This window comes from Gambusia affinis, linkage group LG19, assembly GCF_019740435.1.
Source record: "Gambusia affinis linkage group LG19, SWU_Gaff_1.0, whole genome shotgun sequence".
Lineage (NCBI taxonomy): Eukaryota > Metazoa > Chordata > Actinopteri > Cyprinodontiformes > Poeciliidae > Gambusia > Gambusia affinis.
Window position 1 is genome coordinate 23737746 of NC_057886.1, and position 69187 is coordinate 23806932.

A 69187-nucleotide genomic window follows, 5' to 3' on the forward strand; every position below is an offset into this window, starting at 1 on the left:
GTGACGGCTCCTCAGATTACCTGACAACTATTTCCTCTGTTTTCAGGAACAGCTTTGACAGCCAGATGTAAGCAGGGTTTCCTTTCACAGTGGAATCACGATGGAACCCTTTAAAACCCGTTTCACATAAAACGCTGAGCTGAACGAGGATCTTCATGTTCGAGTGGCATCATGGCGCCGGAGAGAGGCAGAGGCCTCAGTCTGACCCCAGGACGCCGCAGACATCACGGCGTCCTGACCGCTGCCTGGAGCACAGAAATACAGGAAGTAATATCCAATATATTAGTGATTAAAAATCCATCCACTTAAAGTCTGTTATTAACTGATCACAATCACATTCATAAAACAAATATATTTATAGTTTCTAATCTGATCTTCATCCATCAGATTGGAGCAAAAAGTTTCAGGAGATCATTCATAGAAATGCTAACATTAGCGTTAGCATGTTAGCATTCCGATGCTATTTTAGGCTAGCATAGCGTCACTGCAAGGCTAACTCCTTTTAGCACAACTAGAACATGACAAAAGTCTTTTCAGATGGTTTAGAAACAGAAATGGACCAGAGAGGAGCAGCTTCTGGGCGTCAGGTTGTACCTGAAACATTTTCCATCCAGCTGTGGACATTAGGATGCAACATGCTCTGTTCTCAGAACTGAACCCGTTTAAAGTCTGATCACAGCAGCGCTGGTCGGTGGATCCGGTCCAGTTAGGAGGGAATAACCTTCTGTCTTTTCTTCATCTGTAGATGGTGGCATCAGGATCATCATTCAGTCTGCAGGTCTTTAGCAAACAGCTGTTAAATGTTGATGAAATGTTCATAATATTCATAATGAAGAGAAAGGTCGACTGTTTTCTCCATCAGAGTTTATAAACTCATTCCAGCATCATGATGTTGGTTTTTACTCTGACAGAACGAAGATGGAGGAGAAATGAAACAGAAAATCTGCAGCAGGTTGTGAAGAGTTTGAGTTTTTAAAGTCTCTAATGTTTCAGTCGAGCTGTTCATCATGACCCAACGCCGTCGCTGTCCCCCAGAGACTTCATGAATGATGGACTGAAGAGACTCTGCTTCTCTCTGAAGCGTTTCCTTCCTGGTGTTTAGTGTCTGATATTCTAAAGTTTCCATCATTTTTGCTGAGTTTCTGTTTCTCGTTGCGTCGTCTTCCTGCTGCTTTCAGTCGTACCTGTGAGAGGAGCCGTCTGGTCCGTCTGCGGCTGGCAGGCCGACATCTGGGCCGATCACAGCGCCGCCGTCCATGACACGCTGCTGCCACCTGTCACCGGACCAGATGGTTTATCAAGTCAAAGCTGGAGAGGAAAACAGACAAGAAGACAAACAAACAGCCATCAAAGTGTTGGCATCCCTCTGACTCCCGCTTCCTCCGAAACTCAGGACAGGAAACCGGGTTTCTGGGTTTGGTTCCTCAGTAGTGAGGACGGTTCCTTCCAGAGCAGCAAATGTTTTATTCTGTTTCAGACGGAGAGACGGAGCGCCGCTGTCCTCAGAGAAACACTTTGCTTCCTTTCTAATGATTCAGAGTGAAGCCGTAGATCCATGATGGATCCATGATGGATCCATCATGGATCCATGATGGATCCAGCAGGAAGCCAGAGGCCGGCCGCTGTCGGCTCCTTGAAACATGAATCTTTTAAAGTTCCCCTGGAATCAAAGGCTTCTGATCTCTTCTTTCAAAAACGCACAAATACAGTTTTCTCCATAAAAATCTGCCTTATTGGCACAGAAACCGACGAAATGTTGAAACGTTTCATCACCGCTGCGTCCAATAAAAACCATCCTGATGCTCAAACTGATCTTCATCTATAATATCAGAGAAAATGGAAACATTGAAACTGTGAAACAGAGAAAAACAATCAGCATTTCTACTGGTTAGAAAGAAAAGAATCAGTTTGATTGTTTTGAAATCATATTTAGTATTAAACAGAGAAAAGTTTTTCATTTTTTCTCTGAAAGAATCACAATAATCCAGATTTGTGATAATAAATACATGATCAGAATATTTCTAATTTTACTGCTGTTGTACAAACGGAAGGAGGATTTTAACAGAAATCTATTGAACATTTTCTGACTGAAGGTTTGATTGTTTTCTGTTTGACTTATTTCATAAAAATAGTTGAGTTTCATCAGCAGTCGAGGTAAATTCAGTTTGTCTGTTTGTGGAAAAGTAGTGGCAGCATCATGACGTGGGCTTGTTTAAGTTATGCAGAACAAAAATTAACATAATTTAGCATAAAATTCATCAAACGTTTTGGAGTTAATTTGAATATTTGGCTTTGAATTGTAGCAAATCCTCCAGTAGAGTTGATGTGTGATTCCATCCATCCATCCATCCATCCATCCATCCATCCATCCATCCATCCATCCATCCATCCATCCATTTTCTGAACACCCTTCCTCCCTAGTGGGGTCAGGAGGGTTGCTGGTTCCTCTCCAGCTGCGTCCCGGGTGAGAGACGGGGTCACGGGGTCACCCTGGACAGGTCACCAGTCTGTCGCAGGGCAACACAGAGACACACAACCATTCACACACACAGAGACCAATTAACCTGACAGTCATGTTTTTGGACTGTGGGAGGAAGCCGGAGAACCCGGAGAGAACCCACCATGCACAGGGAGAACATGCAAACTCCATGCAGAAAGACCCCGGGCCGGGAATCGAACCCAGGACCTTCTTGCTGCAAGGCAGCAGCTCTACCCACTGCACCACTGTGCAGCCCTATGATTTGTGATTGTTTAGAGGAATCATAAATTGTTTTTAATTGTTAATATTTGTTCTTTCAGTTGAATAAATGAAATAAAAATGAAAACTCCACAGATGTTGTTGTTCCCATCCAAGCAGAACCAGAACTATTTGCGGACATGTAACTGTTCATAATGCTGATATGAAACTTGTGTCTTAATGGAGCAGATTTTCATGCTGATTCAGTTTTTCATAACCAGCAGATTGACGGATTTCCACGGCCTCACAGTTGGTCCGTCAAGCGCTAACAAGCGGAGCTAAAGTCCCGTAAAGGTCAGCCGCCCCGCTGCCACCCTGCCGCCCCGCTGCCGCCGCCGCTCCCAATTATTCATCTTCACTGTGGAAATCAATCCAGCTGCACGGCAGCGCCGTCTGTGTGTACAGGCAACATTTACTGTCTAATTAGAAGATAATCAACAAGTATAATGGATTTCACAAGGTGGAGACTGAAGCGCAGCCAACTGGAGTTTAGTTCTGCAAGATGAATTATTTCCATCTGCTGATAATTATTTTAATAAAAGCCGTCATGAATCATCAGCGTGTAGAAAGTTAGAGTCAGAAGGTTAAAGCTGAAGTTAAAGGACAATAAAAGTTTTCCAGCTGGAGAAACTCGTTTAGCTTCTGATTGGTGAAATGAAGCTGAGAGTTTGATGCTGCAGCAATAAAAATAATCTCACAATGAAATGTTTTAAAAACAGATTTTAATCTGAGTGGCAAAGAAAATCCACAGATTGAAAATTTGAACAAATCCTGTAAAACCTGAAACTTCCTTTAATCTGTTTACTTTAAAGTCTAAAATAAATGAAGACAGGAGTGAAATATAATAACCTGATTATTATTGAGTATCATCAATAATATACTCATTGATGTATATTATTGTATATATACTTCATTTCTGTTTCATTTCTCTTCTGATTTTCTAACATAATAAATCACAGATGATTGAAGAAGAACCACTAAACTGTTAGAATCGTTTTGAATCGTTTTGAATCGATTTTTGTTTTGAATCGTTTTGAATCGATTTTTGTTTTGAATCGTTTTGAATCGATTTTTGTTTTGAATCGTTTTGAATCGTTTGAATCGTTTTTTTGTTTTGAATCGTTTTGAATCATTTTGAATCGATTTTTGTTTTGAATCGTTTTGAATCGTTTGAATCGTTTTTTGTTTTGAATCGTTTTGAATCGATTTTTGTTTTGAATCGTTTTGAATCGTTTTGAATCGTTTTTTGTTTTGAATCGTTTTGAATCGTTTTTTGTTTTGAATCGTTTTGAATCGTTTGAATCGTTTTTTGTTTTGAATCGTTTTGAATCGTCTCCCGCTCCGCCCTGCTGACGAACTCGGATGTTTTTCAGGAACTCTGTCTGCTGTTTGCTGTTAATATTCTGTTTTTCTAAATTGAATGGAACGACTCAAATGACCCTTTTTCCTCACATCATTAAAATTCATTAAACTTTAATCTGATCGGCTTCTAATTTAAAACACAGCTGACAAATCACCCAGCAGTCACAGCGGCCTCAACATGGAGAGAAACCTGATTCTCCAACAAGCTCAGTGTCACCATGGCAACCAGGCAGAGCCAATCGCATCGCAGCAATGACAGGATGGGAGATTTAAAATCCTGCCGCACCATGAAGCTTCACCGCTGGAAAGAAGCTAAATATTTAGTTTATTATTATTATTATTATTTATTTATTTATTATCCACAGATCAAAGTTGAACTTCAGTTCTAGTGAATAAAACTGGAAAATCCCTGATTGATCAACACAGACTCAGAATAATGTTTGTGTTTTTGAGTTTTAATTCCTGACTTCAGTTATTTGTTTGTCTGGATTTAATATTTCTGATGAACTGAACTGTGAAGCCCGATGGAAAACAGTCAGGTCCAGAATTTAAAGTTTTAAAAACAACAACAGAAACAGTTCAGTCCAGTTCAGTCCAGTTCAGTCCAGTCCAGTCCAGTTCAGTCCAGTTCAGTCCAGTTCAGTCCAGTCCAGTCCAGTCCAGTCCAGTTCAGTCCAGTTCAGTCCAGTCCAGTTCAGTCCAGTTCAGTCCAGTCCAGTTCAGTCCAGTCCAGTTCAGTCCAGTTCAGTTCAGTCCAGTACAGATCGGTTCGGTTCGGTTCGGTTTGGTTCAGTTCAGTCCAGTTTATTGTTCTGAACTGAATAAAGAGAAGAACCAGAACCCGGCTCTAACTGTGTAAAATGTATTTCTATTGATCTGAGTGACATTCTGCTGTCATCAGCTGTAAATAAATCAATAATATTGATCATATCTGATGGGTTATTGGTGACTATGAGCTCATTAGCCAACAGAGCTGCAGATTTTACCTCTGATTCTTCATACAGGATGTGAAAGAAAACCCAGTTTCTGTGCCAGCAGCTCATTCTGCAGAGCTGCAGAGCCAAATGCCCCCTCCCCGGCCTGTTGCCCCCTCCCCGGCCTGTTGCCCCCTCCCCGGCCTGTTGCCCCCTCCCCGGCCTGTTGCCCCCTCCCCGGCCTGTTGCCCCCTCCTGCCCTGACAGCGTGCCAGATGAAGTTAACCTGAGAATCTGGGTAATAAATCCCGGCTCCTTGCTCGTCCTCGGCTCTTATCTGCTGAATCAGGTCCGAGTCGAGACGAGGAGCCATAAATCTGCAGCTGCTGATCTTTGGACCCGGCAGGAAATGAGAGGAAACTGACGGCTTTTCCTACATTCTCCATAAATTTATCAGAAATTTATGGAGAATTTATGATAAACGGAGTAGATTAAGCATCACTTTCCCTTAAAGGGAAGAAAGTTTCCTTCCGAGGTGGAAACTTTGTGTTGCATGAAAGGAGGAAGAGTTTCTGTCAGACAAGATTCAGATGAGAAAAAATTATTTTCAGATTAATTTCCCTCCTGGATTAACTCAGAGTTTCCTCTGAACATCAGAGATCTGGGCAAAACTGGACACAGCTCTTCCTCCTCCTCCTCTTCCTCCTCCTCTTCCTCCTCCTCCTCCTCTTCCTCCTCCTCTTCCTCCTCCTCCTCCTCTTCTTCCTCCTCCTCTTCCTCTTCCTCTTCCTCTTCCTCCTCCTCTTCCTCCTCCTCCTCTTCCTCTTCCTCTTCCTCTTCCTCCTCCTCTTCCTCCTCTTCCTCCTCCTCCTCCTCTTCCTCCTCCTCTTCCTCCTCCTCTTCTTCCTCCTCTTCTTCCTCTTCCTCCTCCTCTTCCTCCTCTTCCTCCTCTTCCTCCTCCTCTTCCTCTCTTTGAGGTGATAAATGGTTTATTTTCTCAGTTTTGGGACTTTTTCCTTCTCTCCTCGTTGTGATTTATGTGGAAACGTTTGACACTCAGATCTTTGGTTTCAGCTGAAAACAAACATTATGACTTGAAATAAGTTTTGTTAGTTTTTATTTTGGTTTTTAAATGTTGTTAACAAACTGAGATAATCATAAGAAAACAAACGGCTGCATTAATGAAGCTCAGATAAAACATGAAGAAAACTTTATTTAGAGAATCATTAAGTTGTAAAATGTTAAATTTAGTTTCCATAACATGAAAATGACCAGATAGAAATACATTTTCTATCTGGTCTAATAATGAAACTCATTTCATTACTAGTTTAATAAAATAAACTTTAATTAAATTAACATTGTCTTCGGCTTTCCACTAACCAGACAGACTCAGATCTGTCAGTTCATATTCAGAACTAAAAGCATTTTAATCTAAAACTTCTTCCACAAAATATTTAAAAAGTATTCTTGCTGCTACATTATTGAATAAATAAATATATGAGCTCAATAACAAAGATGTTTCTAGTTTTCCAGCCATCAGATTGGAGAGTTTTTATATTTAAAGTTCAGCTCCAAACCTGCTGATGTCAGCAGGAATCGCCGATCAGCTCTCAGCCAGTTTTAAAAGACGGCCATCTTTAGAAAGCTTCACACCACGTGTGTCAAACCGAAGGCCCGGGGGCCAAATCTGGGCCGCCGCAGTGTTTTATGTGGCCCTGGAAATCCACATCACATCAATCAGTCCCTCCAGTTTTTCACAAATCAGTAAAATTCACAGAAAATCAACAGAATCCCATTTTTATTCTGACAATAATCATATTCAGATGGAGGAAATGAATCGAGCTGGCGGCCCTAGTGAACGCCTACCTGTCGCTATGGCAACCACAGTCAAAGCAGAGTCTCCTCCTTCCTCCTCTGGTCGAATCTATAGAGGACAATAACTGCCAAAAATAAATAAATGAATAAACGGATCTACATGTCTGATGAAGTTAATCTGTCACTTTGAGCTCCAAACATTCAGCTGTTCACGTTTAAGACTCTTATTTTGAAGTATGAAAGGAAGTAGCTCCTGAATTGCCTTGGTGACGCCATTTTGAAAATGATTTCCATAAACCACATTCTCTGCTAAATCAAAGAGCTGCAGGTATTTACTTTAACATAATCATTTGTAACGGCGCCAGATTTCACTGCTGAAGCAAAATATGATGGAGCTCTTTTTAAATTCACTGCAGAACTTTTGGACCACAAACAAAATGAGATCCTGAGACAGAATATGGTGAGATGAACAGAGTCTTCCCTAAACATGCCGATGCTGAGGACTAGTTTGGTTTTTATCTCCAGGTTCATGCCGATCGGTCTATAGAAATACATTTCCAGAGAGGTTACAGGTGCTCTTATTTTCTGCTTCTTGTTTTTGGTTTCTATTTTTATGATGTAAAGAGCCGACTGATCAGTTTCAGCATCAGGCCTGAGTGATGCTGCAGGATGAACTCAGAGGAAAGGTGTGGGCTTGGTGCTGATGAGCAGAGGGATGGGGTCACAGCCACAGCTGCAGCAACGCTCACATCACCCACACCATCCGAACGCATCAGAATATTCATTAAACCTCCACAATAAGACAGAATTTAATCTTCCAATTTAATTATAAGGTCGGCGCTCAGGAAGGCTTTGGTCTAGATTCTGTTCCCTGGGAGATTGGCCCTCTTTCCCGACTCCCACAATGAGAAGACGGAGCAGAACTGCAGCTTTTGTTCCTGAAGGAGGAATAATGAGCGAGGAGTGAGGAGGAAGCACAGGAAGTGTGACCATTACTGGCCTGTTACAGAGAAAACAAGCAGAACCCCAGAACACAACAGGGAGTCACTGACCATGTGAGAGATGACTCCCTGAGCACGCCGCCGCGCCGCTAATGGCTCTCACAAAACCTTCCTGCTTCCTCACCCTCTGTCAACTCAACTCAGCGGCTCAGAAAATATTTTGTGTGCCGTTAAAGCAGGGAGTGGAGGCTGTGTTTAATTCTGTCGGTTTTTACATTTAAAAGGTTTTTAAATCATCGTTTTCATTTTATCACCAAAGATAAAATGAGAGGAAACCAGAGTAAATACAGAACCAGCTTTTAACAATGTGTTAGCTTAGCTATCAGCTAGGCGTTAGCATAGCTCTGGAGGAATCCAGCTAGCAGCTAGGCATTAGCATAGCTCTGGAGGAATCCAGCTAGCAGCTAGGCGTTAGCATAGCTCTGGAGGAATCCAGCTAGCAGCTAGGCATTAGCATAGCTCTGGAGGAATCCAGCTAGCAGCTAGGCGTTAGCATAGCTCTGGAGGAATCCAGCTAGCAGCTAGGGGTTAGCATAGCTCTGGAGGAATCCAGCTAGCAGCTAGGCGTTAGCATAGCTCTGGAGGAATCCAGCTAGCAGCTAGGCGTTAGCTTAGCTCTGGAGGAATCCAGCTAGCAGCTATGGGTTAGCATAGCTCTGGAGGAATCCAGCTAGCAGCTAGGCGTTAGCATAGCTCTGGAGGAATCCAGCTAGCAGCTAGGCGTTAGCATAGCTCTGGAGGAATTCAGCTAGCAGCTAGGCGTTAGCTTAGCTCTGGAGGAATCCAGCTAGCAGCTAGGCGTTAGCTTAGCTCTGGAGGAATCCAGCTAGCAGCTAGGCGTTAGCATAGAATCCTGGACCAAAGTAGAAATCCTTTATCTCACAAACATGGGAGGATTTCCCAGCCTAATCAGCCTGATTAGGGTCATGGCACATGGTCCATCCCAGGGGAGTCAACACTAAATGTTCTTAAAGGGCCGGTTTGCCAGAATGTGTTGATAAAACCCATTAAGCTGTTAAAATATTAATAAATAGCTGTGATTGGATTTTATGATTATTTTTTCAGTTTTTGTAATAATCATAATCTCAGATTTTTTGTGCTAATTTAGAAATCTTTGTAAGAAATTTTTAAATGTGACTTTTAATTCCTCGCCGTATCGATCACAGACTATAACCAGACATCAAGTGAGACAGCAGTCAATTAAACCCAATGGGTTTTGACCAGATTTTAGAAAAATTTGCAATAAAATCAGAAAAAATGTGGAGATTTGTTGATTGTGTATGAATTTTACTGATTTGTGAAAAACTGGAGGGACTGATTGATGTGATTTGGAGTCTAGAGAGCCACATAAAAAGCTGCGGCGGCCCTAATTTGGGCCCCGGACCTCGAGTTTGAAACAGGTGATTTGTATAATGAAGGCCAGATTTATTTTCTTCTGAAACGAACAGAAGAGGACAAACTGACAGTCCTCCAAACGTTCTTCCATCAGTTACAGAAACTCTCCCAGCTGCCCCAGATCACCACACTGCCACCACTGTGTCTGACTGTACGAATATTAACTTCTGAAGCTGCTACCAAGATTTCTCATCTTTATCTTCCATTCGGCAGCTTTTTCAGAGGCTTCATTCATATTCATGTAATCTGAAAAGTTACGTTAAAAACTTTGTTTCTAAGTTTTAATGCTGTGGCCAAGAAAAATGAATCTAAATGAGAATGAAGTGAAATCCTTGAAACGTGTGATGATCTGTGAGGGAATGTCGCCCTCTGCTGGACACTGTTTGAATGGCTGCTGTGTGGAAAAAGGTCTGAATGTTAAAGTTCATCTAAAAACAAACTGTGAAAAAGTTTAATGTTTTTGTCCTTAATGTCAGAAAGTGAAACTTGTATATTATGCAGATTAATCAGAGTGAATAATTTAAAATATTTATTTAGTGCTCAGAAAATCTGAATATTGTACAAGATTAATAAAACATTAATAGAAATGCTATGGTTGTGAAAAGGTTGTTTATTTCTCATTATTTATCAGTCAGTTCTTGGTCTGGGCTCCTTTTGGATGAAGAAACTCCTCTTCCTCCTCCAGATGTTTCTCTTTAATCCTAAATGTTTTTCAGATCCATGGAAACCTGAACAAAACAAGTTTTTCCACGTCTGCATTAATTTACAAACTTCAACTTCAAATTAAGTAACAACATTTAAAATATGGTGATAACTTCATAAAATACATTGTCTGTGTGCCAGTGCTCGTTTTTACTTTTTAATTTTGTGGATCACAAAGTGCTGATTATCTGCAGCTGAACATCAGATTCAGGTTTTTTCTCCATCTTTTGATGAAACAATTAGAGAAACTGAGTTCTTGTGTTGGCGCCGAGGATCCGACGGCTGCATGAAGGAAACACAATGTGGCCTCCGCAGGGAAATATGTATAGATTATAAATTAGAAAAAAATAATTTTATATATATATTAGTCTCCTGCAGAAATGAGCCACTCAACAACCAATCAGAGCCAGGGGGCGGGGCTTACTGCTGTCAATCAACCTGATAGACAGTTTTATTATTTAAGTTTGTTAAAGTTACAGACTGAAGCTTTTAACCCTCAAGGACTTTAGCATTTTTAAGTTGTAAATGTCTGAAAAATTATTTATTTTTTCTGATTATTTTGGAGTTTTTCTTTTTTTAATTTACTGACTTTACAAAGTCACAAGATTCAACCTTTAATGTACATTTCTGTATTTGAACATTGAATATCATCCAGTTAAAACTTCTTAATTATATTAATCTAGAAAATTCAAACATTTTCATAATTTTACTCCATATTCCTGTTTTTTTATTATTATTTATCCACATTACAAATATTCCTGTCGAAGCTCAAATTCATAAAAACATTTATTTTTGGTGTGAAGATTTTTATTCTGCTCAACAAAAATCAAACTATTTTCACAGCATCAGCAGGAAAATTATTTCTGCGGAAAATTAAAATGTTTCATAAATAAAATGATTGTTTCTGTTCCTGCAGAGGAATCAGCTGGACTTCAGCCTCTTTGAATCGTCGCTGTGCAGCGGCGCCCCCTGCTGGCCTCTCTTTGCTCCTGCCTGGTTGCAGCCTCCTCCTCCGGGGCTCCTCCGCTCCCGCCGCTCCCGCCGCTCCTCCAGCTCCTCCAGTTCCTCAGCAAACAGCGTCTTCAGAGCAGCAGTGAGTTTAGGGAGAGTTTTAAAGTCTCTGAAGCAGATCTGGAAGACAGAAATCATCTTTAAAACCAGAGTTCATGTCAGATTTTACTTCTGCATGTCGTGGAGATTCTTACTTTCATGTGGTCGAAGGAAATTCCCACTCTGTCACTGAAGTCTTCACTGAAGAGCGGGATCTTGGCGTAGCGTTGGCTGAAGTGGTTCAACATGATGAAGTCGGCGTTCATCTCCATGCCGACGCCGATGGCCTGCGAGGTCGTGCTGCCAGACAACAAGGATTTATAAAAACTGTCCCAGAGAATCAGGAAGTGATCAGCTCTCCGTCTCACCTGTGTCGTTTCTCCACGGCTTCCTCCAGCAGCTCGTCCTCCAGCGTGGCTTCATGGATCAGCAACGTCGCTTCCTTTCCTGCAAAGATCAACGTTTAACCCTTCGCTCCCCAGAGGAACCCGGCAGACTGGGAACAAACAGCCAGTAAAGGAAGAGCTACTGGGCCCCAGTGGAAGGAGCTGGGAGATTCAGAGCTTCTGTTAAACACTGAAAACATCAAACCGTGAATTTCTCTCTTCACATCCCAGATTTTTTAAAACCACAATGAATGGATTATAAGATCTTTTTCCACAGAAATGTAAGAAGTTAGCAGTAGCCTGAACCGCCGTCAGTCACAGACAGCAGAGCCTCGATTAACATATTAAAGAACTTTTTTAGTGAACTGAAGGCTTCGGGTCCGGTTCTCCGGTTCGCGGCCGGTCTGCGCTGGGCGCTCACCGATCTGGACGAACGCGTCGCAGGGCATGGTGTCTCCAGAGAAGGCCAGCTTCCAGCCAGACTGGTGCACAAAGCTGCAGGCGAAGGCGTTCCTGCAGTGGCGCACCAGGCAGGTCCGAAACTGAGACACAGAGCGTCGATTAGCAGAACCGATCAGAAACAGAGAGAGAAACGGAGCGGGCCGGCGGCGCCGCAGACCTGCTGCAGGCTGGTCTTCCTCAGCATGGACTGGAGCGACGGATCGGGCTTCAGCTTGGAAACATCAGCGTCATCACACAGACTCCTGCTGGGGATGTGACTGGAAACCACAGAAGAAGAAACAGCAGCTCAGCTTCAGCGACCATCTTCATTTAGAGAAATAACGAGTTTAATAAACGGAAGGATTATCATCCTAATCTGGAGAAAAGTTTAATCCTATTCCAGACTGTAAGGAAGAAAAAGTTATTAGGTGTTAATGATCAAACAATAGAGACATGAATGACATCATAACTGGGAATCACTGAACTGAACTAGTTCAGATTCAGTGAACTGGTTCAGATTCAGTGAACTGGTTCAGTGAACCGGTTCAGATTCAGTGAACTGGTTCAGTGAACCGGTTCAGATTCAGTGAACTGGTTCAGTGAACCGGTTCAGATTCAGTGAACTGGTTCAGTGAACCGGTTCAGATTCAGTGAACTGGTTCAGTGAACCGGTTCAGATTCAGTGAACTGGTTCAGTGAACCGGTTCAGATTCAGTGAACTGGTTCAGTGAACCGGTTCGGTTCCTGCTGAGCCCGGCTGGCTGCTTGTGGACTCTCAGACTCTCCAGCCGGCGCTGGTTCTGTTCCAGGGTTTCTGATGAAACTGAAGCGGCGCTTTGAGCTGCAGCAGGTTGACCAACCTGAAGTGATGCAGGATTTCCTCACAGAAGTCGTGGTACTGACCGAGCCAGGCCAGGATCTGGACCGGAGCCACCAGGTAGACGGGGCTGAAGGGGATTCCCAGGCTGGCCTGGAGGCGCACACACACACACACACACACACACACACACACACACACACACACACACGTCAGCTGATACACTGAACGACACACATTAAACATCCCGGCTGAAATCCATCGATGAACCGATTCCGATATCTGATATTCAGAATCGGTTGATTCTGAACTGACAGAAAACTTTTGTTTTTAGACATAAATTTACTGAATTACAAATGAATTTAATAAATCTGAACCAGTACAGATTCACTGTTCAGTCGAAGCAGTTAGGAGAAAAAACAGCCAATAAATAATAAAGTGAAACGTTCAGTGTGTAAAAATAAACTGCAAATGGTTCAGAAAGTCCAACAGGAATTTTAAATACAATACAAATAAATAAATAGTTAGATCCAATAGATCAGTCATGGCTGACCTCTGATCTAGAATTAGTTTATTTTCAATGATCAGAACTGATACAGATATTGATACGGGATCGGAGCATCTCTAGGTTACCATGCCAACGTACCAGCGCGCGTTGCCTTTGCTGCAGCAGCTTTATGAGGCCCTGGAGGAACAGGAAGTCAGGGTTAGCACACGGCTCTGCCAACGCTCACCTCCAGGTGGCGCCGCGGTTCTCACCGTGTGATGGTCGGCGTGGAGGTGGGAGATGAAGACGGTGGAGATCCTGGACAGCGCCGCGTCCACGGCGTCGCCGTAGTGTCTGCAGAGCTGACTGAAGGTTCCCTCTCCACAGTCCAGCAGCAACGACTGAGTGGAGCTGCACACACACACACACACACACAGCTGAACACACACCCTTCAGCCTGAACACACACACACACACCAGGCCCTCCTACCTGATGTTGACCAGCGTTCCGCTCACGTTCCTGGTCTTCATGGGAATCGCCGACCCGGTTCCCAGAAACACAACCTGAGGGAATCCGTCAGCTGGACCTGCAGCAGGAAGCAGACTTCACTTCAGAACCAAACTCTGGATTCATTCATCCAACCTGATCCGTCTGGACCCACCAGAACCCTCTGGACAGGCCGTCCGGCATTTCTCCACTTCCTCCAGGAAGTTTGGAATCTCAGAAGCTTCCTTCACAAATTCCTCCGTGCTGCAGGAGGGAACGGCGTCTCTACAAACGACACAGAATGAAAAGGAATAAAATAAAAATCCATCAACGCTGCGGAGAAAAGATGAGCAAACGGGAGGAAACCTCTGCCACTCCATGACGGGTCGCAGCTGGAACTTCAGCAGACACTCGGCTCGGACGTTGGGGACGCGAAGCGCCGCCTGCGGTTCCTGAACAGGAACATGAAGACGATCACTGACTGTGATCCTGTTGAGTGTTCAGTTTGTTCTGCTCTCATTTCTAATCATTTTGCAAAAAAATCCAGTGACAGAAAAAACCTCCAGAGAGAAATAAAATATGAATAAATCAGATTAATTTGTTTCTAAAACATTCAGTTCCTCTATCAGATTTATGATCTTTGATCTTCAGATTTCATTTCTCATTGATGTAGACGGAGCAGGAATTAAACTGAAGAAAAAATTATTATCAGAGGCTTCAATTAATATTTAAAAATTAGACAGAGAGAAAATATATGGTTATGAGCAAAATCTGATCATTTAAAGTAAAATGGAAAATAAACTAAACATGTTTACAGAATAGCAAACAAATTATACAAATATGATCTGGATGTTTTATATAAACGGACAACAGGAAGAAAACTGAAGCAGCATGATGCTAATGCTAACAGGATGTTAGTAAACAGGAAGCAGGAAGTTGTAAACAGGAAGTTGTAAACAGGAAGTTGTAAACAGGAAGTTGTAAACAGGAAGTGCACCGTTGCTCTGGCGGCTCTCAGCGGAGGGAAGATGTGAGGGTGGATCATGTTGAGCTGCGTCTGGATCTTGTGGCTCCGGACGTTGTGGACCGTGCTGACGTGTTCGTTCAGGATCAGATGTTCTGTTGACGACGGGAACCTGAAAAACCCGGAGCGGACTCACACCCTCTGGACTCCACCTGAAACAACGCGGTCCGGTTCTAAACCGTGCGGGTCCCACCTCTCCATCCACTCTTTGTACTGATCCGTCTCCAGGACGGACTCGGGAGTCATGTGGACCACCAGCACGGCCGGATCCTCCGTCCCGCCGTCCTGGAACCTGGAAGGAGAGACCGGTCAGCGCCGGCCGGCTGCAGCCGCTCAGAGCGGATCCGGCCGGACGACGGTTACCGTCTGAGCTGCTGGCTGGAGACCAGCGCTGGGAGGAACTCCTCAGACGGACACTCCAGCACCAGGAAGACGGGCCCCGGGTCGGCCGGGGTGCAGACCTGCTCCGGCCGGATCTGTGAGGCCAAGCAAAGGGTCAGGCGGCGCTTTGGAGATGTAATCTGATTACTGCCAGAAACAGACTGCACCTCTTTTCCGTCATGGTTGATGGTCTCTCCGTTTTTCAGAGCTCTGATGAGCGGACCAATCGCCGCTGTTCCTCTGCAGAAACATTTTAGGGACAAATCAGGGAAATGGATCCTGATTTGGGTCAGACACTAAAACACGAGGCACCGACTCACAGCGGCAGACCCAGATCTTTGGCTTTAGCCACCAAGAAGTTCCCCTTCTTAGGATGAAGCTGCAGGAGAGAAAAGGACGTCAGAAACAAACATACAAACATAAAAACCTTCGTTTCCCGGTGCTGACCTTGCACACGAAGGCGATGGCCAGGGAGGAATCTCTGGCTGCTGCACTTCCTCCACCTGAGACGTTTCAGACACAAAAACTATTCAGACCAGAACCTGAACAACAACACTTCATTCACACCAGTTCTGTTCAGTCCACTCTAACCTAACCGACCTCTGACCTCTGACCTCTGGTCCTCCAAACCTCAGTCTGGGCTCGGTTTGTGAACGCCAAGCGGAGCGGAGACCGCTCCAAAAGCAGGAAGTGGACTACAGCACAAGGCATTCTGGGTAAATACAACCAAATCTAATGTGCTAGCCTAGCGCTAGCAGCAGAAACGGCTCCTGGCTTTTAGCCAAAGACTAAATGGAAACTAAAGAAACTGACAGGCACGGTGGTGGAGGTGTGATCCTAAGGGTCAGGCTTCTTGGTTAAACTTTTAAAGATCCAGTTCTGATGCAGCTGGGCTGAAGCAGCCGTCTCACCTGATTTTTCTTCTCTGGTTTTGCGCTCCGGTCCGTCTCTCTTTGGCGATCTGCGGCTGCCGGCCGGCGGTGAGTTTCTTCCTCTGTCTATTCCTGATCTGGCTACAAAAACAGTAAAAGTTGGATGAAAATGTGAATGCTTTTAAAAGACAAACTCTGAGGGAATAATAATAAAAAATCCTTTGAATTTACCAAATATGGGCACCTGGTACACAGTCATGGTTTCATCTTTGTGCATCTCCTCAGTGTACGGTCGAACAGCTGAGAGGACATGACATCATGAACACCCTGACCCATAAACACAACCTGACATGAGGTGACACTCAGAGACATCAGGCCTACACAGCTTGATCTCCTCCAGAGGCCCAGAGAAGGACTTTATGGCGTGCAGGTAGTTCCTCTGAAACATGAACAGATGGGAGAACGTCAGTCTCTCCATGGAGCCTCAGAGCAGCCGACTGTCAAACGTTCTGCGGTTTCTCACAAGCTGTGGCGGTCCAGAGAGCACACACTCAGGGACGCCCGTGTCCTTCAGGGTTAATATCATCCCTGCAATGCAGGAGATTCAGAAAATGCAAACATTTTATTAATAACTATAATAAATACTATAAAATAAATTACTATAAAAACAGATTTACATTTAAAATGACTCCATTACTAGAATCAACACCCAAAGAACAAAGTCTGCTGATTAATGAATTATTTCAGCATTTATTGCAACAGACAATAATATTATTGTTTTGATATATATTGAAATAATAATGAAAGTTTACCCGCTCAAAGACTGATAACCTTTAGTTTTGTAACAAACACTTTAAGTATCCAAAATAGATCAATAAATAAAGCAACAATAAAAAAAAACACAAAATAAAAACCAGAAATAAAATGAATTATGAAGTTCTGGACACAGAATTACTCAAATATCAGTGTGGAAATTCACAATCACTTCTCTGTGGAAGCTGTTGAGTCCCAGCTCTGATTCATAACATTTTGTGAAGAAACGCCAGACTCTAACGTGAGAGCGTGATTCTAGACGAGCCATGACCTCTGACCTGACAGGCCTCCCACATTCTCCCAGCTCAGTCGGGTCAGGAAGATGTTGTCCAGCCGCGCCGCCTTCAGCCTGCGGGTGAAACAGATCCGTGTTAGCGCCGTTAGCTCAGCCAGGATGAGACGCAGGTGCAGCTTACTTGTGTTCCTGCATGAGTCTCTGGGTTCCTTCTCCACAGTTGAACAGGTACCTGCAGCACAGAGACGGAGCGTTTTTATCCCTACAGACTGGAGCCTTCTTGAATAATAATAAAGATGATCCAATATAGTTTGTGTGAGGATCAGATCAGTTCATTTAACTGAAGCTACTGATGTGGATCTTTGGAAATCTGACAGAACAATCACATACATTTAATTTGTTTTAACATATCTTTTACAGACATTCCAACTTAAATGACCTGTAATTAGTTCTCAGTTAGTTTGATCCAGTATAGTTTAGAGAAATCTCCTATTAAACGGCTGCACAGTCGCTAAAGGTGTTGCTTTGCTGCAAGAAGGTTGTGGGTTTGAATCCCGGCCCGGGAATCTTTCTGCATGCTTTTCTCAGAGTATGTCTGAGTGCACTCACAGTCCAAAAACATTGACCGTTAGATCACCATCAAGTTACAGCGGATTTCTTTTTTGAAGTCTTTAAATGCTAAATTAGCATAAAGCACGTTTGGGTGAATTCAGTAAACCAACCATGTTGTTATTATGCTCTATTTTCACTGATTTATTAATTGCAATGTTGGATCATTTAGAGAACGATCACTTTGTGGCTCAAAATGTGGAAAATTGTTCTGAAATCCAAAAGATTCTGCAAATTAAGTAACGTTCACTGGCTGTATGTAAATTAAACTCTACTAGAAGGAACCGGGTAATTGATGAGGTAAACGTGAGAGTGTTCTTCTTTAATTTACGTGCTTAAACTGAAACCAGCACTTTTATCTAATATGAAGTACGTGAAGCGCCTACCTGTTGTACTCTGAGAAGACGTAAAGCGATGCGGCGCTGTCCCTGCTTCCCGCACCGACCACCTGAACGTACACGGTGGACGGTCCGTGAACGTCTCCCCGCTTGTCTCGGCTCTCCTTGGTCTTCAGCCGGCGGAGTGGCTCCTTCTGCGGCCTCTTCGCTGAGAACTGTTTCCCAGAGGTCGCCATTGACCGGGAAAAGTGAAAAACAGTCCGGTAAAGAGAATAATCGCGGCGTGGAGCCGTCGTAGCAGCAGTTACAGCTCTGCCGTTCACAACCAGAAACCTACAGAGCCTCACATGGAAGCTATTCATGCTAAGCTAATCATTAGAATATCCGAGACAGGTGGTGTTTACGATCCCAACTACCTCCGTTAACAGTCCTGGCACAGTTCCGAACAGCTTTGCATCAGTTTATAACCTATCAGAGGCTTTCAGATTCCTTCACGGGACGTTAAATGTTCGACACATGCGACCTCTCTTCCGGCAAGTGATAAACGTCATCAACAAGTTCCCGGTTCTTAACGCTGATTGGTTACCGGAAGTTATTGGTAGCTCTTTGGGCCAATCAAAACGAGTTTACCGCAAAGGAGGCGGGAATAGAGCTTCTCGTTTCAGAAGGGTTGTAAACAAGATGCTACAAAATAAAATGCTGAATAATAGAGAATATCTTTAGCTCTTACTGAATTTTAATTTTAAAGCTTGTGTCCAGTGGTGTATTGTTTTTCCTAACAATCATACAATAACTATTAAAACAACTGAGTGTTGAAGCATAAATTTACATTTACAGTTTTTTGTATAAGTGACAAACTAAAGCGAGTTTAATTCTTTACTGAAAAGTCAGTCTTATTTTTGAAAAACTTTAGATTTTTCCATGTTAACTTTCCAATAATTAAAATATGTAAAACCTTAGTGTAAAATGGAATACTTATTGTTTATTTATGCCTTTACCTAATCAAAGGACATCAATATGATAGTATCGCCTGTCTTTATCTCAAAAAATGAACAGATGGCTGGATCCTATGAGCCAGGCGTTTAGGTCTGAAAATACAGATTTTTTTTCCATAATGTGTGTTTTTTTTTTTCCTTTTGCCTGCATATTCATGCATTCATCATCTACACCCACCTGTCCATGCAGAGCTGCAGGGGTCCAGCAGTCAGAGGGCAGAGGCCGTCTGTCTGTCCGTCCATCTGTTTCCACCCTGGAAGATGCTTCAGTCAGATTTATTTTTTCCAGATTTTTCAGGACTTTATTGAAATTCTTCCTCTGGAAATCTGAGCTACTGAAACCATCGACATGAAAGGGTGTTTTCTTCAGTGACCTCTCAGAGCATTCTGCAGCTTGACGCTTCATCATTTTAATAATATATTTATAAAAAATGTGAGTCTGATTTTAACATTTCATATATTTGTCCCTCTCCGTGCTTCCCAAGCATAATAAAAACAGTATTATGTGAGTTGATCAGCGCGAGGAATCGTGTCATGACAGAAAACAGAAGATCAGCAGGCGTACTGTAACCTGGATTGTTTCCATGCAGTGGGATTAAAGCTGCCAGGCAGCAGCTGCTCCATCAGAAGCAGATGAAAAGAGGAACTAAACAGTCACAGATCGGCTGCTGTTAACACACTGCAATTGGATTTTCTCTGCTGTTTTTTCAGCTGGTTGAAGAGCTTAAACTCATGAATATAACAGTCCTGCTTTATTTCACATCTTCATCATGTAGTTACCTTCAGAGCTGCATTTCTGCTTAGCAACAGCAGAAATGTGGTCTGTTCTCTCTAGTTTCAATTTATTGAGGATTTTCAATAATCCAAACAAAACATACATTCATCTAAATCAGGGATGTTCAAAGAAACGTTTTGGCCTTCACAATAAAACGTTTGGACACTATTGATGTAAAACTTTGGTGCTGAATGTCTTTTAATGTCGCTAGTTAAAGGCAACGTCGTTGGACTGACCGACACTCAGAGGAGAGGATTCTACAGCATCAGGTCAAAGAACCTGGTGACCTTTGACCTGACGCTCCAGGTCCAGGTCAAAGGGCATCAGGTCATCCTGCAGAAGTTTCAACTTTAACATGTGGAAGAAGATCCATCACAGAACTGGAAGAAACTCGGCTTTGTTGTTCAGGAACCACTGAGGTTTAAAATTCAGTTCAGTTTGTTTATGTGCCTCCGATTCTGTGGATCCCAGATCACTGTGCAGCTGCAGCAAACCGCCTGCAGCAAACCGCCTGCAGCAAACAGCCTGCAGCAAACAGTCTGCAGCAAACAGTCTGCAGCAAACTGCCTGCAGCAAACAGTCTGCAGCAAACTGCCTGCAGCAAACAGTCTGCAGCAAACAGTCTGCAGCAAACTGCCTGCAGCAAACAGTCTGCAGCAAACAGTCTGCAGCAAACTGCCTGCAGCAAACAGTCTGCAGCAAACTGCCTGCAGCAAACCGCCTGCAGCAAACCGCCTGCAGCAAACCGCCTGCAGCAAACAGTCTGCAGCAAACCGCCTGCAGCAAACAGTCTGCAGCAAACCGCCTGCAGCAAACAGTCTGCAGCAAACTGCCTGCAGCAAACTGTCTGCTGATGGTGTCGTTTCTTTTTGGGTCTAAAGAACCACCAGCTGTTGTGACCTCGTTGAATCGGATATTAAGCTGGTTCTGACTGAATTAATTTTTTCCTGATGCCGTTATGTTTGATGGATCCACATCTTCAGAGAACAATTGATTCACATTTTCATTACATGAATGAATATCTGATATTTTTCTGCTTGGCTGAACTCTGGTGTCCAAAAAGTTGTGAAATGTTTCTTTTGAACTGAGCTGCAAACAAAATACTAAACGTTAAACTTCAGGTGTGATGTGGCGAATCGAAGATAAAGAACCTGACTAAATGTAACAGTCACTTCATTAATTATTCATTAGTAGTTTTCTTCCTGCAGTTAAGTCTGGAAAACCAGGCTGTTTCTATAATCCAACATTTATCCAAACCTAAACTGGTGGAACAAACTAAATACTTTTCCAAACGTTTCCACTCTGCGTAGAAACCCTGTGAAGCTCAGGGAATGTTTGGGGTTGTAAACATCCTTCACTCACGTTACACTTTTCTTTTATTCACATCTTCATATGTGAATTACAACAGCAGCAGGAACCAAGCAGAAGAGTCTGAGGTGTGTTCCTGCAGCTTTGTCTCTGTCCAGTCGTTTAACCTGAACAGTTGATCCAGTCAGTTACTGATTCCTGCTTCCTGGAAGTGATCCAGCCATCACTTCCAGGATCCTGGCTCCTCTCGGTGCGTCTCTCACTAATTCCAGTTTTAATGCATCTTGGATGAAAGAAGGCAGATTCAGCTCAGGTTAAGCAGAAGCATGTTGCCTTGGTTACAGAAGCTAATCATGGTTTTAACTCTGCAGATGCAGATCAGATGTGAAGCAGGAAGAGTAAATAATCTCCTCCCTCAGCAGTACGCCTCCACCTGCTGCTCCGGCGGATGCTCCACCTCCTCAAACACGTACGGCGCTCCGGTGGAGGGCTTGTGGCCGTTTACCAGCGGTTCTGGCAGAACCTCCAGGTCAGCCGGAGCTGCAGTCAGGTACATGTTCCACACCTGCTCAGGCAGACCCAGCTCCATCATCTTCTGCTTGATCAGCAGGTTCTTCTCGATGTTGTGCCGCTTGTATTTAAACTCGATGATGGTCTTGGTGTATCTGTTCAGGGTTGTGACTGCTGAGCCCATGCAGGTGCCAAACGAGCACCAGGCTAAGCTGCAAAGAGCCAAACACAGAGTCACACTGGCTGTACAGTTACTCAGTTTACATACAGTGCAGCTGTTTAGTTCTGATCAAGTTCAGTTAATCTTTTTTCACAACTCAAAACTGAATCTCAACTCGTTTCTTTCTTTATGAAATTAGATTCTGTTTGGACTTTTAAGATATTGACAAAGTTCTTACGCATAAGACCAGCTGTAGTCCCAAGTCTTGGGCCTCCAGTCTTCAGGTCCCATAGAGACGGACAGATGGAATATGGTGGTGAACATCATGTGGGCGACCATCCCACAAAGGCCTGTGAGCAGAGCAGAGGTCAAAACGCTCCCATGTTTTAAAGGCAGTTAACACCAGCTGCAGTTTTTACAGTGTTTAGACAGTTTTAAAATCTCATTTCTAGAGTCTCTGGTTGGTTTCAGCATCTATTAGGGCAGAGAATGAAGGAAGGAGAAACAGCCGTACACATTTACAGACAGATTAAAACTACATTTTATTTATTTATGTAGCTTTTAGTCAAACCAGGAAGTCATGAATAATGAATCAGAGCCGCCTCGTTCTGACTCAGTGTCTCTGCAGCAGCTTTTTCTGGGATTAACACAGAACAACGGGGGGGGGGGGGGGTCCTCCGGGCGGATCTGGGAACAGCCCAAAGCGTTGCCCCGGTTCCAATCGGATTACTCCACAAACCAGCAAATCCTCCGAGGCAGCGAGTGGCCGCAGATCAGGCAGCTGCTCTGATGCTTGACTGCAGCGTTCGGCACATTCAGCCTGGCTGCTGCAGCTGCTGCTGCTGCTGTAGCTGCTGCTGCAGCTGCTGCTGTAACTGCTGCTGTAGCTGCTGCTGCTGCTGCTGCTGTAGCTGCTGCTGCTGCTGCTGCTGTAGCTGCTGCTGCTGCTGCTGCTGTAGCTGCTGCTGCTGCAGCTGCTGCACAGATGTTTCTCAAATTGACACGTTTCAAACTGCACCGACACACACATCAGGAAAATGTGTGTTTGTTTACAGCAGAATAAAAGCTGGTAAATCTGAGCCACGTCTGCTGGACCCAGTCAGAGACGTTGAGCTTTTCTTCTGCCTTCGCCGCAGCGTCTCTTTGAATCCAGTTCAGTTAGAAAGTCTCAACGCTGAAGGTCCAGTCGGGCCGATCCGGCCCCGTCTCTACCTGTTCAGTCTGAAACGTGTCAGTTTGAGAAACTGCTTAACAAATGTGAATGTTCATCTATGCATTGTTGAACACATTTGTAAATTATGTTGCACATTTACAAATCTCTCTGTTTTTGAGCCTGATGTAGCTCCATAGTTGTGCTGTTACCTGAGAGGGCGGTGCACATGGCGGCGAAGGCACTGAGTTTCAGCTTGTTCATGACGCCGAAGCAGCGGCTCTGCTCCAGAACCATCAGAACCCCGCCCACCAAGAGCAGCGCCAGGTACAGGCTCTCTGCAACCACACACAGCCACAGCACACCTGGACAGGGCAGAGGTCAGAGGTCAGCTTCATGGTCACGCTGACAGACAGCACATCTGGATCAATTTGCACTCCAATAATCAGCATCAGGACAAAAACCGATAATAAAACTGAAGGAAATAATTAACGGAGCTTCAAGTTATTTCAATAATTCAGTTAAAAAATCAAATGCTGTAATAATTCCTGACTCTTTGCATGAGGAAGGTATCAACAGGGCTGGTCACTCTGCTGCACATGCATATTCACAGAATGTTGAGTGGAAGGAAAAAGTGTGTGGAACCACATGAACAGACAGCAGGGAGCATTGTGGGTAGGAACGTCAGCTATAATTTTCCATGAATAATTTTGAGTTTCATTATTTAGTTGTTTTATCCAAACTTCTTTATTCTCATAAATTTTTAGTTTTTATGGAAATCTGTCATCACATCAGAGGTGTCCAAACTTTATTCATGTAAAGTCCTAAAGCTGAAAGTCATCATGCGACACAATAAACACTATAATTTTATAGTGACATCATTTATTTTCTTATCATTCCAACAATAAATTTGAGTTTTTAATGACAAACAAATGAGCGATGGGATCCGTAAATATGGAAATTATTGAATATTTGAAACATGAAAACTGTTTAAAGATTTTCACACAATGTTTGGGTCAATAAGTTTCATATTTTCCTAAATAGAAAAAGAAATAAACATTAACAATCATTTGAAGAGGCCTCACTTTGAACCACCAACACGTGATGCTGAACTTTAAATAGGCCGTTTGGTCTCTGTCTGGGTGAGTTTTATTCTTACAAAGAAATGTCTTTTTTTTCCTGACAATAAACCCAAAATAGGCAATTTATTAAATGGTTTCAAATAAACTTTTAAATCCTAAATTTACCAACCTCTTTGATGTTCTGGTGCAATCTCAGCAAAACTTCGACAATCAAATCCTGTGAAATAAAAGAATAAATACATAAAAAACAAAAACTTTTAGACAAATAATGAATGTAACTTACAATGTTTTATATATTTAAACATAATGTTTTAATATTATGTTTATATTCAATTTAATAGTAAAATTGTGTCTAAATTTTCAGAAAAAATTTACATAAGTTTTTCATAAATGTAATTCTAAGAAAATCTGTACAGACGCGACTTTTACATATTTTTCTTTAATAAAATGGAGAAAAGCTTTGAAAACCAAAAAGGTGCTTCATGAAAAATGAATGATTGTGGAGGAAGGAAATAATCTGCTTCTTCAGTTTATTTCCTTCCCAAACTGGAAATAAAAGAAGAAAAATAGAAAGTAAAGTTGAAAAGTGAAAATCCTCGTTGAGCTGAAAGGAGCCTGAAGCTGCTGCAGCACCTGCTGCAGCACCTGCTGCAGCTGCTGCAGCAGGTGCTGCAGCTCTGAGGACGACGTTCCTGAGAGCAACAAGTTCTGGAACTGCTGCCAGAGGTGAAAGGTCAAAGGTTTAGTTCCAATCATTTCAATGCATCTTCAGTCAGAAGCTTCTTCAGAACCACTGTTACACTGACCTCTACAGGAGAGCCTTCCAGCCATCTTTGCTTCATTAATGAAGGATTTTTGAATTGAACTGATTCTTAGTGATAATTATCATTTTAAATCTCATTTCCAGAACAAACCTAAACAAACTTTTCTTCTTTTATGTTTTCACTTGTCTGATAAATTATTACTTCCTACTACGTATATTTGGTACATTTTATATTTTTATATATTTTGTGTTGGCATTTTTTACCCTAAAGAAGCTCAAACCAACCAGAAACAACTGATGGTGTTTAGTTTGAACATCACAAATCTAATTCATCATCTATAATATTAAATTCCTTCTTGCTCAAATATATTTCCGTTTTCCTTTAATAAATTCTAGTATATTAATTAACTAATTCATTTACTGTAAAAACATTTTCTGTCTGTTTATCTTGTGGATGGTTTCCTGGAGGAAATCTGATTCAGATTTGATTTTTCATCCTGCACTCGTTTTCTGTTCTTTCATTTTTTCTGTTATTTTGCTCTTTTTGCTGCCTGCATGCTGTCATTCCTTCAGCTACAAGTAAATTAATGCAAATATAACAAATAAAGTTCTGGCTTGAAATAATCTGCTACAGCTGTTTAATAAAGCAGCTGGAGAACAAACTCAGCTAAAGCCAGTTTTCTAAATTTTCCCACAGAGACGTAGACAGAAAATCCTGTAACAGATCATTAAACCAGTTAAACCAGTTAAACCTCTGTAACTGGTTCAAATAAAATGATTCAGATGCAGTTTTGATTTTTAAGTTGCATTTTAATGCAGATGGAAACAGGAAAACCGATCAGTTCCAACCTAAAACCACTTCTAGAAATCAATACAGTAAATTTAGTTTAGGATCATCAATAAAAATAGTTTCTGATAAAAGAAAACATTTGATTTTGCAACAATTGACTGACTTAGCAGCAACCTTTGCAGCATCATGAGGCCTTTGTGACCAGGTGATTGCATCAAGTCAATCTGCTCACATGTGGTGACATTTTAGCAGCTGACCTCACTGAACCATCAGCTTTGCAGCAATGCCTCCTCTTAAACTAGCATGTTGCAGTAGAAAGCAAATGCTTGTACTCATTAACTAACTTTGCAGCAAAGCTCTCTTGCAGCAACAGTCAGCAGTTGATTCCACCAGTTCATGAAGTTTGAAACAATCCTTTCATTTTTCTCTGTTGCTTACTTTTGTATTTTTGTTCATTGAGTTTGAAATGTTGATCATTTTGTTCAGTCAGCAGTTTAATTTGTTCTTTATGACCCAAACAGGAGCAGAGAGCTGATGGTCGTTTACAGCCCCATTAGGGTTAGGGTTAGGGCAGCTAATGCAGCGGGCAGCTCTGAAACGGGTCAAAGGTCAGCTGGAGCTGAGAAAGGAAGCAACATGATCCATAACATATTCCAGGATTTCTTTACCAGAGTGACAGAAAACATCAACCTGTCAGTGGTTAATGAATAACCTTCAGTGCTTCAGCACCAACATATGTTATGGATTATGATGCTGCAGCATCATCGTACCGTTCATATCCACAGCATCATCTTACCGTTCATATCCACAGCATCATCATACCGTTCATATCCACAGCATCATCGTACTGTTCATATCCACAGCATCATCGTACCGTTCATATCCACAGCATCATCGTACCGTTCATATCCACAGCATCATCTTACCGTTCATATTCACAGCATCATCATACCGTTCATATCCACAGCATCATCATACCGTTCATATCCACAGCATCATCGTACCGTTCATATCCACAGCATCATCTTACTGTTCATATCCACAGCATCATCTTACCGTTCATATTCACAGCATCATCATACCGTTCATATCCACAGCATCATCTTACCGTTCATATCCACAGCATCATCTTACCGTTCATATCCACAGCTTGCTCGCAGGAGTAAAATATCCCAGTGTGGAACTTCCTGAGGATGAACTTCTCCTCTCCCGTCTCGAAGATGTACTGCACCTGCCGGCTGTCGTTGAGGTTGGAGCTGTTGAAGCGGATGCAGTACATCTGCTTCATCTTGACCGGCGGCCCGGAGCAGAAGGGCTTGGCCACCTTCCTAGTCCCCTCGCACCAGTAGCTGGTGGTCACCGCCGACACGGCGAACGCCAAAGCCACAAAGTTGAGAGTGATTGCCAGGGAAGCTCGCCGGCCGCGCTCCAGCCTCATGGTCCAGGCCAGAGAGATGAAATGAAAAGGCGACTAATCCTGGCTTTCAATATGTAGCCACAGTGTTTTGCTTCCCAGCAGAGATGTCAAATCTTCATAATCTTGTTGCGTTTGGGGCTCCTTGGGTGAGACAGCAGAGCGTCCCTCTGCCAGCTCGCTGCTTGTTCTGCATCTCTTCACCTCGGCTCCACAGGAACAACACAAACCCATTTTCTGTCTCTGAACATTTAAACTCTCGGCCCCTTCAGCTTCGACTCAAACCTGTGGCTCCGCCCCTCCAGCAGATCTCATCATGCAATGTTCTCCATTACAAATGGCAAATTATGCTGCAAACTTCCTTTGAGCTGAGATTATAATCCACAGCAAGACTCTGGCTGCTTCCGTTCTCCCAGCGTTTCAAACCGATTGCAGCCAGAGGCAGCAGATCAGGAGCCGGTTTAACTTTGACCAGTGACATAATGTGGGCAGTCTCTTATGGAAATCCATCCAGAATATGTGTGTCTGTGTGTGTGTGTGTGTGTGTGTGTGTGTGTGTGTGTGTGTGTGTGTGTGTGTGTGTGTGTGTGGGCATTTGTTTCTAATACCTTGTAAGACCCACGCATGTTTGCGCAGCTATCTTTGTGGGGACTTTCCATTGACTTCCATTCATTTCTACAGCCAACCAGTTGACTTAACCTTACCATTGGTCTTCATCCTAAACCTAACCATCCCAGTTTAAACCTCAGTCCAACTCTCTCCCTCTCTCTCTTTCTCTCCCTCCTCTTCTTACTAAACTCAGTACATAACAAGACACTCTCAGCTCTACTTGGGCCCACCCAACTGAGCATTGCACTCAGAGGAATCTGCCAGTCAGAATCCAACGTCTTACACACCACATACAAGCCAAAAGGTTGAACTAAAAGGCAACTGTAAGCACATGCACCCCCACTAGGTAGCACCCCGTGGCCCAAGACAGTTGTATGATCTCGAGTGAGCGTGCACTACCTTAGGAGGACCACTATGGGCCGGAACCAATCGTGGTGAAAACTCTAACATCTAACCATTACATCCAACCAAAACCCAATTCACACCTTAGTCCTAAATCTGACCCCTGACCCAGAAACAGTGATTCCCCTTGTGGGAACCGGGCTTCAGTCCCCACAAAGAGCAGTGTGTGTGTGTGTATTTACGGTGTGTGTGTTTACGGTGTGTGTGTTTACAGTGTGTGTGTTTACGGTGTGTGTGTTTACAGTGTGTGTATTTACAGTGTGTGTATTTACGGTGTGTGTGTTTACAGTGTGTGTGTGTGTGTGTGTGTACAGTGTGTGTGTGTTTACAGTGTGTGTGTTTACAGTGTGTGTGTGTTTACAGTGTGTGTGTGTGTGTTTATGCTGTGTGTGTGTGTGTTTATGCTGTGTGTGTTTACAGTGTGTGTGTGTGTGTGTGCGTGTGTGTGTGTATGTGTGTGTGTGTGTGTGGGTGTGTGTGTGTGTGTGGGTGTGTGTGTGTGTGTGGGTGTGTGTGTGTGTGTGTGTGTGTGTGTGGAGGGTTAATCTTCCATTTTTGTCCCAATAGTTGAAAAGTTAAACTCTGATTCTATGGAAAAACTGCAGAATCAGTTTGTTTGTTTGTTGCTGCAGAGCCAAACCTTCAGCTCTGATATGATCCAGAGTTGGTAATGATTCTGACATCTGGTTGTTATTAACTGTATTATTTTAATCCTGTCTTACATCACCAGTAATTACCTTGGTTACAACATTATTTGTTTCTTCGTTAACATTTTCTGTATCTGACTGATAAGATGCATTATGAGCATCAATAATTTTAACATTAACACTCTTTATTTCAATAAACCAAAATGCAGTAAAAACTTTAACTTCATTAAATAGTAACAATAAAGCTGATGACAGCAGTAATTATTTTAAATAAGCTTCATTTTGTTCAGTCATTCTGTAACTTCATGGCTGAGATCCACGATAATTCCTTTATTCCAAACTCTTTCCAAAACTCATATTTATGTTTTCATTTCTGAGAACAGGAGCAGAAGACAGTCTGACTCTCTGTGCGTGCGCAACTTGAAGTATCTGAGCAATTCGCCTGAAAATAAAGAGATTATTGCGACCCTCTGCAGCCATGTCATAAAGGATAGAAACACAGGATGAGTGAGTCCAGCATGTGATGAGGCAGTAAGCCGCCCGCATGTTGCATAATCAAACTACCTGACAGATGCAACCACTGGATGAAACATTTTACCTTTTGGTAAACGATGCTCATGTCTAAACTGAACCATTATGTAAAATTCATCATGATATTTACAGATTAAACAACGGCTTCACTTTTCCTGGAATGGTTTTGCAGGAGCAGGTGTGGACAGTCAGAAAATAATTTATTAACAAAAGCTGAAGCAAGAATAAGATGACAACAAAAAATAATACAACATCCATAAAACAAAGAACAGCAACGGAAAATAACCGAGATTAAAAGACAAGAAACCAGAGGAGCTAATCCAGGAGAAGTGGAAGCAGCAGAAGGAAAATCACAAAACATAATCTCAGATTAACGGAAATACTAAACAAAAAGAAACAATAATCCCAGGAAACAAGCAGAATCATAATAAATGAATAAACACAAAGAAGAAACTAAAAAGCCAAGATTAATGCAAATAAACAGAAAATAAAAACGAAAGGCAGGATGCTGACATCAGCAGAAAATATGATCACATCCAGAGATTTGATTTAAAATCATTAGAAACAAAATGTTTCACATCAGAAGTGAAACAAATATCTCACAACATATTCATATGAAAACAGCATAAGTCTCAGTGTTACATACATTCTATTAAAAATAGTATGTAAAAAAAGATTAATAACCTGAATAATCAGTGGAAAAATCTTTATTAGCTTTACAGTAACAGATCCTGATGAGATAATCAGTTTTATGCAGCAGACATGAAGTTCCATCTCAGAAATGAGAAAATTAAAAACGATACTCAGCTACACATTCCTGGACCGGATTTTAATCATTTATATACAAAGGAGTTTAATAATTTTAAAAATTGCACAGCATTTATGTTAAAATTTGCTGTTTACAGTATTTTACCTTTTATTCTATTATCTCTGTGTGACGCGACATGAAATCACTTGTCTTACAAAGGAATTCTATTATCTCTGTGTGACGCGACATGAAATCACTTGTCTGTCAACTGAACTGAACTAAACTGAAATGAACTAACTGAACTGAACTAACGGAACTGAACTGAACTAACTGAACTGAACTAAACTGAAATGAACTAACTGAACTGAACTAACGGAACTGAACTGAACTAACTGAACTGAACTAAACTGAAATGAACTAACTGAACTGAACTGAACTGAACTAACTGAACTGAAATGAACTAACTGAACTGAACTGAACTAACGGAACTGAACTGAAATGAACTAACTGAACTGAACTAACTGAACTGAACTGAACTAACTGAACTGAACTAACTGAACTGAACTAACTGAACTGAACTAACTGAACTGAACTAACTGACTGAACTAACTGAACTGAACTAACTGAACTGAAATGAACTAACTAAACTGAACTGAACTGAACTAACTGAACTGAACTAACTGAACTGAACTAAACTGAAATGAACTAACTGAACTGAACTAACGGAACTGAACTGAACTAACTGAAATAACTGAACTGAACTAACTGAACTGAACTGAACTAACGGAACTGAACTGAACTAACTGAACTGAACTAACGGAACTGAACTGAACTAACTGAACTGAACTAACTGAACTGAACTAACTGAACTGAACTAACTGAACTGAAATGAACTAACTGAACTGAACTGAACTGAACTAACTGAACTGAACTAACGGAACTGAACTGAAATGAACTAACTGAACTGAACTAACTGAACTGAACTAACGGAACTGAACTGAACTAACTGAACTGAACTAACTGAACTGAACTAAACTGAACTGAACTAACTGAACTGAACTAACGGAACTGAACTAACTGAACTGAACTAACTGACTGAACTAACTGAACTGAACAAACTGAACTGAACTAACTGACTGAACTAACTGAACTGAAATGAACTAACTAAACTGAAATGAACTAACTGAACTGAACTGAACTGAAATGAACTAACTGAACTGAACTAACTGAACTGAAATGAACTAACTAAACTGAACTGAACTAACTGAACTGAACTGAACTAACGGAACTGAACTGAACTAACTGAACTGAACTAACTGAACTGAACTAACTGAACTGAACTGAACTGAACTGAACTGAACTGAACTAACTGACCTCTCAGCTACATGGTCAGCATGTTTGCTTGTCTTTCCTTTATTAATTTGAACTCCAGGAGGTTTTGGCTCTAATTCCACATTATAGAACAAAAGTGTCAATAATTATTAGTGATGAAGTAAAAAAAAAGATTTGGATGTTTCAGGCCGTCAGTGTCAGATTATTCTGATGGAATAAAAGATTCATTTATTTTAGGGATTTGACAAAGCTTTAAAAATGCCACCAATAAGGCTGGAGGCATTCTGAGCAGAATATTGGTAAACTGGGTCATATCATTTAATAAATAGCTCTGAATGTTCCTTCTGCATGTTTTCCTCTGTAAATCATTTCAGACCTTATTCTCAAATCTTTCTGTCTGGCTGTAATCTCTCGTCCTCGTCCAGAATGCTTTCATGTTCTTCTGTTTTCTTGTTTCTTTAATTGCCTCCACTTGCTGCGGTTTTGGTGCCGCTGCAGCAGATGGCTTTGCAATCTGGCCCCAGATTATTACAATGGAGACGTGGATAATCTCATCACATTGTGGGCGAGCGGCGGACGCTGACCTCGGCTGCTTTGGGTCAGAACCTCGCTGCTCCGCTGACATCCTGCTCCAGGATCAAACTGCAGGTACGACTCAGAAAACCGTCTCACCTCCTGTCAGCGCGGAGAAACTTTCCCTTAACATTTGGTTCCTAAGCTTGTGTCTTTATTTCAGGACGAGATGTAAAGTTTGGATGATGAACCAGTTTCAGGAATGAGACAAAGAAGAAAAACAACATTTTTACTTTATCTGCAAGAAAACAAAAACAACCAAATATAACAAGTCAAAAAAAGACAACCACATTTTATACAGGGAAATAAAATAATACTTTGTTTCTCCTGACAATGTATTTTGATGAATCACAAAGATGAGTAATCATAAAATATTCAGATTGAATTTAATCGTTTATTATTTTTATTCCTTGTGCTTCTGATTCGGACCAACTGATTCTGTAAATAAAGCTAAATATTTCTGACTGCAGGTATTATTTTCTGGAGTTTGGAAATCCCTGCTCCTTATTAAAACAGACTGTGACTATATTCTGTAGAGAGTTATGAAATGAAACATCCCCTGATGATTTGGCTCCTTTTGGACCCAAATCACCGTAAAAAAAAAAAAAACGACCAAAACTACAAAAACAAAAAGCTGAAGAAACAGCAGACATTGACAAGCAAAGGGAAGCAGCCGGCTTGAAGTAACAGAGGAAATAGATTTTTTCTGAGACAAAATCTGCAGTTTTTGATTAGCAGACAACTCTATGACAATTATTGACTTTCAAAATAAAACAAGAAATTAAGAAAATAAAATACAGAAACATTCAAGATGAAGGGACCAGATTCAAACCAGAAAAATACATTTAAATACTATAATAAAATGTTAAAGCAGAATTAACTTTTCAAATTGAAAATTCAGAATGGTGTTTTAAGTATAATATATATACATATATACATACATATATATATATATATATGTATATATATATATATATATATGCATCGTACGGCGGTGTGAATGTGTCTCCCAGTGAAGGTGTCATAACGCTGTGACGTGTTTATCCTCTTTAGGACAGCTGTCTGGATTTAGATAGTGATGACCATAATCTCATTTGGCAGCCAAGCAGAGAAACTCGGAGCTCTGCACACGTTTAGCCCTCAAACGGAGGAAAGGAGGAAGATCTGCAGCAGGATGGGGAACACCAAGAGCAGCGCCTTGTCCAAGGAGCTCCTGGAGGAACTCAAGTCCAACACCAAGTACTCCGAGGCGGAGCTGTGCACCTGGTACCAGTCCTTCCTGAAGGAGTGTCCCGGCGGGAAGATCACCAAGGAGCAGTTCGAAGGAATCTACGCCAGCTTCTTCCCGGGCGCCGACCCCACAGCGTACGCACGCCACGTTTTCAGGAGCTTCGACACCAACGCAGACGGCACCCTGGACTTTAAGGAGTACATCGTCGCTCTGCACCTCACCTCTGGAGGAAAGACTCTGCAGAAGCTGGAGTGGGCCTTCGCCTTGTACGACGTGGACGGCAATGGAACCATCAGCAAGAACGAGATCCAAGAGATCGTTAGGGTACTGAAGTCGCTTATTGTCTCAGTTCAACCTTTAAAGCTGTGGATCAACTTGTATCTGACAGGCTGGAAATAGCAACTATCTCCTGATCTTTTTAAGGTCAAAGTTCAGATTAACCGATTGAAAACGTCCTGTGGTTTTCTCCTGCAGTCGATATTCAACATGATCCCAGCAGACGACCAGACAAAACTCCCCGAAGACGAAAACACTCCAGAGAAGAGAGCTGAAAAAATCTGGGCATTTTTCGGAAAGAAGGAAAACGGTACACTTCATTAAATCATTTCACTCTGCAGCAGCTTTTAGCGTTAGAAAATCATCTGAGACAGACATGTTGTTTCCTTTGCAGATAAAATCACGGAGGGCGAATTCATCCAGGGAGTGATGGATAACAAGGACATCCTGCGCTTGATACAATACGACGAGCCTCAGAGGATCAAAGACAAGCTGAAAGAAAAGAAGCAATAATTCAGGAGCTAACGTTGAGATTTAAGACTGTTAATCTATTTTTCTTTACCGTTTTAATTTGCCTGTTTGAACTGTGTATCTTCTTCTGTGAACTCTGTTCTGGTTACCAGCTAAACCAACGAATTAATCACCTGGTGATAGTAACCAAACCTACAGCTTCAGATTAGCTAACGGCTAATTAATACGGGACAGCCTTTAAATCCTGTTAGAGCTTTTATATGAAAACTTGTACAAACTTTGCAGTTTGTGATGTTATTAAAAGTGATTACCTTTGTGTATTTGATATCTCACCCAGTTTAGTTGTCTGCCTGCCATAATGCCTCCAGCTAATTATCGTTAGCGATCGGAGGGCTGCGTGTTTTTTCACACTTTGGTTCATTCATTAGCCTAATTGTGAAAAAGTCAGAACTAGAGCTTCTTATGTGGGGAATTAGGCTCAAGTTAACAGTCCGCCTGCATCAACCAATCCTATTAAAAGCTGAAGGTCAATTGAGACACTCACGTATTAGCATGTGTGCTAAGAGATAATAGGGGCTTGACACAGGGTCAATACTTTGCTTGAATATGTATAATTTATACCTATTTCTAACGGCCCAATTCATTTCTGTCTGAGAAATTCATTTATTTATTTGCAATTTATCTAATAGAAACAAGTTAGAAAAAATATTAGCAGAAATCTGTCAACAGCAATAATTAATGTTCTAAAAATGTTTGCCTTTGAGTGTCAGAAATAAATGTTCAGCCATTTGGATCTATGGAGAATGTTGCAGTTTTTGCTCGGATTTGAATTTGAATAAAAACAACTTTTTCAGGCTCCGCCCCCTCCCACTCTGCTGAGCGGTAGTTACCATGGCAATTATAAACTTGTTACTTTTTTAAGCAGTGAGGGACTGATTGGTTGTTCATTTATTGCTGAATCGAGCAAAGTACATTTTGAGAGTTTATTTTTTGGAAATGAAAGCCACATACAACTCAGAGGATTTGGATGGTGTTGAATTCATTTCAGTCAAGAAAGGCAGCAAAACGCAGGTCAGGATCACAGCTCCAAACTGGAAATACTTGTGACAAACTCTAAAACACTTAGTACTTCCGATTTTAAAAGCTCAAATATATCCTGACATGTAGTAGTATGTGAAGTGGAAACACACAAAAACAGAGTAATATCTACAGATTTCCTTAAAGTGTAACAACCCCGCTGTGAAAGCTTCGCCTGCCCCTACAACTATAAAAATATTCCAGAAAAGTGGGCGGAGTCGATAGAGCCTTTGCGCATGACGTCACGCTCCCCAGAACTCCGCCATGACAGATGTTAAAACTATCTTTCCTTCAAAGCTAGTACAATAGTTGATTTCAGTTTAAAAATGGTCACAAGATGTTGCGCCGTCAGCTACACAAACAAACTTGTCATTTTATTTTATAACCTTTAATGAGGAAGGATATGGTGGCGATGGATGGATCACAGTGACCGTTAGCCCTCGGTGTAACCGCGGGTTCGCAGCGAATATTTTTTACAGGGTAAGAAGACAAACGTTCATATACTTTATGAGTAAGTATGATTAAAATATCAAATATAAGGAGAAGGTACATCTAACCATCATGGAGACGATGCTGCACCGCCATGTGTGGCTTGAATTCAGGCGTCAGGAGGGAGGAAGTACCGTAAGCTAGCTGTTAGCAACTTTTGAAAGTCCCGCCATCTATGAGCCCCAACCAGGTGAGTTACAATCACAGACAAATTACTTCGACTCGAACAAGGAGGAGCCATGAATAAACTGGCAAAAACAATTTGAGGAAACCAATTTCAGTCGCTCGCCTCAATAGTCCCGTCCGTCACTCCGACGTCCGTCATGGCTCCTCAAACGATTAAGTGACGTAGTTGCATTTCAGTGAGGGGCGTGGCCAGGTGTGGGGCCGACCGGGGATGTGTTCAGGACGAAAGATGCCGTTTGCTAACTCATAAACTTTGTTACAATATTTATCAAAAAACAACGAATGACAAACCTATTGAACTACATTTCAAAAATAATTTCTGATTTCCATTGGTTAATTTTAAGTTATTTTTTCTGTCTTTCAGGTTATTTCCAACAGTTTTCTCCATGTTTGTATCCAGATATTTCTAATACAGTATCTAATGTCAAGAACACAGGAAACAATAAAGTTATGGTTGGCTACAAGAGATGTACTGCACCTGTTGTCCTTGCAAACAGCATATAATTTCATTTAGAAATTCATCTTTCCACTGATGGAACATTTCTACAATCCTGACTTCCCTGTAGCGTTACGTAATGACACTGCACCGTTTAATTTTCAGAGGAGATTTATTTTGTACACTGCATTCCTCGGTTCACGATCGGGACAGAGGTCACGTATGATCAAAACATTCTGAAAACACGGAATTTAATGTAAACAGTCACCACACAGGCCAGTTAGGTCAACCGTTACGTCATCATCAAACTCCTATCAGGAACATTTAGTTGGAACACAACAACATTTAGTGCACAACACCGACGCACGACGATGAAACCTCTACAACAAATACACTACCGAAGCCTGCACATGTAGCCAGGTGGGATGAAAACAGGATCGTTTTCCTCTTCTTCACAAAACTAAGAATAAAAATGTATACTTAAAACATTAGTTTACATTTATCTTTCATCAAAATATTTTTTGTGCTTTGCAGCTGAATTAAAAGAGCAAATAAACCGAAGACAGAGAGACCAGAGGAAATGTGAAGACAGAGAAATGCACACGTGAACACTGACTCTTCATGCAGACGGGGATCTGATGGGCTTCGTCTGGCTTGGTGCTGCAACTGGATCCACCCAATCTAGAAATGCATAATCGAATCATCTGTTAATCAGCACACAAATTGATCAATGTTGCTTTCTGCTGCTGAACACCACCGTAAAATATTCCCTGCATGTTTACCAAAAATAAACAACGTTGTAGAGTGTAAACACCTCGCCTGCCTGAACGTCTGCAGATCTGTCAAAACGTTTCACAGCAAAATACATCTAACCAGTATCTACAAATGTACACTGATGCAGAGAATATATCAAGGACATTCCAGGTATAGAAACTGAGAGGCACTAAAAGGTGTTTCGTGTAACTTGGACCACCTTTTCCCGCAGACTGGATCCCAATCGGACCCGGGCCTGAATTTGATGTTGGGAGTTGAATTTCCGTTCCAAACGCTGGACGCTCTGAACATGTGAGGAGGCTGAACGTTTCTGTTGCAGAAAGAGCCTAAATTAAAAACACAGATCACCTTGTGCAAATTCAATGGGCAACATCAAAACCACCATCATGGAGGGTTGAACATGCATCCCCACCGAAATGAACCAGGAAGAAATATCAAAATATATTCATCATCATACCTCAGTCAGTTTCAGAATCTGTATCCAAAATAAAGTTAACGTCCACAATAAGACTGTAGCTCTCCTTTCTTTTGGTTAGCACAAAATGGAAACAAGTTGACTGAAGCTAAATTTAAGCTTTTAAAGAACATAGATTTTTTTCATATATATATAATTTACAACAGGTAAACAGCAGAGTACGCTATATGGCATTCAGTAAGCTAACGCTTTAATGACGGGTGAGGTTTAGGAGGAACATGCTGGTTCTTTGATCCGTTTGTTTTCCAGGACTGCGTTCGATCTTCCCTCGTTGTGATTAATGTCAGAGCTCAGCAGGCTGCACATGCACCGTCCGCCAACCGGGCCGCTCTCAGACCTCCCCGGACCCGGTGACCCTGAGGGCATCCGGGTCTAAATGTCCAGGTCCACAGGCCGAACCTCGCCGGTTTTGTTCTCTTTCACCCACAGCTCCCTGTCTTTGGCTGGATCCATGCTCTGCAGCAGCTGGTCCACCGGCTCCACCGTCTGGAAACAAAACAGCCGTCATGCAGCTTCCTAACAGCTCAGCCTGAACCCAGTGGAGAGACGGACAGGAACTGCTACGGCCTCATGACTGGGGAGGAAGATCCTCCAGACTCTTAGATGGACTTTGCCCAGCCATCTTCTCAGGACCTGTTCCACTTCTTGACTGTACTTTGTCCTTCCACTCAACTTTCCACTGGCAACTGATTTGTGTGCATTGCTATGATCCTAAACAATAAACATCTTTTTATAATCTCATTGTTTAGATGTTTAGATCTTCCTGACTGATTTGTCACAGGTGAGATTGATTTATTTTTGAACATTAATTAGTTTAATGTTGTATAACCAGGCTGCCACTGACTGAGTTTCCAAAGAGCTTCTTCTGAGGATTCATGACTGTAAAAATGATCAATATTTGGTGAGCAGATTTTAAGGAAATTGATAAAATTTCTACAAACTAAGCTAAACATTTCTAATTTTCAGATACAGAATGAAGAGCAGAAAACAGTCACCTGAAAGTATTTGTTACAAATAAGCTTAAAAAAGGAAACACAAACAATAAAGACAAAGTGTTTAAAATGGAAGTAGGAGAAAGGACGCACGCTCTGGTTGAACATGTCCGTTTCGTGCCGCAGGGTGGTGTACTGACGCAGGTGCTGCTGAACCCATTCGACCCGCTCCACCTCCAGCTTCTCCAGCTCCTGCAGAGGAAACGTCACGATCAGAACCACCGAGAAAAACGGCGAAACATTCACAAAATGATCCACTGGCAGACTGAGCAAGTCATGGCATCGTTTCCTCTGAGTAACCATGGAAACGACTTAATCAGTGGCTCGAAGTTTCACTCACGTTAATGAGTGAAGATTAGATGTTTGTAATGAAAACAGGAGAAATGTTTTGAACCAGGAAGTGACACGTTACCATGCTGGTTGTGACCATTTCCTCAAACCACTTGGACTGAGTCTGATTGTAGAGATCCAGGCATCGCATCAGATCATCTCCTGTCAACGATCAGACAGAAACACAAGCTCAGATTTAAAAACTGATAACTTGTTTATATCTACACTGTTTCCCTTTTGTCTGTAATGCCTGTAATAACCACCAGGGGGCATCATGAAATCACTTCTCAAAAGGCTGCAGCCAGTTAAATTTAACATAAAGAGCCCAGGTCAACTTTCTAACATTTCTATTGAAAGGTTGAATCAAAACATCAAACATGTGATCATTTCTCTATCCTCCATTAAATCTGTTGTAAAAATGTGATTTATTTAAATTTTACATATTACTCCAAACTTCAGCTTTGCACTAAATTTCTGACAATCAGGTGAAAGAGGCAGAGAGTGAAAACAGAAACGTTACTGATGTTTATGGAAACTGGTTTAGTTCAGGTGAATTCACAGGAAGACATTTCTGATGAAAATATCAAACCGTGAAGGGATTTATTTCCTTTACCACAACAGATTGATTCAGAAATTGACAAACAACCTTTGACCTCTGACCTGCTTGTGTGGATTTCCGTCTCGCCTTTTTTATGTCCTCCTCTGTCTTGTTGCTGAGTTTGACCTCCAGCTGCTGCGTCTTCACCTCCAGATCCTTCTGCCGGTCTGCCAGGGCTTTACGAGCCTGTAACACACGCACACGCACACACACACACACACACACACACACACACACACACACACACACACACACACACTCCAGTAGATGAACTCTCAGCTAACGTCTCTGCAGACCCCACACATGCTGGACCCAAACTTATCTCATGGCGGCGCTACAGAGACATTTTCTTCTCCCAGGCTGTCTCGTAGAAATATTCAACACAGTTGGAACGATCAGATTAATCATGAATAACTGATTAGTGAAATAAACGTCAACTACTTCAGTAATTAATTAATCGTTAATTGGTGTATTGAGACTCAAAAACAGATTAAAGAACAACCCAGTCAGAGCTTTAATTAAGCCAAAACTGATGAATAATATTAACATTTTTGCCTAACCTTCCTAGTCTGTAAATATTTTCTAGTTTTAGCTTCACCTGGTTTAAATACTGTAAATAAAATGTTTCTTTCTAAGTGCCTTTTGCATCCAGTTATTAATAAGTTAATCTAGTTAATAATAACAGCTCTACTCTGTATTGTAAAGGTCTGATCTTCTTGAAGTTAGAAGGATTTTTATGATCCAGTTTTGATTAAAAGTTACTGCATTTTAAGCAAAACAATGTTTTTATTTAAAAAAGGAACCAAATTATTTGTTCATTTGCATCTTCTGATGTATTTCTAATTTTGTACACTAGACTGACACCACTAATTCAACCTCAAATATAAAACAAATATACATATTTCACAATTCACCAGTTATTTCTGCAGATTTCCATAAATCTTCAGAAAACTCGGTGAACCTGCCAGACTGAAGGCTTGTTTTTCTCCTGCTGGTTGAAATAACAGCAGGCCATGCGGCTGCCGCCCACCACAACATGCCGTGAAAAACCAAGAGAAAAACAGAAGCAGCTTCCATTCATGGGCTGAATCAGCAGGTGGGAGGAAGACGCAGCGAGCCGACTCGTCTCTCTGCCTCCTGGTTACCTTTTCCACGCCGGCGAAGCGGCTGGCCAGCTGCTTCCTCAGGTCGGCGATGTGGTGGTCGTACTTCTTCAGATCCTTCTTGAAGTTGTCGCCTCTGAACGTCAGCAACGGTTTCTCTACCTCTGTGTGCAGCTGCAGAAACAAAGAATGTTGTATTATTAATATGAGCTTTCTGCCTTGTAAGAAAAGGGAGTCCAAGTCTGATCCTGAATAAACCTCCAATGCATGTTAGAAATTACTCCTCAGATTGGTAATGAAATCACAATAAAACTGATTTATTGTTGCACATTTTAATAGTTTAATGTTGCATTCCAGTCTTTTAAAACAGCTATAAACCTGATTTGATGAGTAATTTAATTCCTGGTTCCTCTATAAATGGGTAAAATCATTTTGAAGCTTTGAACTTGTCACTCTTTGCTAATGAGGATTAATTTTGTTTTTTGCACAAAATCCCCCAAAAATGCAGAAAAGTTGAGTTATAGTTTACAATGAAATGTTTACAGTTTGGAGTGTCTGGTAGAGTTCGACCAGAACTCCATCATCTGCTCCACTCCAGCTGCTGCAGTTCTGAGTCAAACCAACCTGTTCCCCTCCTGGCCTGTGGGGGCGCTGCACCAACAACCACTGAAGGAAACCACACAAAAACCTCTGAAGACACTGAGAGCAACTTCCTTCTTCACCAGATGGAAACAAGATGGAGGCGTCAGATTTTAGTGTTGGAGGATTTCTCTTTAGTCTTTGGCTGAAGACCAGGAGACATTTCTGCTGCTAGCGCTAGGCTAGCATGTTAGCTTTGGTTGGATTTACCCAGAATGCCCTGCGCTGTAGTCCACTTCCTAGTTTTGGAGCAGTCTCCGGTCCTCTTGGTGTTCACGTGTATTCAAAGCGAACCAGAGTTCACTTCAACTGAACCCAGACCGAGGTCTGGAGCACCAGAGTTAGCTTAGCATTCACACCTCACCAACCGAACCGGACTTTATAGGAAAACGGACTGGAGTTGGATGAAAGTGGACTAACCAGGGCTGGTGGGAATGAACCCTGAATGTGTGAAGGTAAGTTTTTCATTTTACTGTTTCTTGTTAAAGGTGGAGGCGTCCCAACAAATGCATCATTAGTTTCTGCTCAGAAATCGTTTCTGAAGGAACTCCTACAATCCGTCCTGCAGCAATGTTGTGCAGAAAGCTTATGATGTGCAGCAGCAGAGCTCTGAATGCAGCTTATTAAAACTGAGAGCAGCAGCTTGATAAGACTCTTCACCAGCCGCCGGACCAGATTGCGGTCAGCCTGCATCGCCCTGAGTCTGGGCCTGTCAGAACATGCAGCTAATTAATCAGCCGGGGGGGGAGGGGGGCTCGGGGGCTCAGCCGCCTCTGGTTTTGATTTCTGCATCACTGGGAATCAAACCCTGGAATGGGTTCCTTTCTTTAGCAGAAAATAAACCTGAGGATGTGGCTGGATGGACGGCATTCTGTGAAACTCAGTACGGATGAAAAGCTTCAGATGCGAACAGATATCAGGCCTGATGTCATGGAGGGTTTAGGAGTTTCCACACCGTGAAGGTCTTAAAGTTTTCCTGATGCCACAGAACGTTATGCAGTGACCAGAGTTTCTCTGCTGCTTTCAAAAATACTTTACTGATCCCAAAGGGAGCAGCACAGTGCTGCACACTGACTGTCGGCTGTCATCATCATCATCATCATCATCAATATTGTTTGTTATTTTAGAAGCATCATGAATTGTTGTAACTTCTGTGTTTTGATTCAAAGTAGTTTGATCATCAATCATTTTTCACTCATGATTATCAGACCTAATTATAATAAATTTAGATGGTTGTTTTTAATTTCTTTATTTAATCTGAATAATCTGAGTGGATGCAGGAAATTACCTTACTGGAGAACTTGAGGTGAACTTCAGCTTCGTCATGGAGGCTCTTCTTCAGCTGAGTCCAGGCCTCTCCCAGAGTCCTGAGGAAACGTCCGCATCATGGAGGGAGTATTTAGAAATAACTCAACAACTTTACAATTAAATACTAAACTAAAACTCAACAACTTTACAATTAAATACTAAACTAAAACTCAACATCTTTCTCTGACTTCTCCGCGCCGCAGAGGATGGAGAGTGAGTGAATTTTATTACGTTAGGAAAAGATTCAAGCATTTAAAATGTGAACAGTTAAATGCTCACATTTAACTGCTTTGCAGTAAAAACTTCATTATCAGATTAAAATTTGATTTTGTTTCTTTTCTGATGTAATCAAAACTTAGTCTGTTTTCAGTTGACTTGTCACATTTCATGTCATTATCTGCCAGTTGTGGTTCAATAAGCAACACTTTACTCTGACATATTTTAAAAGTAATTTAAAAACAACGCTGTAGGTCAGGGGTCACCAATCTCGGTCCTCGAGGGCCGGCATCCAGCACGTTTTATTCTCTCCCTGGTGGCACAAACAACCTTTTCAGCATGTCAATGTTCTTCTTAGGCCTTCTAACGAGCCACCATCTGATTCAGGTGCGTTAAACCAAGGAAAGAACTAAAACATGCAGGAGGCCGGCCCTCGAGGACCGAGATTGGGGACCCCTGCTGTAGGTGTTCATCCATCCAGTTTTATTATTTTGAGTAGCCAAGTGAAAAAGCATGGCTTCACGATGACCACCAGGGGGAGCTGTGTAGATGAGCCTGAGCTTAACAGGCAGCGAGCAACGTTTGCGTTAGCATCGCTCTCTGCGTTAGCATCGCTCTCAGTGTTAGCATCGCTCTCAGTGTTAGCATCGCTCTCAGTGTTAGCATCGCTCTCAGTGTTAGCATCGCTCTCAGTGTTAGCATCGCTCTCTGTGTTAGCATCGCTCTCTGTTTTGTCTCCCACTCACCCTTCCTCCTGCGCTGCCAGCGGACTCAGCGACAGCTTGGACAGGTTTTTGGCGTATTCTTCCTCAATCTTTATCCTGACACAGATATGAAGATGTCAGCTGACTGGACAAGAAAAACCTTCAAGACAATTTAAAAAGCAGGAGATAATGAAGCTTGTTGTGAGTTTTACAGAGCGGTTGTTTCTGTTCTCATGTTTCTGCCCTTCTCCTTCACATTTACACCTGAATGACTCGGCCTCCTGCTCTCTCCCAGGCGCTAAAGGTCAGGAAGGGAAGTTAGCTTGAAGGAGTCTTAAACACTGGCTCTCAGCTCTCAGTGTCATTTTCCACCACCAAGAGCAGAAAGTGGACAAAAGGCTCCTTCCAACAGCTTGTTTTTTTCATTTTATCAAGTTAAAATGAAAAGTTCACTGCATTTTTCTGGAGTTTATGTAAAATCATACATGGATTTTAAATGTCAGCTTCCAAATGTGTGTTTGCATTCAGCCCCAGGTTCTCTGATGCCCTTAAATAAAATCCTGGCTGTTACTTTAAGGCTGATCAGGGATGAAATGTTGGAGAAGTTTAACTCAAAGTTCAGTTCTGAAACAAAAACCCAACAGGAACACGACACGAATGCAAACCTACGAGAGCTGGGCTGTAACTTTAACAAAGTTAGAGAAGCATAAGACTTCTTATACTAACTGCAAAAAGATTTAACATAAACATCCAGATTTGCCAAATTAAACTGAAATGTGAGATTACAGATGATAATAGATTAAGAGTTAAACTCCCCATCACTATGATATCCTGCAAAGAATGAGAATATTTTCCAAAATCACATCTTCTTTCTTCTGCTTCTCCACTATTCTGTTTTCTGAGTTGGTTTATCAGATAAAATGAAAGATGTCAGCGCTGCAGGTTCTGACCTGATCAAATGTTTCAGGGTTTTTAGAAAACTCTGTTTACTGAAACGTCTCTGTTCCCGCTGAGGGAACATTTCTGTGCCTCATATATCTACGTCAGCCGTTACCTCTCGTGGATGAACTCGGCCATCTCCTTCTGCAGCTGTTTCCCCTTCAGCTGCTTCTGCAGCAGAACCTCGAAGCCCGTGACGTGGGCGGCCCCCTGCGGGTCCTTCCTGTCGGCCTGCGGACAGAGCACAACACCTGCTGTATGAGCGGCGCGGTGCGGTGCGGCGCGGCGTGGCGCAGCGCGGTGCGGCGCGGTGCAGCGTGGCGCAGCGCGGTGCGGTGCGGCGTGGCGTGGCGCAGCGCGGTGCGGTGCGGTGCGGTGCGGTGCGGCGTGGCGTGGCGCAGCGCGGTGCGGCGTGGCGCAGCGTGGCGCGGTGCGGCGGCCCACGGAGTGGCGCCGGATTGGTCAGAGGTGAGTCAGAAACGATGAGGATCTGTGATTCTTTCTGACTGAGAGGCGCGTCGGCGTTCACACGTCAGCCGCTGAGGGCCGCTTCGCTCAGCGCTCTCATGTCAAACATGTTTGGATGGCGTGTGGCAGCCATGTTGCTTTTGGTGACAGCGCGCGTGGCGCCGAGGCGTCAGGTCAGCGAACGGACAGGAAGTCATCAGGAGGAGGAAACGCCGCGTTTCAATCAGAGATCTGATTTATTAAAGGTTAAAACAGTAAAATCAGATGAAAACTGTTTACATGCAGGGATATAATCCACTTTAATCTGCATTAGGCTGCAGAGATTCTTTCAAACAAAAATTGTTAATGGTTGTAAAATTACATTTTTGAGATAAAATGTGTTTTGTTGGAGAAGAAAAAGACATTTGCAGCAAATTGATATCAGTTTCAGGCTGAGCAGTTTGAACCTGATGGTGTCACGTCATGGATTATCTGATCTGTGGAGAATCAATCCACTCACGCTGGATTATCAGCTCCTCCACGAAGCGTCTCTGAACCCAAACACGACGATACGAGGGCTCCTGCCTCCGATAATAATCTGTTCAAAAATAACAGCAGCATCTCCTGCTACACCAACAGACAAGTTATTTTAATGCAAAGCAACAGTGAGTAAGATTTTTGTCATTGCTTTTAGGATATTAGACTTTTTCTCAGGAGACCACATGGATTTTCTGTCAGATTTAGCTCTAAACTTTGACTAGGCCGTGGGAAATGTTTAATTTTCCGCTGGATTTTGTTGTTGATTCAGATCTTCTGTAGATTTCTGAAGGTTTTAGTTTGAAACTAAATTCTCTAATTATTTAGAGCTGTTCAGGATTTTAAGCGTCTAATTCCAACAGACGAACAGTAACTCCAGAGCATGATGCTGCCACCGCCATGTTCAAACTGTCTGTCTTCATCAGAACCAAACGCCAGCTTCAGGAGTCCAGGCAGACAGAAATGAAGTCGACTTCCTGTGAATCCTCCGTCAGCTTCCTGTCATCTGTCTGGATTTAATAACGTCACTTTGTTCCAGATTAACCGTCTGGAAACTCCTGAAACATCTGGACTGTCTCAGGTCAGACCAGATGTAGAAACAGGACAAACTGTGCATGAAGCAGGATTTCACTGTAATAATCTGCAGACTAATACGGATCATTACAGCTGTTACTTTCAGATTTGCCCTTAAAATGTTCGTTTTTAGTAGAATTGAGCTGAAAATGTGTCGCATTAAACAGGAGAAGTATTTTATTTTTATGATGTAACCATTTATGTTACAGAAAAAACTAAGGTGTAAATCTGTCAGAGGTTAAAGAGTCATTTTTCCTGCTGCCTTTGTAAAATAATCATTAAATAAATTATTAGATTATTACACTGGATGCAGTTCGGTCCAGATGTTAGAGTTAACCCTAACATCGGTCCAGATGTCGGAGTTAACCCTAACATCGGTCCAGATGTTAGAGTTAACCCTAACATCGGTCCAGATGTTGGAGTTAACCCTAACATCGGTCCAGATGTTGGAGTTAACCCTAACATCGGTCCAGATGTTGGAGTTAACCCTAACATCGGTCCAGATGTTGGAGTTAACCCTAACATCGGTCCAGATGTTGGAGTTAACCTAACATCGGTCCAGATGTTGGAGTTAACCCTAACATCGGTCCAGATGTTGGAGTTAACCCTAACATCGGTCCAGATGTTAGAGTTAACCCTAACATCGGTCCAGATGTAGGAGTTAACCCTAACATCGGTCCAGATGTTAGAGTTAACCCTAACATCGGTCCAGATGTTAGAGTTAACCCTAACATCGGGTCCAGATGTCAGAGTTAACCCTAACATCGGTCCAGATGTTGGAGTTAACCCTAACATCGGTCCAGATGTCGGAGTTCACATAACACCAGCCTCTCCTGTGGTTGTAGGTGATCAAATCTGAGCTTCTTGTTGATCCTGAAGACGTGATGATCTCTAAGCAGATCGAAGCTCCTGTTTGATTCAACCTCCAGTTTTAACTGGGAGTGTGGGTGTGGGTGTGTGTCAGGCCATCAGCTGCTGCTGCGCTGTTCACACACACAGAGCTGAAGTTAAGTGGAGAAACGCTAAATTAGGCAGAAATGGAGCGAAGCAGCTGCTGCGGCTCAGTTTTCAGCTGACTTCCTTCCAGGTTTCTATATCGGGAACGATCTGGACGAGTCGCTCCAGAAACTCACCCAGAAATAATCGCAGTAGCTCCATTCGTTGGGCTTGAGGAGCTGCTGCTCCGGACCTTCTCCTGGCAGCGGGAACGTCACACAGTTTATCTGCAACCACACAAGCACACATCAGGCTGGACCCAGAGTCCTGAAGGTCACGCTGCTGAGGAGCCAAAAGGTCAGAGGTCAGAGGTGAGAGTGATGACCTGAGGGAGCCACAGAAACGTTTCTGCACGTAAACAATCCGCCTGAGTCCAGCTCCTCGCTCTGCAGCATCTTCACTTATTCTTATTATGTAAAGCTGCCATCTGGGATCCACAACCTGAACAGGCAAGTCAGGCTGGGACACGCAGACGGGGACGCTTCACCCACAAACACAGAGACTCCCTGATTCACCCTGTTTACAGCCAACACTCTGCGGCACCGCGCTGCTGCAGCTGCTGCTTCAACTGCTGTAGCTGCTGCTGTAGCTGCTGCAGCCGCCTAGAGACAAACATCTGACTCAGCCCAGCTGCTTTTATCTTCTGCTCACATCTCAGATTAAATCACAACAGGATTTTTTTCAAACAGAGTTCTGTGCACTCGGATGTTTACTGAAACGCTAATATTGGGAAGCTGGAGAGATGGCTTACTTAAAAAGCAGAACATTCCCACTGAGGGCATCAGAGAGGAAACAAAGCTGATTTAAAAACAGCAAAAGCAACAAAAAATCAGAGATAATTTAGATTTGAATGCGTATCGTCGACATGTCCTCCCAGCTCAGCAGGAAACCTTCACGGAGCTCCTCAGACATCAGATCGTCATCAACTGAACTCATGCAGAGAACATTTATTATCCACAGGGACACAGTGGAGGTTCTAGAGTGGCCTAGTCAAAGCCCAGATCTCAACCTCAGAGGGATTCTGTGAGAAGACGTGAAAAGACTAAATCAGGTCAGAAATATCACCTTAAACCAGAAACCAACCCACAAAACTAAACTATTTCATTTATCAGACAAACTTTGTTGTTTTTAGAATCAACTTTTAATTTAACCTCATAAAAAACGGTAGATAATAAAGTTCAAAATGTTTTGTTCTGGTGGAAACGTTTCTGCCTATAAATATCAAACTGTGGTTGATCTAAAAGACGTTGTGACGCCGGCAGCTTGAAACGGGAAACTGGAGTCAGTTTGATCTTTATGCTGCAAACATCCGAGGCGCTAAATGATTATTATTAAATTAAATGAAATTATTCAGGATGGATGAAAACAAGCAGCTTCTGGCAGGAAGCGCGAATCTGTTGGCTGTTACTGTTAGAAACTTAGTCAAAAATTAACAAAACTGTTAGCTGAAAATCAAACATTTAGTTAACAAGCAAATAATTTAGTTAGTAAAATATTTTTTGCAAATTGAATGTTTAGTTTGGAGGTAAATATTTAGTCTAGAAACTAAATATTAAGATAATTAATTAAAAGTTCAGTCTAAAATTGTGACATTAAAAGTTTTTCCTCTAACAGCTGAATAACCCAAATTATTTCTGTTAATTCTTGGCTGTAAGTTTACAAACAGCAGATAATTTATGGTATTTAAACCCAGAGTTTCTCCACCGCTCGGCGTAAAACCCCCAGACGTTTCTGAGGTGCTTCAGCTCCTTCGGTGTTAAATATGTCGTGATTTTGTAGGTTTATCCGTCCAGCAGCTGATCCTGTTTACAGCATCTGCTGTTTGTCATAATGAGGCTTTAATGCTGCCTTGTGCAGAACATTAAACTTCGTTAGATATGAGCTAATTAGCTCTCCTCCCAGCTGCATGTAAACAGTAAAGGATGATTAGGTACTAATGTTTGTTTGGTTGTATTATCTGATCTCTGCAGCTTTTCCACAGCTGAAGGAAAGATTCACAGAGATCTGTTATGTAAGAGTAGATATGAAGAGGAAACACGCAGCGCGGCGGCGTGATGTACCGACCGGTCGCCTTGTTCATTTTCTGCCTCAGAGATCACACTGATTGTCACGGCTCCAGATTTTCTATTACGCCGCCTCAGCATCCATCAGCAGCGCTGCTTCCCCACACTGAGCCGCTCGTCTGCCTAACTTGCGCCTTTATGGCCTGTTATTGTGGCGCTGCGGGGGGCTGGGGATTAAATATTAATCCAGATTACCTTTGTGGCCCAGCGTGTAACAGATCCACCCAAAACCTCTGGATGCTGCTGCAGCTTTTCATGTTTGAACAAAGCAGGTTTGTTTGGCCAGTGGGAACATTTTGTCTTCACTGTGTGCCTCAGGTGAGCAGCTGCTGCTTATCACATGTTCACTTCTGGTTCATTTATTTACTGAAAAGAGAAAAAATCATGACAGAGTCATGAAGGAAATGTAAAAAAACAACGTGTTGGCAGCCATTTCTGAGCAGGGATTTCAGCAGACAGGAAACTCTGCTGCTGTTGCTAAGCAACAAATTACCTTGTGGTAAAATATCCCCTCCACAAATGTACCTTCAGTAACAAAGCAACTAAACTGCAAACGGGATGGTTTCTGGTTTCAGCACTGAGACTGACACACTGTTGATGAGGCAAAACATTATGACCAGCTGAAGGAAGGACTCAGATTACGTCCTTTTGGTGACGCCTGGAACACGTGAGGCAGCAAGTGAACATTTTGTCCTCCGTGTGGATGAGCTGAAGGCAGGAACAACGGGCTGCACACGGATTCAACTGGGTCTCACGAGTCCAAAGCTGAGAGGTTTCCTCTGGGTTCTTCATTGGCCCTTCAAAAAGGGCCAATGAAGAACCAGATGCTCCTGGAGAAAAGGTATCGAAGACGAGCTGCTGCAGCTGAAACTGACGGATGGAAGGAGATGGGAGCCAAATCCGCCCCGTTAATGTCCGGGTCGGTTCCAGTCAGGTTGGGTCCGTCTCCTCTGCCAGTGTGTTCCTCACTGTGGACAGTATCTCAGAAATCTGTCCCTGGATTTGTTCCTTCGGTTCTGTTGTACCTGACAGAAAGTTTAGGATCTCAAGGTTTGGCCATAGAATAAACTCCTTTGGTCTCGTTACGGATTGGAAATGGTGGCTGATGATGTTGACTGAGGCGTGAATCCACCAGGAAATCACCAAATCCAGTCTGGCGCCAGTCAGTTTTCGTCCCTGAGGTGGTTCTAAAAGCTGCAGAGGAACCACACTGGATCCGCAAACGGAGGCTGATCTGCCAGTGGAACAGCTGCTTAACGCCGCCATGGAGAAGGAGCTGTTGAGTCTTTCAGCAAACAGCAGAATCTGCTGCTAACGTCACGGATCCAGGCAGAACAGAACTCCTTCAGTGTCTGGAGGCGTCGGCTCACTGCATGTCGTCATAATTTAAACGCTGAAGCCGTTTGGTTCTGGTGTGACCACAAGATGTCCACTGATTTGTGTCGGAGCAAACAAACTAGTTAATGATGATTTAAAGATGGTTCCTCAGAACCATTAACTCCTCAGATATGATTTGGGAACCAAAGGGAAACATCTGACCAATAGAGACTGAACCACCTGAAAAAGTTAAAGTCAACAACAGATTCCCACCAGAGACTGTTTGGTAACCAGCAGCAGGAGGAGACGGCAGCCAGCTGCTCCTGCAGCTAATGTCAGATTGTTAAAGTGTTTCTGAATGTAACTGAGTTCACGCCAAGAGCCCCATAAAGGGCTGACATGGAGATAAACTGCTCCTGTACGGTGGAGGAGTCAGGATGCTGTGGGCTCCATTGATACTAAACAGAAAACGTTTCATCTCAGTCCCAGAAACAAATCGTGAATAAATCCTGTGGGTTGAGAGGAAGAGCCAGGAATCTGGACAGATTATTGAAGAGGAATATGAGTCGACCTGTAAGATTATAGGAGACGTGTTGTAAGAAAGAATTGCCCAGAACTGATCAGAACTGATGATTTGCTGAGGAAACTCTGGATTAAACATAATGACTTTTTAACGGTTTCATCTTTGTCAGGTGTTGAAGGTACAGGACGTTCTACTAACAGCATGGTTCTTTCTTTAATTTGAATACAGATTGTCATCCTCAGCTGACACCAACACATCCTCATTACTTCCTTCCAGTTTTCGCCTCTGCCTTTTTTCCCAGAATGCACCAACAGGTTGAGCCGAACGACGGCGGTCGGACCTGAAGGCTGAAGCTCCGTCAGACGATTCTCACCCTGAAGGTGAAAACAAGGTTGCAGAGCAGCTGCTTCCCTCTGATGTGTGAAGAATCCTGCATGGGTCCGTTTCGCCATCCGTCATGGATGCGTGCGTCTCCATGACGACCGTGGCTGGGTTGTGTAATGAGTTTCTCTGTGGTGAACAGACAGAAACCTCTGGAGGCGTCGCAGATTGACTCGTTATCACCTGTTTTCCACCAGATGAGGACGGACGGCTCTGGATCAGTCCAGCCCAAACGCCGTGGCGTCTCCCTCCTTCTCCTCTTCTCGTTTTCCGTCTGAACACCCGTTATCAGTGCTTTTGCCTTTGTCACCATGGAAACTGGACGTGCTGCATCCTGGCAGGTCTGGGGGATTTTTTCTTTCACAATGGCCGTCCACAGCGGTCAGCCGAACATAAGGCAGAACCCACACCTCCCACCGATCCCCACTACAGGCTGGGAGGTTACATAACCTGCTGGAGACAAACAGAACCTCTCAGAAACCGGTCCGGCTCTGGAGCCTCTGGGCTTCCAGCCTCACCTGCACTGGTTCCACCTGAAGCCCTTCAACTGGAGAAACGAACGAAACGCAGAAGGGAGAAACAGTCAGAGATCAGTTTCCCTGACAGGCACTAAAAATACCACCAGCTTCTGCAGCAGCTTTTTGTTCCTGGACTAAAAGCATCCATGAGGCTCTTCAGGGTTTAAATTCACATTTGATCACCTTTCAATCGATCAAACACAAAATAAATGACGGGGAACCCAGATCTGCGCCGCTCCTTAAAGGCTCATCATGGGATGTCAACAGAGGGAAATGAGACCAGAGCAGGAGACGAGCGGCTCGGTTCGGGTCTGGAGTACTCACTGTGATCTTGGTCTCCTTGACCTCGGCGATCTGCCTCTTGGCCGGCGACACGGAGCCGGGGGGCTGCGGGGCGAGACAGGACGGATCATCAAAACTCTCCTCTGTGTCAAAGCTGGCTTCCATCATCATCCCGCTCACCTCCTCCTGCTGCTGCTGCTGCTCTGCTCTGGGAAAGCCTCGCTCCGCTCTCTCCCTCCACACACACACACACACACACACACACACACCGAGGCTGCCTTCCAGTCTCACACGCTGCAGCGCGACTGGAGAGGAGCGGAGTCGTGTTGTGGGGAGGGGAGAGGGATGCTGAGGAGGAGGAGGGCTGCAGAGGCAGTGTGACAAAGTCTAGCCTCCGGTCTAGCTGCTGTCACTAAAGTTTAAGGGAAGGAAAATCTCCCCCACTGCCCAGATCTGCAGCACCTTGCCTCCACCCCCCTATGGAGGTAAAGACCACTGAGCTGCAGGTGCTGGAGAAAAGATCTTTGTGGCGCTGGAGTGTTTGAGCTCCTGAAGGGTTAAACATGACGCTGGAAGACGCAATGTGCTTTTCCTGTCCTGCTCTGACCCAACATCCTGACCCAAACAGAGGAGCGAGCGACGCCTCACCTTTGCCATGCAAAACATGGTGGCCGGCCGGTCCTACCGCCACATGCCCAGAGCGTCCGCCGATCCGACTTCCCGCCGTTCCCAACGTGAAATCTGACTTCGGTCGTCCTGAGCCTAAACCTCAGCCGCCCGACTGTCCGTCCACCGACTGTCCGTCCGCCGACTCTCCTGCGTGTGATGGCGCGGCGCGGCCTCAGCCCAGGGGGAGTCGGTCACGAGGGTTGGCATGAATCGGTGTTGGCCCGGGTTCCTGTGAGCAGCGGGAGCGGCTGCTGAGATCCGAAAGGCTTTTCAGAAGAAGAGCTGCTCTGATGATTTAGGCTGAAGGTTGGAAACGTTGAGGACTGTTGATGAAATTAATCCTCATTTTCTCCACTTCCTCTCCACCAGGAGGAAATACAGATGAAAGTCTTTCTGAAGAGCCTGAAGCGAGACGCTAAGGTTTCCTCGCAGGGTTTTATTTTCCTATCATGCAGTGCAGAAGACCTGCTTCCCCAGGAAGTTAATGATGCTGATGAGGGAAATGACTCAAACTGGTGCAACTTATAGGAATACATTTATACTCTGAAGGTGAAATAAAATGTTTGGTTTTCTTCCACCTTACAAATGAAGTTCAGACCATAAATCTGCAGAATCCAGAACCTAAAGCGTTCTGTGAGCATAACCTACATTAAACTCTTAAACAGTTTTCTTTACTGATGAACAACAACGATGAGACGCATCGTGACTGATGAAGCTGGAGACAAACTGACGTTACCTGTTCACAGGATGCTGGGTTGTTGTTGCTCTCCAGGGATCTGCTGGCCTTTCTGCTGCTGCTGCACCTGCTGGCTAAAAAAACCAAACATTGATTATTTATGAATGTAAGGCTCAGAGATTTGTGACTGCTCACCCAACTCAAACCGTGAGGCTCCGTTCAGGCGGCCTGGACATCCGCAACACCACAACATTTCTCCTTTGTTTAAATTGATGCACTCAACAATTACAGTAACTATCAGATGGTTATTAGAGCTGAAACTGTAATATATTAATTTCAATTACTTAATCAAATTAATCTGTAAGAGTTATAAAGCTTTAACATAATCAATGGCTTCTTTACCTACAAAAGTCCTGAGCTGGAACCTTTGTTGCATGTTTCTGGTACGGCTGTAAATCTGACGCACAAGCTACATCCGCTAACAACAAAGCAGCTTCTCTCTGAGCCAATCAGATCGTTTCTGCTTCTAAACGATCTGATTGGATGCTGGAAATGACTACTGTTGTACTGAAATGAGTTTAACTATCAGTGAAGCTATGCTAGCCTAAAGTAGCATCTCAAAGCTAAACAAGTAGCAGCTAATGCTAATGTTGGCGTCCACAGTCCAGATTTCTAAAGAAAATCTGGAAGATGAACTTTGGCCTAATCTGAAGGTTGAAGAACAGATTAAAAACCATAAATGTACATTTTGCTTATTTTGTCAAAATATAATTTTCTATTAAAATGTGAAAAATAATGATACAGAAAAATACAAACAAAATATATATTTTACTACAGAATGAACATCAGGTCAAACAATAACTGTAAAACTTCAGCAACGTCTTCATGTGGTTTTATTCTAAAACACCAAAACTAAATGTTTGTTTTTCTCCAGTCAACCTAAACATGAAGGAATTAGAGAACTGACTCATTTATGAAGCCATTTCTCTGTTTACTTCCTGGTCTGACATCACATCCTGTGTTAGAAACGTTCCTCGCAGCCTGGAGCGCTCTCTGCTCTGTGAGTCGAGCCCGATCCGTCCTGCGGCCTCCGTGGCGGTTCCCCTCCATCCCTGGTGATTCATGAGCTGTCCAGTCGCTGCTCATCAGCCCGGCCCGTTCCCAGCTGAAGGGAACCGAGAGCCACGGCGGCATGGAGCCGCTGCGTGGAGCCGCGGCGCGGAGCCGCAGGCTGCAGCCAGACCACAGACCCAGATCGTTATCACTTCACTTACAGGAGCCATGAGAAACCATGACTTCACTTAACCCCCGTCAGCATCGCATCAAATTAATGTTTTACTGAGACAAGAATCCTTAGAAAATATGAGATGAACTGTCAGCTTTAAGGTTTCATGTTTGCTTCAGGAGAAACCCAGACCTGCTTTATGAGTTTAATGAGCAGAAAGACTTTCAGGTCATTTCCTCCACCAGAGAGAAAATCCAGGAATCTTAACGACCCAGGAAGGTTTACAGCCGAACGAACGAAACAGTGGAGGATGACAGAACCTCTGCAGCCCGACAGAACCGCTGCAGCCCGACAGAACCTCTGCAGCCCGACAGAACCGCTGCAGCCCGACAGAACCTCTACAGCCCGACAGAACCTCTGCAGCCCGTCAGAACCTCTACAGCCCGACAGAACCTCTGCAGCCCGACAGAACCGCTGCAGCCCGACAGAACCTCTACAGCCCGACAGAACCTCTGCAGCCCGACAGAACCTCTGCAGCCCGACAGAACCTCTGCAGCCCGACAGAACCTCTGCAGCCCGACAGAACCGCTGCAGCCCGACAGAACCTCTGCAGCCCGACAGAACCGCTGCAGCCCGACAGAACCTCTACAGCCCGACAGAACCTCTGCAGCCCGACAGAACCTCTACAGCCCGACAGAACCTCTGCAGCCCGACAGAACCTCTGCAGCCCGACAGAACCGCTGCAGCCCGTCAGAACCTCTACAGCCCGACAGAACCTCTGCAGCCCGACAGAACCTCTGCAGACCAGCAGAACCTCTACAGCCCAGCAGAACCTCTGCTGTCTGGTTTGGAAGCAGGAAGAGTTTTGTTTTAAAAACCTGATAAAGGTCATTGAATCACTTCAAGGTGTTGCTGCAGCTTCTTCAGGCTGTTCATCTCTACACTAAGCAGCTGAACAGAAAACTAGAAAACTTTGGAAAAAGTCGTTTTAAAAATGAATCAGGTTTTACCGAGAGAAAACATCACAAATAAAAAACATTTTCTTTCATCTGATCTTCAACCGTTAGATTGGAGCAAAGTGTTTCAGGAAGTCCTGATTGTTCATGGAGCTTCTTTAGACGCTGACATTAGCATTAGCTGCTACATATTAGCATTCAGATGCTATTTTAGCCTTGAATAGCTTCACTCTTTGGCTAACTCCTTTTAGCACAAATTAAAGACGGCAATAATCTTTCCCAGCGTCCAATCAGACGGTTTAGAGGAAATTAACCCTCAGTGGACCAGAGGGAAGCAGCCATGGTAAATTTCATATATTTTTAATTAGTTGGCTATTTTTTACCACTTTGTGTTTCTGTTAACCTCTATTTTTAATCTATTTTTTACAGTATTTTCCCAGATTTTCATGCTGCTCCTGCAGCAGTGGTTTCATTTACACTGGCTGTGTTCAGTCGCCTGCTTCCTGACGGCGTTTTGTTCTGGAGGTTCCTGTGGGTCCGGAGCAGCAGCTGTGATCCCAGGCTTCACCTTTAGAGTCGCAGCCCGTCAGTAAACTCTTCCTCTGTCAGCAGCGATGCTCGTGTCTGACTAAACGCTGACAAACCCCCCGCAGCCGGCTGCGTCCATCCGCTCCTTCCTCCTTTGGGCGTCGGCCAGCAGGAGGAGGAAAACCATCTGCTCTCCGTCTCCGACCGCCGGCTGAGCAGAGATGCTGCCGGTGCTGAACCGTAACGAGCCTCTTGTTGAGATTTCTACTCCAGTTGTGTTCACAGGGTGATTTGTGACTTATTGAGCTGCGTCTGGATAAACTGGAGCTCTCCGAACTAATAACCATCCACTATCATCTTATTTAGAATAAATCTGTTTTTATTGTTTTGGGTGTTTTCTGACTTTGTGTTTTGTTTTCCAGTTCTGTGTCCAGAACCTGGGGCTGAGAAGAGGAGGCCTGGTTTCACCATATGGTGAGGAGTTTGTGCTGCCAGCCGTCCCTGTGGGGCTTCAGCTGAGGAAGAGCGGCGCCGCCGCCATGTTTCCACTGGAGCGGGACTGATGGCCGGATTGTTTTCAGGTTTCCTGTCTGACTCTAAGCAGGTTTTATGGGCTGTTGGACTCAGAAACAAACGATGAGTGTTTTTATCGATGTGTGGCCTTCAGGCAGAAATCAGCACTTAGCAATTTTTTCAGAAACGTAATCGGAGATCATCCCAGTCTGCAGAGAGCAACTCTGAGTAAAATGTACGAGGATGAAGAGGAAGAGGAAGATGATTCGTGTTGTCATTGTGGGTGGAAATCAGCTGAGTTTAAACGCAGCCAGAGATTAAATTAATCCATCCATCTTGGGTCTTTTTCTTTCAGCCTGGATCTGCTGATAAACTGACAGCTTCATGTTTGAGCTGAATTGTTTCCTCACGGCTGCAGACGAAGCGTTTTGTTTCTCCCTCCATCACTCACAAAGAAGAAACAAAGATTTTTTCATCATTCAGTTGTTTTGTTATTTTTTGGTTGATTCTACAGATCAGATTAATGTCGTTGTTTTCCTGCTTCAGTGTCGTCCTGAAGATGAGATTAAGAATGTTTCCCTCCTACTGGTCCGGTCGACCCGGTTCTACTGGAACCAGAATTCCACCATCTGCTCCACCTCCAGCTGGTTCTGAGTCAAACCAACCTGTTCCCCTCCTGGCCTGTGGGGGCGCTGCACCAACAACCACTGAAGGAAACCACACAAAAACCTCTGAAGACACTGAGAGCAACTTCAGATTTTAGTGTTGGAGGATTTCTCTTTAGTCTTTGGCTGAAGACCAGGAGACATTTCTGCTGCTAGCGCTAGGCTAACATGTTAGCTTTGGTTGGATTTACCCAGAATGCACTGCGCTGTAGTCCACTTCCTGCTTTAGGAGCGGTCTCTGGTCCGCTTGGCGTTCACATTCAAACTGAACCAGAGTTCACTTCAACTGACCCCAGATGGAGGTTTGGAGGACCAGAGGTCAGAGGTCAGTTAGCGTTCACATCTCACCGACCGAACTGGACTTTATAGGAAAACGGACTGGAGTTGGATTAGGTGGCCTGAACATCATATCCTGGTTTGGAGTCGGCGGGTATGTCAAAGTCACAGCAGCTAGAAAACATCCTTTAAACGCCCCGATGGCTGGAGGCTTTCTGTCAGCTAACAGCCACGTCTTCAACACAGTAACAGCTTTGAAGGCTCATCTCCTCTTAATTAATCTTTCACATTATTCCAAATCCCACCAGCATAATTGCAGCTCTGGTGGGACCGTGTGCCGGTATTCCAGCTGATCCCCTTTGTGAAAATGTCTCCATTAAATGACAGCAGCTGACAGCGACGAGCAGCTTTCTGAAAACGTCTTTATAACTGCCACATGCTGAGCTGCAGCTTCCTGAACATGACACAACCATAAACTAACAGAATGACAGCGGCTGCTGCAGCACCAGGATATAAATATAAATATAGTTTCTGTCTTCAGTTTGTGTGTCTGCAGGCTGGAGGAGCCTCCACGTTCTCCAGAACTGAGGCGGAAACACACAGAGGCTGTGAGAGCAGAAACATTCCTCCACCTCCTGAGAAAGTGGCTGCTCCGGTTCTTCCAACCGAGCAAATCCAGGATAATCAGATTAAAGTGTGGAGGCCTGGTGGAGCCTGATGATGATGAGGAGAGAATGAGAATGAGTCCAGTCCGCAGAGTCACGGTGCTGAATGCAGAGGAGCCGGAGACAAACCCGACAGCGTTATGTACGACACAAACTTCTGATTTATGGAGCAGATTGGCTCAAACTATTTTGGACATTCCTCTTTTCCACAGAACAGAACCAGAGTTTTGGTTCGTTTTACCTTCACTGGGATGATGGTTCTGGTTTCCAGCAGGACGAAGCCGCCGGTCCGGTTCAGCCGCGGCGCAGCTCTGTGGACACAAACCAGCTTTACATGGAAACCATGAAACTTTAGAAAATCTGGCAAAAAGTAGAAACTTAAACACAAAGTCAACATGAACCGAAGGAAATGAAGAAACATGAACAGAAATCAACTTTTACACTTTGTGTTTTATACTTTAGTGTTTCCTTTTATGATCAATTCATTGACTAAATACTTTTTGCCGAAAAGGAGGAAGTGTTAACAAAATATAAACATGTAGATAAAATATGTCATAAGAACTGAATTATCTAGATCTTAGATAAGCAACTCAAACTTGTTTACATTCCTCAGAAACATCCAGAAAATCAACTCATTTTAAGTTTAAACTCAGTTTCACACAAACACAAAGACCCCAGCATAAATGTTTGTCTGTTGAACTGGACCGGTCCAGGTCGCTATCAAGCTAATGTTCTGTTAGCAGCTTTACTAATCTTTTACATCACATCACCAAGGCTCATTAAAACAAACCTTTATCTTGGCTTTTTTCTGTTCTTCTTCTTTCTTTTCTCCCTCCCTGGAGGATCAGTCCTTTTTAGAGAAATTGTTTTGCTAACTTAACTTCTGACCGGAGCTTTGGACCTTTGGATGTTCAGCTCGTTACCGGCGAACCGTGCGGTACCAACCGCGGCCACCAGGGGGCGCCAAAAGCATTTTTTATTTTCTTTTTATCCATAAAATAATTATTTCTACATACATTATCAAATATATATTATTGTAAAAACAAATTAGTTCACAGTGAAATTGTGTGTTTTTGATATTAAAAAACACAATTAAATAAAAACACCAAGGCCATAAGCGGCTGCTTAGTTTGCTTTGCCTTGGGCCGGCCCTGATTGCAGTGAATCACCAGGAAAAAGTTTTAATCTGCAGCACGGCCGGAACGCTGCGCCTCATCTGCAGCTGAACCTCACACACTAATAATAATCTATAATCAGATTATTGATAACAGAGCTGAATAGAGGAGGAAGGACTGGACGGATGTGCTGCTCTGCTAGCTGCTTTGTTAGCTGCTCTGTTAGCTGCTTTGTTAGCTGCTCTGCTAGCTGCTTTGTTAGCTCAGAAGCGCATCGATCAATGCTCGCCATGCTAGCTGTTCCACCTCCTGACTCACCACCAGGGGGCGTGCCTGAGTGAAACAATTTCACACCCGAATATGTAAACATTCTGGATCGTTGGAACCAATAGGAAAACTCAACTGCAGTACCATCGTTCAAGCCAAAGAGGGCAGCACTGAGGCGGTTTAAGGCCAAATGTTGCAAAATTAATCTTGTTTTCCCAAAAATATTGAACAGAAACATAAATATGGCATCCTTAACGACCAATTTAAAAATAATGTCAGGAAAAAATGTTGATTTGTTAGTTTCTCTTTAAATTTAGATAATCTGAATCTTCTGCTGCTGATGGGGGAAAGACTGGAGGAGGTAAGGAAAAATCCCCAAACACGAGGAAACACAGTAACTCACAGACTGAGATCAGGAAAATGCCAACCCTAAGAGTGAAAAGAAAAACACGGATAACAGAAGAGAAGGGCGGAAGTGAAAATCAATGGATAGTTTCTGTTCCCTGGTCTCCATGAGGCTGGTTGTTCTACAAACCTTCGTTAGCAACTGTTAGGTCAGAGTGATAAATTATTCAGGGTGTGTTTACACCTTGTTGACAGAGAGCCAGACATATCTAATGATGCTGCTTCACTGTTTCAGAGCAGCAGCGAGCTGCGGCTCCCCATTGGGAGAGAGGAGAGGAAACCTGTCAGCAACACAAATCAACACTAAACCTACCAGAACAACTAAACCTGAACTAACTCAAGGAGAAAAGTTACATGTACTGAGTAAAGAAATGATGAAAACATGAAAGCTTCCACATGTTCTGGTTGTACGGGACATAAAGCCTGCAGAGGAGCGACTCCACAGGAAGGAGTTTATTTCACTTTCAATCTAGAATTTAAATCTTTCAGTAACGATTTCAGTCTCAATGAGCATCAGGTCTCTGGCAGATTTAATCTCCTGCCTCCTTCCAAAACCCCAAGATAAAATACAGCTGCATTAATAAAGCATGAACACAAACAGTTCCCTCATTGCTGCTGAGCAGGAAGTTTATCTTATCTTTTTAACCAGATCTCTTTTTCTCACTGATTTGAAAGCAGAAATGAAGAGATGTGATGTTTCAGCGTGTTAGAAAACCAGCCACGTCTCGATGTGAGCGATATCTAAACCCTGATCCTCTGGTGCTGCTGCTCCCCGGCCAGGATTAGATCCTCTGTTCGCTCTGGCTACTGACGAAGACCAACAGGAAACCAGGATGAAGATCGCTGTCCCTCTGGAGAACAGGACCCAATTTAGGCCCAGTTGTTATAAAAAATAAAAACATTAAATCCCCCAGCCCTGTCGTTAAATGCAGTGTTTTCACAGCCTTAGTTTGTAATCCTGGGTTTTCTGACAGCTGCTAAAAATCAGATCTTTCACACGGTCTGTTAGAGACTGAAGCAGTAATTATAGGAAGAAAGAGAGGAAGCTCTGCAGAGCAAAGACAGACGGTGAAATGAGATAATACTGATGCATTAGTCCAGCTGCCTGCAGTTTGTTGGTCCTGCAAGTCAAAGTTACATCAAATAGAAGTAATTTTAGTGACTCCAACTGAAAACAAGTTAGAGGTGCATGTTTCATTTTCATAATGTATTTAAACATTTGGTTTGAATTTATCCCTTAAAAAATGAGGGTCAGACGATGATTAAAGGGGATTGAAGATTTTAATATATAGTGACTTCACATTCTACAATTATTTTCAGATTTAGATTAAGGTTGGAATTTCAATGTGTTATTTTTTATTCATTAATTACAAAGATTTTAATGCATTTAAATTATTTTATGAAATCAGTAGCCTTTTTTGTACATACAAATTTGAAAGTGGAACCTTTGTATTTGTGTGTTTGCGGTACACCGGTAAATCTGACGCACAAGCAGCCTAACAACAGCGATAGAAATTAACCGCCAATGGACCGAGAGAAGCTGTTTCCATTCTAAAGGATCTGATTGGACGCTGGAAACAAGTTTCAAGTTGCGCTAAAAGCAGTTAGCATCAGTGGAGCTATTCAAGCCTAAATTAGCAACTCAATGCTAAACATGTAGCAGCTAATGCTAATGTCAGCATCCATGTTTCTAAACAAGCTCCATGAATGATCAGAGAAACTCTGGAAAGTTGAACTTTGTTCCAATGTAACGGTTAAATTACCTAAAAACAGATTAAAACTATATATAGATATATATATATATATATATATATATATATATATATATATATATATATAGTTTTTATAGTAAATTATGTCTACTTATCCAATAATTTAGAAATTAATTAATTAACCCAGAGTCCCACCTCTAATTTAAATGTGAGTCATATTATTTGACTCATTTACGGTGTGTAATTAGTATGTCAACAAATAAACATAAAGTTAGAGATATAAAATTAATCTTCTGTCCATAAGAGTCTAATTGCAGTTCCTACCATGCTGTAGCTCTGGGGAGAAACTCGCCACCGGAAACAGAACCAAGAGACAGAGAGGAGTCTGACTTCTGTGTGACAAAGTCTGCAACTGAACTATGAGACAAACATGGAAACTGTTTCTAAATGAGCAGCTTCTCTCCCACGAAACAGCTTCAGTTTGGGTCAGACCAGATAGAGGTCAAAGGTCATCCTTCTGCAGTGAAACAAAGCCAGAAATGTTCTGGCACACAACAAGGACGTGTCTGTCCCAGCAGCTTGTCCTGCTCTTTACTGGACTTTCCTCTGGATGTTCTGATCGAGTGTCAGCCGGATCAGAAGGCGGTCGGTGTCTGAACATCTTACTGACGTCCAGACTTTGTATTTGATTCCAGATATAAGATTTTAAATTGATTCAATACAAAATATCCAGAATCATGGATATTTTGTATTGGAAACACTTATTCTGTTTAAGTTAGAAATGAAAACTTAAACAGAATATGAATCTCTAAACTTGCAATTAAAGCAAAAACAGGTTAGAAGCATCTCTAATATCTGAATTATAAGTCGTCAGTTGACCCAGATTGTTTCTCAGTAGCAGATCAAAATTACGTAATTTGGCATTTTTAGATTAAATTCGCTTAAAACACGATAAATTTAAACAAATTCTCGTTTTTTGATGAAACGTTTCGGCGCGGGGATGAGGTGTTTCTCGTCGTTTCTGGTTTATTGGAGAAAATCTGCAACAGAAACCCTTTTTTCACGTCACGCGAGTCACGCGATCAACAACCGGATGTTGTCCCTGTCTCCATCCACGAAGAAGAAAACAGGAAGTGGTTGGAGGATCGAGGCGTGGTATGTTTCTTAATTACTTATTGCGTGAACAAAATTATTCATGTGTGGTTGTGTTTATTATTTAATGAAAACATCGTTAGCGGAATATTGACAAAGATTTGCGCACATTTATGGAATCGCAGCTTCTGTCTGATTTCCGCTTCTTGTCCACGTCAGCAAATATTTTGCATAATGTTCACTTTAAGCTAATTCTGCAAACCGAGTTGTTAGAAAGAAAAAACAAAATTTATTAAACTTCTTTTCAAAGTAGAGCTTTTTAAAAATGGTGTTTATGGTGGATTTTACATAAACAGAATAAAACAAAGCCGTGTGTTTCTAGGCAAGTCTGTTATTTGATAATTATTTTCATTAATCACCAGCCGTCCAGATGTCGGTTAGTGAAAGTAGAAGTGAGATTTTGGATTCTTAGAATTTATTTGGAAACTTTTTGCTAAATTATTACATAACTAATTAAAAAACAATTTTGTTTTTCCACTTGACTTTTTTATTTTCATCTATTTAAGAGAGAATGATGAACAAACGACTCGAAGCTTTCCTTTAAGGTTTCTTGTTTCCTGTGCAGCAGCAGCCACAGCCTCCCAGTCTGGACTGGTTTCCATCACTGGAAATCAGCCACCAGTTCTCACAGGCCTGGTTATTGTTTCAATAATATAAAAAAAAATAACTTTTTGTTAATCTAATCTTTTGTCGCATATCTAAAGATAACATTTAAATGAATTAAAAGGGGATGCTGTTGTTACAAAGTTGTGGTTTTATTATGGACCAAACAGACGTTAGTGGATTAAAATGAGATTATTTTTCCATGTGTGGCTCAGTGCAGTCGGCCTCCACCTGTCGCATGTGAACAACAGAGCAAACAGATCATCTAAAATAAGCTTCACCTTGGAACAATTAGCTGATAGAAATGGGAAGGTCTTAGGACACCGGCGCTCCAGCACTGACCAAAACGGATCAGAACCGACAGACTGGTTTAGACAGCGTTCCTTAACTTTTCTGCCCTGTTCTGCTGTTACTTTTCATCAGATTTTCAATTTTACAGCCTGAATATTTGAAGCGATCTGGCATCAGACAGCAGGTTTTATTCAGCTAATCACCACAGAGTCTGAAATCCAGTTTTACAGTAACTTAAGGTGTAACTTATTAAATTAAAGTGAAGCCGTTAGAAGAGATGTGAAGAAAACTATGTCCAGCTAAATGAAGTTAATTTAGAGCCAGAAAGTTTACATAAAGACAGCTTAAATCGTCTCTGCTGTCTGGGAACTGAGACTCTCATACAGCAGCAATCTTCAGTCAGAGGCGTCTTCAGATGTGTTGGAAGACTGACTGCTGCTGGAGATCCTTCCAGCCCACAGCATGACCGTCCACAGTGACGCTCTCAGGTTATTATAATCACTTTGAGCTGCGAGTTATTTTCTGAAGCATCTGACCAAGTTCTCAGAAACATCGAGGACTTTGTCCGGGTCCGGCTTCACCTCGCTGTGTCACCCAGACCAACGACTTCACATCAAACCCGTCCCTCCGCCCTCTGGTCCTCCTGTCCCTCCGCCCTCTGGTCCCTCCGCCCTCTGGTCCTCCTGTCCCCCCGCCCTCTGGTCCTCCTGTCCCCCCATCCTCCTGTCCCTCCGCCCTCTGGTCCTCCGCCCTCCTGTCCTCCTGTCCCCCCGCCCTCCTGTCCCCCCGTCCCTCCGCCCTCCTGTCCCTCCGCCCTCCTGTCCCCCCGCCCTCTGGTCCTCCTGTCCCCCCGCCCTCCTGTCCTCCTGTCCCTCCGCCCTCCTGTCCCTCCGCCCTCTGGTCCTCCTGTCCCCCCACCCTCCCTGTGTATCTTGGAGAGCTGCCACCGTCTCTTTGTTAAATCAACTGTATCCCACTCAGGCTTTTGTTTCCGCTGCAGCTGCCACACATAATCCTCTAAAAGGAAAATAATCAATCCTCTTCAGATCCACTTTAAAGGTTGTCCGAACACCTTTAAAGCGGATCTGACAGTCCACCCAGTTAAACCAGTTAAACCAGTCTACCCAGTCTGCTCCGGTCAGGAATAGCGGGTTGGATCCCTCCACAGGAACCCCGTCATCACAGCTGAAGGTGACTGTTTTAATCTGAAGGATTTCTGTGAAATTAGAACATGTTGGGTTTTAATTTATTTGAAGAACCAAATAAATAGTTTTTTATTCATCGAGCTGCAAAAAAAACCACAACTGAGTTAACAACCTGGAAAAACTTGTGCTATAATTTAATCTGTAAAATTATCTCCAACTTCATTCATATTCCACTGAATATTCCACATTTCCTGTAGCAAACTGTAACTTTTATTTGTGCAGAAAAAAAAATTGTTTATTTCTGGATCAACATCTATAAACTAAAAAGCAGACTTTAAATCTCTCCTTTTATACTTTCAGTGATGGAGTTTGAGAGCTGGACAGGAAAACTGCAGTTAAACTGGGAATGAGGAAAACCCAGAAGGCGTCTCGACTTCTACTCTAACAGGTTTCCATTGTTTTTAAAACTAAATATATCTGCGCTGCTTGTTGGTCCCTGATCCGTCCTGGAGAGCAGCAGGTCTGTAACTCTACCGGCGGAAGTGAAGGAACGGGCGCGAGGTGAAGGACGGAGCTGCGTATAAAACGGACAGACGTCCGTCCCGTTCCTGCACTCTGCAGCGACTCCTGCAGCGTTCTGGGAACCCGGTCCAGTCCCGACCCGACGCCGAGGCCACGGTGAGTTCACCGCAGTTCTTCATCCATAAACTAAAGTATCTGTGTTGTGTTTGAGTCCCACTGGGAGAAATGAGCTCCGATGGGGAGATGGCGGTGTTCGGGCCTGCGGCCCAGTTCCTGCGGAAGTCCGAGAAGGAGCGAGCCGAGGCTCAGAACCGGCCGTTCGACAGCAAGACGGCGTGCTTCGTGAGCGACGCCGTGGAGCTTTACGTGAAGGCGGAGATCCAGGACCGATCCGAGGGCGGAGTCACCGTGAAGACTGCCGACGATCGAGTAGGTGATCTGACCAATCAGTGCCTTCGTTTGTAGCAAAATGGTTTAAAGAACCAACCAAGAAACCAGAAACAAACTTTACGTCCGACGGATCATCAGTTCAGGCGGACGTGTTGCTCAAGGATCCAGTAATTATTGTTCAAAAGCAAAGAAACTCAGGGTTTCGGCTGTTTTACAGTTTTCTGGATGTTTGCATTTCTTTGCATTTCCTGTTTGGTGCAGCGGCATCACTAGGACTTTGGTGGGGGAGCTGCAGCCCCACTAAAACATTCTCAAGTCCCCCTAAATAAATTGGTGGGTTTTGTTGTTGTTTTTATTTTTCTTTACAAAAAACTGCTGAAAAATGTAATAAAATGTGTTTGATTAGTTTAAATTAATAATCATACAAAATAAGATTTTCATTTCAGTTCAAAAAAGCCTTTTAAGGTTCTCACCTGGTCTCACCTGATCTACCTTTCTCTGCAGACGTTAACGGTGAGGGAGGACCAGGTGTTTCCAATGAACCCCCCAAAGTTTGATAAGATCGAGGACATGGTGATGATGACGCACCTGCATGAGCCGGCCGTCCTGTTCAACCTGAAGGAGCGATACGCCTCCTGGATGATCTACGTAAGCATGAAACACGTCGACTCTTCAGAAACGCCTCCTGCTCAGTTTAAACCAAATTTACCTGCAAACGTTAAAGGAAGGAGAAGGTGATTTAAATATTTTAGAAGTAACTTTATCTGTTCAGCTCTGAAAGCAGCTAAATTTAAAACCTACAGAAAATTAGAAAATTCTTATAGAAACATGTAAATATGGTGGAATTAGAATCAACTGGTTTGTAATCCATATAACTATTTAATAGGACCATATGTTTCTCTATTTACACTGAATTTTGTGGGTTTCTTTTGTAAAATCCCTTATTTTAATAATTATATCAGAATGTACAATATTAATCTCAATTCAGTTCATCTTTATAGTATTTGCATAACTGCCTGGTGTTGTATTACATCATGATGTCATCTTATATCATTGTGCATAATATTGTGTCATATATGTTATTTTATGTAATATATCGTATTACATTGATGTGGATTACAACATGGATTACATTAAATCACGTTAAGGGCTAAAATGACACCAAGAAACAAGAATTTAAGTTAAAAAATGTGTAAAATATTTCAAAAGAAACACAAAATGTTTGAAATTAAAATCTTCAACTAATAAAAACAGAAAGAATCTCTAAATATCTCCAAAAATGAGAAAAAATGTTATTTCACAGCAACATGCTTTTAACTTGAAGATCTTTGTTAAATGTGAAAGTGATTCTGTAATGTGTAGATTGTAATCAGATTACTTTTGGTTTCGGTGCAGACGTACTCTGGGCTCTTCTGTGTGACCGTCAACCCGTACAAATGGCTGCCGGTCTACAACCCGGAGGTGGTCCGCGCCTACCGGGGCAAGAAGAGGATGGAGGTCCCGCCGCACATCTTCGCCCTTTCTGACAACGCCTACCAGTTCATGCTCACCGGTGAGCACACACACACCCACACACACACACACACACACACACACACACACACACACACACACACACACACACACACACACACACACACACACACACACACACACATGCACACACACACACACACACACACACACACACACACACACACACACACACACACACACACACACACACACATGCACACACACACACACACACACACACACACACACACACACACACACACACACACACACACACACACACACACACACACACACACACACACACACACACACACACACACACCACACACACACACACACACACACACACACACACACACACACACACACACACACACACGCGCACCCACGCGCACATGCACACACACCCACACACACACACATGCACACACACATGCACACACACACACACACACACCCACACACACACACATGCACAGAGAGACACAGAAACACACACACATGCACACACAGCTCATCCCTCTCCTCTGTCTGCAGATCGGGTCAATCAGTCCATCCTCATCACGTAAGTTGAGTAAAAACTTTTTGTTTTTCTGTTTTTGATAGAAAAACTTAAAAAATCTTTTTTTTCCTCAGTGGAGAATCTGGAGCCGGGAAAACCGTCAACACCAAACGTGTCATTCAGTACTTTGCAACGATCGCCATGGCAACAGACAAGAAAAAGGAGAGCAGCAGCAAAATGAAGGCAAGGGCGCTCAGTGACTGTCCTTCTGTTTTCATGGGCGCGGGCCCAGTGGGGCCCACTGAGGTTTTAATATAAATTTAAACACAGGAGGTTTAATCTTTACGATTGATAAGGACGTTGGCGCTGCTGTCAAAGCCAGTTTCCTTCAGCTGAGGACCTTTGATATGATAAAATCTTTTCTTTGACTTTCAACACCAATTTATAAAAATATTTGTACTTTGGTGATTCAAGTTGTTGGGAAATTGCTGCAGCAGAAACTAAGTATTTCTTGGTTTTTATTATTTTATTATGTTTTGGTATTTTGGTCATCAGGGGACTCTGGAGGATCAGATCATCCAGGCCAACCCGCTGCTGGAAGCCTTTGGGAACGCCAAGACCATGAGGAACGACAACTCGTCTCGCTTCGTGAGTCGGCCTGCCAGCTTTACTCCGATAAGATGATTGATTAGGATGATTGATTAGGATCGGCTGCAGGTAACCGGCTCTGTTTGTAGGGTAAGTTCATCCGGATCCACTTCGGAGCCACTGGGAAGCTGGCATCTGCAGACATCGAAACATGTGAGTTGATGTCCATAAGGATGAGCGTGGATTCATCACGCTGCTATGAAGCAGAAAGTTTGAATGTTTTTTACTTTTTCCTAACAAGATCTGCTGGAAAAGTCCAGAGTGACGTTTCAGCTGTCGGCTGAGCGCAGTTATCACATATTCTATCAGCTCACATGCAACCAGAAACCTGAACTCATCGGTAAACTTTGTCCTCGTTATTTTCCTCATTTTTTATCATTTAATCAAACATGAACTGGATTTTTTCATTCCACAGATCTGCTCCTGATCACCACCAACCCGTACGACTTTGCCTTCATCAGTCAGGGGGAAATCAGCGTGAAAAGCATCAACGATGCCGAGGAGCTGGTGGCAACGGATGTGAGTGATTCTGTAAAAACAGGCGGCTCTTCCCCGTTAGCAGCTTCTACCTTTTTATTTCTGCAAACGCAGGAAGCCTTTGACATCCTGGGCTTCCTGCCTGATGAAAAAGCGTCCGCCTACAAGCTGACCGGCGCCGTTATGCATTACGGCAACATGAAGTTCAAGCAGAAGCAGCGGGAGGAGCAGGCGGAGCCGGACGGCACCGAAGGTGGAGGCGGTGGTCAGCGGTGGTCAGCGGTGGTCAGCGGCCGGCCGCGTGCAGAGACGTGCTTAATGCTTGTGTCTCTGCAGAGGCTGATAAAGCTGCCTACCTGATGGGTCTGAACTCCGCCGACCTCCTGAAGAACCTCTGCTATCCCAGGGTGAAGGTCGGGAACGAGTTTGTGACCAAAGGTCAAAACGTGCAGCAGGTATCAGAGAAACTCTGGTGGAAGAGTTTTTATCCTTCTGTTAGCCAAACATTTCACATCCTGTCATCTTGAACACCAGTGGCTTCACAGTCTCAGATGTTAATCAGTTATTTGAACAGTTCTCAGTTCCAGTAGTTAATGACTGCAGAGGTTTTCATTTGAGGCTCAAATAAGAAAATATCTACCAGCAGAACCTGCATCTATTCATGGTTCCACAGTTTCTGTGGAATATAACTCCCAAATTCACAAACTTACAGATTTCTCAGTAGATCGTAT

The 69187-nt window shown here is 43.1% G+C and overlaps 5 protein-coding genes across 12 annotated transcripts in view; 2 read left to right on the forward strand and 3 right to left on the reverse strand.

The window, feature by feature from the left end:
• Positions 1-10635: 10635 nt before the first annotated feature.
• elac2 (elaC ribonuclease Z 2) lies at positions 10636-18412 on the reverse strand. Of its 2 annotated transcripts, none has more exons than XM_044100302.1 (24): positions 17915-18412; positions 17101-17151; positions 16963-17033; positions 16395-16459; positions 16253-16310; positions 16103-16171; positions 15911-16012; positions 15447-15502; positions 15320-15378; positions 15167-15239; positions 14982-15094; positions 14812-14910; positions 14592-14730; positions 13961-14046; positions 13770-13879; positions 13598-13694; positions 13380-13518; positions 13267-13305; positions 12664-12773; positions 11982-12081; positions 11784-11904; positions 11345-11423; positions 11132-11276; positions 10636-11057 (listed from the first exon to the last, which is right to left on the reverse strand). In XM_044100302.1, exons 1-24 carry the CDS (start codon positions 18226-18228, stop codon positions 10848-10850), a joined length of 2505 nt encoding a protein of 834 aa, XP_043956237.1. In that variant the 5' UTR covers positions 18229-18412; the 3' UTR covers positions 10636-10847. The 2 variants fall into 2 exon arrangements, with proteins under 2 accessions (XP_043956237.1, XP_043956236.1); XM_044100301.1 differs by having other exon boundaries at positions 10642-11057; positions 15447-15497; positions 15909-16012.
• Positions 18413-21359: 2947 nt separating this feature from the next.
• On the reverse strand, positions 21360-27001 carry LOC122822528 (germ cell-specific gene 1-like protein). The gene is made up of 5 exons (XM_044101272.1): positions 26534-27001; positions 24016-24063; positions 22977-23129; positions 21853-21964; positions 21360-21666 (listed from the first exon to the last, which is right to left on the reverse strand). Exons 1-5 carry the CDS (start codon positions 26835-26837, stop codon positions 21360-21362), a joined length of 924 nt encoding a protein of 307 aa, XP_043957207.1. The 5' UTR covers positions 26838-27001.
• rcvrna (recoverin a) lies at positions 22956-36824 on the forward strand. 3 transcript variants are annotated; one of them, XM_044101276.1, is made up of 6 exons: positions 22956-23091; positions 31581-31730; positions 32709-33210; positions 33361-33472; positions 33557-34704; positions 36356-36824. In XM_044101276.1, exons 3-5 carry the CDS (start codon positions 32734-32736, stop codon positions 33673-33675), a joined length of 708 nt encoding a protein of 235 aa, XP_043957211.1. In that variant the 5' UTR covers positions 22956-23091; positions 31581-31730; positions 32709-32733; the 3' UTR covers positions 33676-34704; positions 36356-36824. The 3 variants fall into 3 exon arrangements, with proteins under 3 accessions (XP_043957211.1, XP_043957210.1, XP_043957208.1); XM_044101275.1 differs by lacking the exon at positions 22956-23091 and having other exon boundaries at positions 31176-31730; XM_044101273.1 differs by lacking the exons at positions 22956-23091; positions 31581-31730 and having other exon boundaries at positions 32651-33210.
• Positions 34579-53332, reverse strand: gas7a (growth arrest-specific 7a). 4 transcript variants are annotated; one of them, XM_044101268.1, is made up of 11 exons: positions 53284-53332; positions 52942-53015; positions 46590-46679; positions 44015-44130; positions 43003-43077; positions 42021-42099; positions 40136-40267; positions 39053-39176; positions 38475-38554; positions 38156-38254; positions 37317-37556 (listed from the first exon to the last, which is right to left on the reverse strand). In XM_044101268.1, the coding sequence occupies exons 1-11, from the start codon at positions 53315-53317 to the stop codon at positions 37443-37445; spliced, it is 1017 nt and encodes a 338-aa protein (XP_043957203.1). In that variant the 5' UTR covers positions 53318-53332; the 3' UTR covers positions 37317-37442. The 4 variants fall into 4 exon arrangements, with proteins under 4 accessions (XP_043957202.1, XP_043957203.1, XP_043957205.1 ...); XM_044101270.1 differs by lacking the exons at positions 52942-53015; positions 53284-53332 and adding exons at positions 51579-51641; positions 52185-52466; XM_044101267.1 differs by lacking the exons at positions 52942-53015; positions 53284-53332 and adding an exon at positions 51579-52836 and having other exon boundaries at positions 34579-37556.
• An 8524-nt stretch (positions 53333-61856) lies between these two features.
• Positions 61857-69187, forward strand: part of LOC122822530 (myosin-4-like) — a 27622-nt gene continuing 20291 nt past the window's right edge. For both annotated transcript variants that reach the window (XM_044101277.1, XM_044101278.1), the window contains exons 1-12: positions 61857-62363; positions 64760-65350; positions 65816-65959; positions 66707-66863; positions 67367-67394; positions 67466-67574; positions 67887-67979; positions 68069-68132; positions 68221-68319; positions 68395-68498; positions 68571-68709; positions 68793-68911. In XM_044101277.1, the coding sequence (XP_043957212.1) occupies positions 65147-65350; positions 65816-65959; positions 66707-66863; positions 67367-67394; positions 67466-67574; positions 67887-67979; positions 68069-68132; positions 68221-68319; positions 68395-68498; positions 68571-68709; positions 68793-68911 (1260 nt within the window). In that variant the 5' untranslated portion in view covers positions 61857-62363; positions 64760-65146. The remainder of the gene's footprint in view (positions 62364-64759; positions 65351-65815; positions 65960-66706; positions 66864-67366; positions 67395-67465; positions 67575-67886; positions 67980-68068; positions 68133-68220; positions 68320-68394; positions 68499-68570; positions 68710-68792; positions 68912-69187) is intronic.

Bases quoted from the DNA above. Each gene is read 5' to 3' on its own strand.
- rcvrna (XM_044101276.1), top strand. From the start codon at position 32,734: ATGACCATAATCTCATTTGGCAGCCAAGCAGAGAAACTCGGAGCTCTG. The intron at 33,211-33,360 runs GTACTGAAGTCG...TTTCTCCTGCAG, and splicing joins AGATCCAAGAGATCGTTAGG to TCGATATTCAACATGATCCC. The intron at 33,473-33,556 runs GTACACTTCATT...TTTCCTTTGCAG, and splicing joins TTTCGGAAAGAAGGAAAACG to ATAAAATCACGGAGGGCGAA.
- gas7a (XM_044101267.1), bottom strand. From the start codon at position 51,707: ATGATGATGGAAGCCAGCTTTGACACAGAGGAGAGTTTTGATGATCCG. The intron at 46,680-51,578 runs GTGAGTACTCCA...GTGTGGTTGCAG, and splicing joins TCAAGGAGACCAAGATCACA to ATAAACTGTGTGACGTTCCC. The intron at 39,177-40,135 runs GTAACCAGGAGG...CGTGTGTTACAG, and splicing joins GCTTCGCCGGCGTGGAAAAG to GCTCGTAAAGCCCTGGCAGA.
- LOC122822528 (XM_044101272.1), bottom strand. From the start codon at position 26,837: ATGAGGCTGGAGCGCGGCCGGCGAGCTTCCCTGGCAATCACTCTCAAC. The intron at 23,130-24,015 runs GTTGGTAAATTT...TGCCCTGTCCAG, and splicing joins TGCACCAGAACATCAAAGAG to GTGTGCTGTGGCTGTGTGTG. The intron at 21,667-21,852 runs GTAAGAACTTTG...GGCTCTTTGCAG, and splicing joins GACTACAGCTGGTCTTATGC to CTTAGCCTGGTGCTCGTTTG.
- elac2 (XM_044100302.1), bottom strand. From the start codon at position 18,228: ATGAATAGCTTCCATGTGAGGCTCTGTAGGTTTCTGGTTGTGAACGGC. The intron at 15,240-15,319 runs GTGAGTCGGTGC...ATGTTTCTGCAG, and splicing joins AAAGATCTGGGTCTGCCGCT to AGGAACAGCGGCGATTGGTC. The intron at 14,047-14,591 runs GTGCACTTCCTG...GTTCCTGTTCAG, and splicing joins TGAGAGCCGCCAGAGCAACG to GAACCGCAGGCGGCGCTTCG.